Source organism: Triticum aestivum, chromosome 3D (assembly GCF_018294505.1).
Source record: "Triticum aestivum cultivar Chinese Spring chromosome 3D, IWGSC CS RefSeq v2.1, whole genome shotgun sequence".
NCBI lineage: Eukaryota > Viridiplantae > Streptophyta > Magnoliopsida > Poales > Poaceae > Triticum > Triticum aestivum.
In genome coordinates this window covers 434,930,831-435,002,919 of record NC_057802.1, presented here as the reverse complement: position 1 = coordinate 435,002,919, position 72,089 = coordinate 434,930,831, and the positions used below count along the sequence as shown (strand labels likewise).

The window sequence follows — 72,089 nt, the reverse complement described above, 5'->3', positions numbered from 1 at the left end:
ATTTTACCTAAGAGAATATAGTAGGTCCTAAGAGAATGTAGTAGGTCCTATGAGGTACAATATGTTTATGAGAGTTGATGATGAGGAGTAGTTGTGATTATGACTAGTGACCAACTTGCTATGTGATGTCTCATTGATGAAAACGATGATCATGAGGAGGTGTTATATGACAATGATGTATTATGATGATAAGTTGTTAATGATATGATGATGATGATATATTATATCATTGGGTGAAAGAACCGCGGATTAGTTTCAAGTTGATGTCCATCCACTTGAAACTAGTCCACGGTTCTTTCTCCCAGTGATGTAATAACTCATTATGATGTAAAATCATTCTCTAAATTGTTGCGATATGAAAACTTGTATAAAGGTGTATGAATACAACATGAAATAAAAAAACGGAATAATAGTAGTAGCGCGTGCTAGGAGAAGCGCTACTACTAATTACCAGTAGCGCTCATAGTACAAATCGCTGCTACTAAGTCGATATAGCAGTAGCGTGGTCCAACCCACACTACTGCTAACCTTTAGCTGTAGCGCCTTACTAGTAGCGTTGCACCCCGCGCTACTGATAGGCTTTAAACACGCGCTACTGCTAGGGTTTTCCCTAATAGTGCAAGGATGATTGGCAACACAAACCTACTGCCTTGATCGTGCACGGCATCATCAACAATGCCGATCCAAGGTTGAAGAAAGGGACAAGACCAATGTTGCTTCTAACCTGCTGGGAGTTATGGCAAGAGGGCAACAACTTCACCTTCCGGAATAAGCCGCCATCATCGAGAGATATCATCAAGGCGATCACTAATGTGATCGAGCTATGACATTTAGCAGGAGCAAAATGCTAAGACAACCCCTTCGGGGATCCACCATAAGAGATCACCTAATGTAGGTGGGGCCATGTTTTGGTCGGCCTTTTGTCACTTTCTCTCCTTTCTCTTTCCGATCCTAGGGTCCACCCCACCTTTCTATTTTTCACTGATTTCTGCTAACAATCGATCAAAAGGCCAGCAATTGCAGGATCTTTCAAAAAAACAATTTTGCTAAGTCTTAGTCAGCTTGACTGAGACTTCGTTATGTCTCGGCCGATGCTATATTCCATTGATCTTGCATAGAGATTTGTATAATTTTTTTCTTTTTTTTCTTTTTCTTATATACTACTCCCTCTGTCCCATAATATAAGTGTAAAAAACACTCTTATATTATGGGATGAAGGGAGTATCTCACTTGACAGAGACTTGGTTAAAAAAAAAAGCTTCTCACTTATCACGAGGTGAGGGTTACGCGAATTCGTGAACGGCTCGCATCTCCGCAAAGACGGCAGGGCACGCGGCCGTGGGCCGCCGGGCTACCACCACGTCCCGTGCGCCGCCCGCTTCTTACTTCCTTGGCCCCTTCCTTCTTCGCTGGCTGCTCGTCTCTCGCGCGATCGTCAAATCTGATCAGACAGAGACGCCACACGCACACTAAACACTCCAGCACAAAATGCGTCCCTGAGATACAGCTCAGACGAAACCAGCACCCGCTCCCCAACGCCCCGCAGGTCGCAAGGGAAAGCCGCCGCCGGAACCCCGAGGCCCCGGGCCGGAGGGCTGAATGGCCGCCGACAAGCGCCCGCTCCCGCCGCCCGCCTCCGGCGACGGCCCCCACGGGCACGCCGCCGCCAGCCGCGGCGGAGGCGGGGCCTCACATGGGTCGTCGGAAGGCGGACCCGCCGCGCGTCGGGCGAGGGCGCCGCCGGGGGAGCCGCACTACGGCGGTGAGACGAACGGCACCACCGATATCTCTGTCGGGCGCATCGCGTTCGGTGACATGGGCTGTGGGCATCTCTAAAGGGGTCTCGTCCGTGGTTTGATTGGTTACGCAGATCCCGACGCGGAGGGCGGGCGCGGCGGAGGAGGCGGAAGCGGCGACGATAGCGAGTCATCTGTCAGCGCCGGCGACGAGGACGAGTAAGCCTTCCCTGCCCCTGACCCCTGCTCTCTTCTCCTCTGCTGTAACATGTAGGCGTGCCGCGCAAGGTGATCCGAATTCCGAACTCCTCGCCACTTCATGTCTCGTTCAGCCGTCGCTAGCTAGCTCTTTTCTGCTGCTGCTGCTGTGACGCTGGCCTCCGGCGAGGAGATGCATGAGACATGGCTGTCTAGCTGGTGAGCTCAGGGAAAGTGGTGATATGCTATACATCCGCGGTGCTCGACGATTGCATCGCTCCAATTGTTCGTGTTTTGATCTGTGGTCTTTGGGCGAGCTGAGTATCCCCACGAGAGAATTGATCCTAACATAACCAGTGAGGTGCCTGCATGGTTTCGCCATCATGTGTGTTTCCATGAGCACGCCATAGCGCCGGCCGGCTGTGGTGAATGCCAGGAGCAGCATGGCCCCTTGACCACTGTTGCCATGCTGTCATGGCGTAGCCGCCTGATTTCACATCTCCTACTTTCTATGGCGTTCCTGCAGGATCGCTAACAGGGAGCCAGCACTGTTGAATGCAAGACCAGCTCTGGTTGCCTCGAGCCGTTGGTTTGTTGATTACAGGGTTACTATGCACGCGATTGCGGGGGCACTCACCTGCCAAGTCCTGCTGCCCGCTCGTTTTGCCTCGCGATTCACGCAGTGATTTAATCCTGCACAAGGGCACAATAAAATAGAAAATCTCTCAAAAGATTAAGTTTCAACGATGAAACTTACGGTTTTTTGCATCTAAAACTGCCAAGTTTCAGAGATATATTTTCAAGCAATTTTTTCTGTCGGTTGTAGACACAAAATAGTTGATTTTTATCGGTCGCACGTACTAAGTATCAACAATAAAACTTAAGATATTTTTTAAAAGTTGTTAAAGTATATTCAAAATGGATCTTATTTTAAATCGTTGGTCACGAGAAACACGAATATGAAAACATAACTTAATTTGAATTTTTTGTTTAACAAATATAGAACTTTAAAAATCAAAAGCCGAAAAAGCGGGCACCAGGGACATGTGTGCCTCTGCACTTGCGTGCCACAAATCCTCTCCCTTTTAAAGAGCTCTCAGTTGACTTCTCCTATAGGAATAGCTTCTTCCTTTTTTTGAACAAAAGAGCCCCCCCCCCCCCCCCCCCCCCCCATTTGATTTATAGAAACCAAGCAGAAGAAACAACAAAGTTCATGCCCTCAGCCCATGGAAGTCTCGCCAAGTCCAACACCACTACACAAATCTCAGACTAACATGATTACATAGCACACTGCCAAGGCTCTAAGCTCACACAAGAGTGAGACTAGACCTGACAAACGAAATGCAGACTAAAAATAACCAACTACTGCTCTATTCGAATCCAGACGCAAAAGAACTCCCAACACTGCAGAGAGCTTCCACAGAGATTGCCTAACTAGACCTCCAGTCGTGGAATGCCAAACCTCCATCCTTGAGAAGCCCGATATATTTCACTTGCTACTTGTTCTATTAACCTTGCCCCCATCATCAGAAGTTCCTCCCGGGTCCTTTATCTGCAACACAACCCAGTCCAAAATTCAGTTGCACATCAGTTTAATCAAACCTAAAGGATCATTCATTTTTTTCCTCTCAAAAATGATATCATTACGACATCTCCAAACTGCCCAAAGCAAAGCTGAAGTGCATACCAGAACCAATTTGTTTTTATCATTTTTAGGGAAGCTATTTATCCATCCCCCAAAACAATCATTAAGATCGGCAGGAATCGATCTCATATCAAAAGAACATCTAATTAAGTTCCAAACGAGTTTAGGAACAGAGCAAGAGAAGAAAAGATGATCAATGGTCTCATCTTTTCCACAAAATACACAGTTTTTGTCCCCTTTCCATCCCCTCTTTAAAAGATTATCTCTGATAAATATACTTTTTCTGTTCAGTAACCACAGGAAAATTTTGATTTTCGTTGGGACTTTGGACTTCCATAAAAATTTCTGGGGAAAACCACAATTAATTTTGATCAAATGAAGATATAAGGATTTAGCAGAAAATTTTATGTCTGCATTGAGCATCCACATAGATTTATCCTTGCCCCCATGCATAAAAAATTCCTCACATCTGCTTTTAAGACTAGCCTACAGATATATTGAATCACCATACAAGGATTTTTGGAAGGAAAATTTACTCCATCATTTGTTAATAGCATCATCAAGAGAGATGCCATGGTCATTATTAATGAAATAGAGAGAAGGATAAGCATCTTTCAAAGGTTTATTACCTACCCAACAGTCCTCCCAAAACCTAGTGTTTTTGCCATCCCTAAACTTTTTTTGACATGTTGGTAAAATATATCCTTCTCTTTGAGAAGATTGGACCAAAATTGAGAGTCCCCGGCTTTATGTATCCCAGAAATACAATTTTTTTTCATATTTATCAGTAAGAATTTTCTGCCACATACCTTCCTCGCTTTCCAATATCCATAGCCATTTAGCAAGTAGGGCTTTGTTAAAGACTTCTAGATTCAAAATCCCCAAGCCCCCTTGCTGTTTTGGCATACAACAAGTTTTCCAATTCACAAGATGATACTTCTTCTTATCTTCATCGGTTTGCCAAACCAATCTAGCTCTATAAAAGTTAGCTTTTTTCCTAACTCCAACCGGGAGAGGGTAAAAGGACATCATGAAAATCGGAATGTTAGTCAGACAGGAATGAACCAATGTGGCTCTCCCAGCTATGTTGCGCAGTCTCCCCTGCCAATAAGCACACCTTTTTTCAATTTTCTCATTCATAATTTTCCACCATTTATTTATAATTCTAACATCAGAAATAGGAAGTCCCAAATATTTCAAAGGGACTGGACCCAATTTACAAGTAAAGATTTCCTGATACAATGTAGCTTTCTTGATAGCTTCCCCAAACAGGAAAATCTCACTCTCATGGAAATTAATACTAAAGCCAGACATTTGCTCAAAGGTTGTTAAGATAAACTTAAGATTCCTGACACTATCCTCATCTTCTTGCAAGCAAGAAAATGGTATCATTAGCATATTGGAGCATGTTAACCCCATTTTCATGATAGTCAATTAACACCCCTTTAATAAATCCTTCTGTTTTGGCTTTATCTAAAATAATTGCAAGAGCATTAACAACCAGATAAAATAATACAGGAGACAGGGAATCCCCCTGCCTCAACCCCTTGTATGTTTTGAACAAAGGGCCAATTTCATCATTAACTTTCTTCCCCACTTGTCCCCCTCATGGTGTGCATCACCCAGACACACCACTTATCAGGGAAGTTTTTAAGTTTGAGCATTTTGTGTACAATAGGCCATTTGATTTTATGATAGGCTTTTTCAAAATCTACCTTAAACAACATTGCATTTTGTTTTTTCACATGTATAGTCTTTAGAGATTCATGTAGAATCACCACCCCTTCCAAATTATATCTACCTTTCGCAAAGGTACTTTGGATAGGAGATATAATTGGATTGATCACTTTACTAAGCCTATTCATTAGGACCTTGGTAATTATTTTGAAACTAACATTCAGTAAACATATGGGTCTGAATTTTTGAATTTACTTAGCATCTTTTATTTTTGGGACCAAAGTAATAATCCCATAATTAATTCTAGCAAGATCCACTATGCCAGCATGGAAATCATCAAGCAAAGCCTTGAGATCCCATTTTATTATATCCCAAAAATGCTGATAGAAATCCACTGGGAACCCATCCGGGCCAGGGGTTTTGTTTTTTCCATAGAGAAAATTACCGAATGCAACTCTTCCATGGAAAAAGGTCTAGGTAGGTCAGTGGCATCCTGAGAGGAAATGGTTTCAACATTCTGAATGTTAAGAGCAATGGAAGAGGAGTCAGCATTTCCAAACAGTCTTCTATAAAAATCAGTGATATATTTCATAATGTTTTCCTCTCCCTCAACCACTCCCTCCTCTTGTTCCAGAGATAAAATCTTATTTTTTTCTCTTCCTACCATTGACCTTAGCATGGTAGTATCTAGTATTAGAATCACCCTCTTTAATTTCTCCGTCCTTATATCTCTTGAGCCATTTTACTTCTACTTGTTTAAGAAGTTCACTTAATTGTCTTCTCAAATCTTTTTGTTTTTCTCTGTCATGGGCACTCAACCCAGTGTTCTCAGCACATTTGTCTATTTCGTTCAGTTGATCTAATAACTCCTTTTTCTTTTTTTTCTATAGGCAGCATTAGCATTCAACTCCCATCCTCTGATTTTCTGTCTTAACAATCTTTTTTTGCAAAATATCCAAACTAGATCCCACATAGGTTATGTTCCAATATTTCTCAACAAATTCTTTAAACCCCTTCATCAGCATCCAGGTGAGTACCAGTATCAAGAATTAGTGGGGTAAGATCAGAAATTTCCCTTTCTAATTAATGCATAAACCAAGGCAAGGGGTCTTTATGTTCCCAATCATGGCAGATTAATACTCTATCTAATTTCTTAAAGGTGGGGACATGCAAATTATAGCCCAAGTAAATTTTCTGCCATTTAAAGGGAGCTCTCTAAGCCCAGCATGCTCAATGATTGCATTGAAAATGAATCTCCCATGATCTGTGTCTCCGGGTTTATTTTTCTCAGAACTGTTCCTAATGATGTTAAAATCCCCTCTAATCACACATGGCAGGGGGTTGTCCTGGTAAATTCTGGATGGTTCAGCTAGGAAGGAAGCTTTACCATCAGTCTGAGCATCACCATACACTGTCACTAGATTCCAATGAAATTTAGCAATTTTGTTTTAAAAAGCAACCTAACACGGTAAACTCCCTTTTCTACATGAACAATGTCAAAATAGTCATTATTAACACCAACCAAAATGCCACCATATTTGCCTCTGGGAGCAATCCATTCCCAAATCAAGTTTTTCCTAGCAGATAAATTGTGAAATCAGTTCTAATTGTTTCCTGGAGACCAATAAAATCTAACTTCTTATCTATAATGCTTTCCCTAACAAATCTTTTCTTAACATCCTGCCCAATCTTCCTAACATTCCAAAACATACCTAACATGTTTTCTTTCTTTCTTAATTTCTTAGCTCCCCCAATGGAGATAGTGTGCTTCACCCCACTATTTGATGGTGAGCCACATCTCATTTTTTGTTGCTAGATTTTTTTATTTAAATGATCATAATAATCCATTTCCATCTCTGTATGAGAGTGTTCCTGGTCAGAACATAATTCCTCTGATACAACATCTCTAGTGTCAAAGGGCCTAGAGAGCTAGTCTCTTTCTCCTTTTTATCATTGGCCAAGTATTGTAGAAATATATCTCTTCTAGCCTGTTCCATATTGGCAATTACGTTTAGATTTTGATTGATCATCTCAATAGAACAACTAAGATCAACCCAAACCCTACAAGACATTTCAAGCAATGAAATTTTCTCAAAAGAAAGTGTTTCATTCTTACCATAGTTGTCCTTTTCAGCAGCCTTTACTTCAATCATAGCATCCTTCTTGTCTAAGTTTCTGTCACTTCTTCTAGTTGGCCCTTCCTTTTCCTTTTCCTTGTCCACCTCTTCTTTTTGAGTGATTCCCAACTTGGTCTCAAAAGACTCCACTGAATCTTGACTTGCATTGTAATCCACAAGCTCTACATAAGCATCATTGACCCCAGTTGTGTTTGGATGGATCTCATTGAGAGTGTTTTTCTCACTATAGTCCTCTATCTCCAAGCCCCTTTCTTCTATTTGATCTAAATTTTCCATACATCTGTCAATCATTTCCTGTTGCTTGGAATTCATCTTAGTCAGCTTGCCTTTCTCCTTATCCCAGACTATATTCTTTTTCTCTTCCATAGATCTTCATGCCTCCTGTCTGGTCTTCCCCTCTTCCATCTCTTAAAGTTTCAATATGACTCTTTCCAAATCAGCTTACCCCTTTTTTCTTTCTTTCCATCTCACTCACATAATTATTCTGAAGTTCTAGTAGCTCCTCACTCCTTTTCTTTAATTCCTCAAATTGTTTTAGACCCAGACTCCCTAAAGAAATGTTTTCCTTGTTACTTTTAGCATCACTTTCACTAGTTCTGAGTTTTTCCTCATATCATCAGCCACATCATCTTGCTCCTCCATCAATGTGTGTTTCATGTTCTCATCATACCACCCATGCTCAACAACTTCCTAAAGTTCAGGATAGATTCTGTAGATCATCAAATCTCTATCAGTTACTTCAGTACAAACATGTATCTTCTCAAAGTCCCCCACACCCACTTTGGCTCTAATTTTTTCCTGGTAAACAATACTCATATCAATCTCCAACACTGGACCAAGAGTAGCAGCAACTTCACACATCCCAAAAAAATGTCTGAAGCACTCGGGCAGTTTTTCAAATTTGACCAACACAGTATGTAGTTTGCCCATTGCCTAAGTGTCATAAGTCCAATTTTTCACGTTTATGATGCTTTGGTTCCTAGCAAATTAAAATCACCAAACTTTTGCAACTCAATCAGTCTACCATTATTGGGAAATCTCATCAGATAGACACTTTTTCCTTGCTTCATACATCTCTATTGCCAGTTTCAGCTGAACATATAGTTAAAACCCTCCAAAAACTGGGTTTCATTGACGTCACCAGAAACAATTCTAATGATTGCCATTGGGTTTGCCTACTCAATGTTTAAGACCTCCTTAGAGTTTTGAACTAGCAACACTCCAAGCCCTCTGGTAGCATACCCAACAAATTTGGGCACAAGCTTCATTTGCCTCAACCATGTACATTCTTCAGTAACGTGAGAGCTCTTCCCACAGACAATGTTCTTACCCAGATTGCAGTCTCTAGTGACATGTTTGGGGTCTTTTCATTTTATTGTAGCCAGGTCTGAAATTGTTCCCAGTTTTACCAGCATCTGCTCCATCTCTTGGCAAGTTTTTGTGCCCTCCACTATTTTGCATAATCCTATTCTAACTTCGAGAACCTGAGTCATTTCTAGTACATGAACCATTTGTCCCCTGCATCACCATCTTGCTCTTGTTGATCTCCTTAGCCCTCTCAATCGCTTGCATGTAATTCTGGTTTCTCCCAACAGTAATCCCTGCTCCCTGGTTGTTTTGAGTGATCTGGGCCAGCAGTTCCCCAAACCATTGTTGTTGTTGAATCAGATCCAGGCTGGGTGAGGGGGAAATAAGATTTGCCCCCATTCCCGCCCCATTTTGCCTCCCAACCCATCCTCCCTCTCTTGCACAAAAGCCGGTCCTCCCAATCCATCAGCACCTGCCGCCCTCTCACTACTGTTGCTCCCTCCCTGCAAATTTCTCTCTGCATAGCTCTCTCTAGGTCCAAATCTCTCCTCTCTTCTTGCATCAAACTGTTGCGAATTGTTGAAGCGATGAACCTCGTCCTCTTTTTTACGATACTGAAAATTGTCTCTCCCCCCTCTATTAAATCTCCCTGTACCACGGCCTCCACCATTTCCCCTGTACATCTCCACCTTTCTCTCTTCTATGGCTGGCGGTTGGCAGAGACACCCTAGTTCTTCGAAAGGGGAGAGGGGAGGTATTTATCTCGTAAAAGGCCCTAGAAGGCGTAAGTTTCTTTCTGAGAATCCATAACTTATTTTCTTTTCTTAGGAATAGCCACTTATCCCCCATGCAGCTTTATCTATCATGAATTATATATGTAGTTTCAAGTTCTTTTTCTAACCTTCTTTTTTTGTGGTTTTTTTTAGCTCCAAGTTCTTATTTTAAGAAAACAAGACTCTAAGGTACCAATCATGCAATGTAAATTAGCACTACTCCCTTCGTTCCCAAATATAAACCTTATTAGAGATTTCAATTCGAACTACATACGGAGCGAAATGGGTGAATCTACACTCTAAACTACGCCTATATACATCCGCATGTAGCCCATACAAAAACTAATGCATATCATTGTCAATTCACTTGTCGCGCATTTTTTTCACGAGTTTACTTGATGACCCGACGGGTTGCGGTGTGAAACTACTGCTTGAGCCTAGAAAATCTCTGACCTCACTATCACCATATAGTTCACCACATGATAGATAGTTCGGGAGTTTCACTGCCACGATCAGTAGAGTCAAGCGCCTCCCGACGTCAGACGGAACTAGAACAAAATTCTAAGGCCTAGCTAAACCCTACCGATATTATATTTCTGTTGTTGTCACCGGCAAGCGACATTATGTAGAATAATAGAACCATAAATAGTAGCATGCCCTAAACATGCATATTGTGTCGGAGCTAATTCCGATAGATCCCTTGGTACGATATTCCGACGTGACGATTACAGTTTACCCAGGTGCAGGCCCTCCTTGCGGGATAATTAAAACCCTACCTGCTCGTGTATATAACGATTGAGGCGTACAAAGTATAGGTACAATTGAGAGATTCTAATGTGTTCTGTCGAGTAGCTCAGCCCTGATTTATATAGCATACCAGCGCCCTAGGGTTACACAACCTAATCGGTCACGTTCGTGGAGGGAAGTCCTCCATGGATCCAGCTTCCTTGTCTTGAATGGCAAGACTTTCAGAGTCTTCCTTCTTCAAGGCCCGTAAGCTGGCATGATGGCCACATAACTGACCTTGGGGGCCTCGGGCCGGCCTACATGGGTCGGCAACTGACAAGGTGAGGCTAGCCCAGCTGGATAGTTGACACTGGATGTGTGCAACTCATAGGGAAGTCGTTTCGATCTTAGTTCGAGGTCCTGTCCGAGGTTCCCTCTGGGATTCAGTGCGAGAGCCTCCTGAAGGGTTGTCTGAGGGACCGTCTAAGGTGCTATTCGAGGGAGATAATCCTCACGGCTGGGAGGTTGTAAAATCCTAACTGCGGGGATATGCACCGACAATCTTCACAAACTCTCCTTCGCTGCGCTACGAGTTGGTAATGATCAGATCAAGCCTTGTTTGCACCTTCATAGTGGTCCTAGGCATGTTCGTAGTTTGGAATTTTTTTTGTTTTCCGTTGTGTTTTGCTACAGCCACATCCCATTTCACGGCGTTGTGCGCCTTGATTCTCGTGAGCAGTAACGATAGGCTCCTCGATCCCTGTGCATATTAAGCGTCGTTATGGGATATAGAGAGATTGTCTGCCACGTGGTGAGGATTACATGCTGCCGTTTCTCCCCCATTTGTCCATTAAGAGGGGATGGTCGGAGATATAGATATATAGAGCTTTTACGCGCCTCCTCTACTTCTTGTTCTTCCTCCTCACGCTGCTGCTTCATTGCCGATGCACTTTGTTCTCCACTGCCCGCTGCTCTACCGCACCACCGCAGCAACGATCAAAATTCAACAAAGGCACAAAAGCTTATAAGAGGGCCCAACTTGAGGCAATATAACTTTATTCAATACATATCTAATGTCTGATCAAAATAAACAATAATTTGAACTAAAAACAAAAGAGCTTCAATGTAAAAGCAGTGAAGCAGGGCAATATTCCAGGAGTTAGGCTCAAGGACGATGGTCTTCGCATTCCAGATCCAATATGCTCACTTGTGCAACATTTTGTCGATGATGAAGGGTCTGTCCTATAACAACGAAAACTTGTGCAACCACTTCCTGTCATGTATCAAACAATGAATGAAGTCGCCAATGTTGAAGGCTCGGCCTCTGATATCACATGCTTCACGACAACGAAGTTGCTACTAGTAGATAGCCGACCTAGGGTTACACAACCTAGTCGGCCACATCGGTGGACGGGAGTCCTCCATGATGCGTCTTCCTTGCCTTGAACGACAAGGCTTCCAGAGGCTTAAAAATTTCCTACAGGCGGTTTTGTTATATTAACCACCTCCAAAACTTTTGATAAGAAATAAACGCCTCCAAGGAGGTATTGCGAGAAGCTTAAATGATTTGTGCCAAAATTGCCTTCGAGTGACGCCTCTAATGCTCTTTTCTATACAAGTGATAGCCCTTCCAATTATCCTTTTTTCATAAGTTTGGCAGCCTAGAGGAACCTCCAAGTATTATTTTGGCATTTCAACAATGTTTTTATCGCCCCTTTGAAAGAAAAGTTCACTCTTATAAAATTAGGCCCCCAGGTTAAACATATATTCAATATAGAGCAACAATTCAGAATAAACGCTATATCAGGATCATGAGGCACCCAAATGGATTCATATGTCCGCCCCACTGTCAACAAGATGGTGAGCTAGCCTTTCAAAAAGTCATTCTTTTGTGCCTCTAACACCATCTTATGCACATATTTCACAACCAAATTAAATTAGGATGGTGACATGGGGTCACCTTGTCTGACACCCTTATGGTTCTAGAAACATGGGCACTTTTCATTGTTAAGTTTTACACAATGAATGTTGTTTAATATAATCTATTAATAAAGATGCACCATGGGTTGTTGAAAACCACTGTTATTTGGCAGTTCAATAGGAAATTAGATTCTCGTTTGCTTCATCACAAGCTTTCCTAGAGCCTAACTTGAGGATAAACCCTACTTGGTTTTTCTTATGAGTGTCATGCATCACCTCAGGATGAAAAAGAATTATACCCATGATATTTTTAGACTTAATAGAGACATTCTTCTCCATACAAATAGTCACACTCTTGGATATCTAGATGTATGTGCAGTGAAGGAAACATGCATGCTTGAATTGTTGAATATTATCAACACCAGACACTTTAAGAAGAGTGATGATGGCACATTTCGGTTTATGGACATTGCCCATCTCCTCATGGAACTCCTAAAAGCTTCTAAGACATCCTCATTTATCTTGTTGCAACGAGACATGAAAATCAAGCAGAAACAAATGGAGCCGAGCGTTGGCACATTTATTTCCGTATTTTTAGTGCAAGCGAAAATAAATAGAAAAATCTCAAAAATAAATACAAACTAAACAGTGCTAGAAGAAAATTAACTGAATACCGCACATGCACGTGATACATAGCGAAAAGCTCATCAGAACTGAAAACATCTTGAACGATAACAATGTAATGAACAAATCCAAATGCTAATTGAATATAAATATTATGATATACCATGGATATGCAATAGGATACACTATTATGCATAAAGTTCTCATTCAGGGAACACAATTAATAATGTACAATGTTTAGAAGGAACGGGATGACGAGGAGGACATGTGTTGTTCTGTAGATAAGTATCCGTTTCCGTGTCCATATTTTGCCTCTATTTTGTATTTTTGGGAAACGGGTGGAGAGTTCCAGCTCCACTTTCATTCCTAATTTTAGTGGTGTTGATAGAAATTAGATAGATACCTCATAAGGACAAGAGTCCTATTAATTAATCTCCATGGGAAAATGAAATACTTTTAAAATTTGTTTCAAATAGGGGATCTGATAAGAACAACAATATCCGCAGCAATCTTCAAGAGACATAAAAACGAGTTACCATCAACTAGGCCAAAAAGAATCTTATGCAAGGTTGTACCATGAGCATTTAGGTTAAGCTAATTAGCAAAAGACTCAAGCCTGATAGTCATAGTCTTGGATATCTAGATGTATATGCATTTAAAGAAAACAGAATGTCTGAATTGGTGAATCTTATCAACACTAGTCACTTTAAGAAGAGTGATGATTGCATAGTTCTCTATATGCACATTGCCAATCTTCTCATATAACTCCTAAAAGCTTCTAAGGCATCATCATTTATCTTGTTGCAATGAGAGATGAAAATCGAGCAGAAACAAATGGAGCCGACCGCTGGACATTTATTTCCATATTTTTAGTGGAAGTGGAAATAAATAGAAAAATCTAAAAAAATAATACAAACTAGATAACCCGAGGAGAAAATAAACCGAATACTAGGCATACACGTGATACATAGCGAAACGGTCGTCAAAACTGAAAACATCTTGAACTATAAAGAAAAATACAATGGAATGAATAAATTCAAATGCTAATATGAGTATAAATATTATGATATATCATGGACATACAATAAGATACACTATTGTGCATCAAATTACCATTTTGGTAACATAGTTAATAAGGTACAATGTCTGGAAAGAATGAGATGATGATGATGATACATGTTGTTTTGTAGATAACTATCCATTTATGTTTCCATATTTCCCCTCTATCTCATATTTTCCGAAAACGGACGGAGGTTTCAGCTCTGTTTTCATCCATAATTTTAGTGTTGTTGATAGAAATTAGATAAGTATCTCCTAAGGACAATAGTCTTATTAATCTCCATGGGCAATGAATTAATTTTTAAATTTCCTTCGGAGTAAGGTGTCTGATAAGAGAAACAATATCCTCACCAATCTTCAAGAGACATAGAAATGAGTTACCATCAACGAGGCCAAAATGAATCTTATGCAAGCTTATACCATGAGCATTTAGGTTAAGCTTGTTACCAGAAGGCTCAAGCCTGATAGTCATAGCCTTGGATATCCTGATGTATATGCAGTTAAGTAAACATGCATGTCTGAATTGTTGAACCTTATCAACACATGACACTTTAAGAAGAGTGATGATGTCATAGTGTTGTCTATGCACATCATAATTGTCCTCATAGAAATCCTAAAAGCTTCGAAGAAATCATTATTTATCTTGTTGGAACGAGAGATCAAAATCGAGCAAAAACAAACATAGCCGAACGCTGGCACATTTTTTTCTGTATTCTTAGTGGAAGCCGAAATAAATACAAAATCACAAAATAAATACAAATGTAGACGGCGACAGGAGCAAATATACTGAATACCGCGTGGACCCATGATACATAGCGAAAGCTCGTCAGAACTGAAAACCTCTTGAACGATAAAGAAAATACAATTGAATGAACAAATCAGAATGCTAATATGAGCATATATATTATGATATACCATGAATATACAATAAGTTATACTATGCATAAAATTCTCATATAGGAACATAATTACTAAGGTACAATGTTTGGGAAGAACGGGGTGACGATGAGGACACATGTTGTTTTGGTGACAAGTATTTGTTTCCGTCTCCATATTTTCGCCCGTATTTTCCGGAAACGAACGGAGAATTCAGCTCTGCTTTCATCCCTAATTTTAGTGGTGTTGATAGAAATTAGATACATAAGTCAAAAGGAAGAGCCTGATTAATCTCCATGAAAAATGACTTATTTTTCAAGATTGCTTCAAAGTAAAGGATCTGATAAGAAAACCGATATCCTCGCCAATCTTCAAGAGACATGAGAAAAACAATACCCCGTCCCATTGTAGGGTGCTTGCAAAGAAAAAATAAACCAGATTTTCTTGAAACATTGTGCTTATTTGTCGAGTGTGGGTGCTTATAAACTCATGTAAGCACCTAACATTATATTCCCTCTGTAAAGAAACACAAAATCATTTAGATAATTAAAGTAGTGATCTAAACGCTCTTTACGAAGGGAGTTCATGTCACAGGACCCCTAAATGGCGAGGCTTTATCTCGCAAAGAACAAATTGTTGTATATACGTATTTAAAACCCTACACAATTTATCGGCTACGCTGCACCTGAAACCCTAGAAGAATCCGTAATGAGGTCCTGCCGTTGAGAACCACACTACACAAGTTCTCAACCGTGCACCAAAGTACAGAGCTCCTGAATCACGAGGTGATGCCCGAGGACTAGCCGGATCTCCGCAAAGACGGCAGGGCACGCCGCCGTGTGCCGCCGGGCTACCACGTCCGAGCAGTGCGCCGCCCGCTTCTTCCTTGCCCCCTTCCTCGCTGGCCTGGCTGCTCGTCCCTCGCGCGATCGTCAAATCTGGCCAGGCAGAGAGACGCCACACGCACACTAATAAAACACAGCACAAAATGCGTCCCCGGCCTGGTTGACAGACGAGAGCCCCCCGACCCTCCTCGCCTTTCCTTCCTTCCTTCCTCGCCCTGCCGCAGTTCCACCCACCTCTTTGCGCTCCCTGTCCTCCCTCTCCACGAAACCACCACCCGGCCCGCTCCCCCGACGCCCCGCGGGCCGCAAGGGAAAAGCCGCGGCGAGAACCCCGGGGCGGGGGGCCGGAATGCCCGCCGACAAGCGCCCGCTCCCGCCGCCCGCCTCTGCCGACGACGGCTCCCGCGGCCACGCCGCGGCCCGCCACGCCGCCGCCAGCCGCGGCGGGGGCGGGGCCTCGCATGGGCCGTCGGAAGGCGGGCCCGCCGCGCGTCAGGCGAGGGCGCCGCCGGGGGAGCCGCACTACGGCGGTGAGACGAACGGCACCGCCGGTATCTCTGTCGCTCGACGCCCACGCGCATCGCGTTCGGCGCCGCGGGCTGTGGGTGTCTCTAAGGGGTCTCGTCCGTGGTTGATTGGTTCCGCAGATCCCGACGCGGAGGGCGGGCGCGGCGGAGGATACGGGAGCGGCGACGATAGCGACTCCGACTCGTCTCTCAGCGCCGGCGACGACGACGACGGCGACGAGGAGTAAGCCTTCCCTGCCCCTGGCCCCTGCTCCCTTCTCCTCTGCTGGGCCATGTAGGCGTGCCCGTCGAGGCGATCCGAACTCCTCGCCACTTCATCTCTCGTGCAGCCGTTCGCTAGGCGCTAGCTATCTCCCGCTGCTGCTGCTGCTGCTGCGCCGCTGTTCTCCGGGCTCCGGCGAGGAGATAGACATGGGCCGTCTAGCTGGTCAGCTCAGCGAAAGTGATGGTATTTTATACATCCGCGATGCTCGACGATTGCATCGCTCCAATTGCTCGTGTCTCGCTCTGTTGTCTTTGGGCTAGCTGACCATCGCCACGAGATAGTCGATCCTTGCATAAACAGTGAGGCATCGGGCATCATGATGGTGTGCATGCTTTCGCCACGAGGACACCATAGCGGCGGCCGCGAATGCCAGGAACAGCATTGCCCTGCTGTCATCCTGTCATGGCGCCGTAGACGCTGATTGCACATCGATCTCCTGCTTGTCGTTGGCGTTCCTGAATGCAAGACCAGTTCTCGTTGCTTAAGAGTCGCTGATTTGTTGATTACGATGTTATAATACTAGTATTATTTTGAGCTCCTAGTTCATGACTTCTGTTAGGACTTAGGAATAGTTTCTTTCTGAGGATCCATAACTTATTCTCTTCTCTTACGAATAGCCAGCCGGTTAGCTGCTCATTTCCCTCTGCTGCTCTATCCACCATGAATTGTATACTGTGGTTTCGAGTTCTTATTTTAAGAAATCAAGACTGTAAGGTACCAATCAGGGGATGACAATTCGCAACTAGAAAAACTAATGCACATCGTTGTCACTTCACTTGTCGCGCATTTTGACACCAGCTTAATGAGCTGACCAGAAAATCTCTGACCTCACTATCACCAGAGGATAGATAACTCGTGAGTTTCAATGCCGTGCGGAGTAGAGTCAATCGCAATGCCTTGCAGTGTAGAATGACCCGCTAGCTGTCTTTCATGGTCCTCTTATACCTAGATTAGACGTGTTTCTTCCATCCCATGCTGATGGATCCTCTTTTTCATTTAGGAATTAGCTAGGAGGAAACGTTTTGTGTCTCCAGTGTTGGCAGGATTTTCCGATAGAAGTTGCTTGCTTCCATCCGTGTAAATTTGGTTCGGTTCTATAGTACGCTGCATGAAGTACTGAACTAGAAGCCATACTGCATCTTGTTATATCACCGCGTAGATTTATCCACTGACTTGTGCTCGCTCTGGCTGTAGCTAATTGTGATGTTTTTTCCTCTGCATTATCGATCAAAGTTTGCCAGCACCCTGTTGCCTAGGCTTCCGAGTTATGGCAAACATAAGCTAAACTCCATTGCTCTGTCCCCTGTTGGATGCTTTTTCTCCATTTGCTCTATGAACTGAAGGACAGAGATCAATTTTCCCGGCGTGTGATCTAACTTCAGCTTGTTTGATTTCTGCCGATCGGCAAAGAGGCTTGGTTGGTCGAGCGCCGGCAGGCGATGAGGCAGTACGACACCAGGCGCGGGAAGGGTGCGGCGGCTGTGCGCGGTGCGCCGGCCGGCCTCCGCGGCAGAGCCTCCAAGGGCTATGCCGTATGCGCGGGCTGCACAAGATCGACGACGGTCATATGGCTACGATGGGTGGTAGTAGCTCGGGAAGCTGATTGCCGACGAGTCTTCGAGCTATGTCAGGAACAACCTTACGCCAAATCGAGCGGCATGGAATGGAAGTACGGCTGCCCTCCGCTTTGTCCCCACGCAGGTGCTTGCTACAGTCGGAGGAAGCGGAGCCCAGCAGAAGCACGGCAGGCGAGGCGGCGTGCATGTCCTTGGCGTCGCTCGCTGCCGGCCTCGCCCCTCCCTGGTCTCCCGCCCAGTTCCCCAGGCCAAACAGTCAGACCGCGGTGGAGGGAGGCGACCCGAGCAGCAGGCCCCACACGCCACACGCAGTATACACGACCGAGCACAACGCGAGCACGCATCCATCCATCCATCCCCAGTTCCTTATTTATTTTCCGGTCCTCCTCTCTCTTTCTCCGCCCTCCCGTCCCGCACCCACCTGGCCTGGCCACCTCCCTCCTCTCCCTCCAGTCGTCCCGTCCTCCCCGTCGACCGCCACATCCCCCGCCCCTCCCCAGACGCCTCGCGAGGGCCGCCACCGCCGCGCCGCCGGGATCCGCGGGCCGGGATCCTACGCCAGAATGCCCGCGCAGAAGCGCCAGCTCCCCTCGCCATCGTCCTCCTCCAAACCCCGCGACCACGTTGAGGCGAACGGGGCGGACGCTCCCTCGGCCGTCGCCGCCGGTGGGGGAGGAGGAGGGCTCCATCCGGTCCCGGGCGGAGGCGCCGCCAATCGGGCGACCGACCCGCAGCCGCAGCCGCAGCGCGCAGGCGGTGAGCTTAACCGCATCCGGGCCCCTCGTATCTGGCTGGCAGGCAGGCGGGCTACCGCGTTCTGTTCTGCATGCCTCCGTGTGAATATGGCTAAGAAGCGTGCGTGTTCTGTTTCTTATGGGTCTGGCAGATTCGGGCGCGATGAGCGGCGGCGGCGGCGGCGCGTACAGCGACAGCGAGTCGTCGGAGAGCGACGGCGACATGGACGAGTGAGTCTTCCTTCCTCCCCCTGGGTCTCTCCGGCCGGTCCTGTCCCGGCCTTCCGGCCTCGTGGATCCCGTGTGGATGTCTACGCGATTTATCTTTCGGCCTGCTCGCGCGGCCATGCTTGATGCTCCTAGTCCCAGCCCCCTCATCGTATCCTGTTCCCACCCACCCACGCCGGTCAATCTGCGACGTTTCGCCGGAACTGGTGGTCTCAGATGGTCTGTTAGACTGTCACAGCGGCGAATATCGTTGCTTCTTCGTTCGGTGATCAGGCCAGCGTGTATCGCTACCCTATCTATGCAAGCATATGTTTGTCAACTAACAGTCTTCCTTCCTGTTTCTGCGAGCTATTGCATACGACCTCTTCGATGGTATGCATGCTTCGATCATATTGCACGCCACGCCATGCCCGTGAGCCCGTGAAGGAGATTCCTTGGAATAGTATTCGGTCTCAGTCCCACTTGTCTAAGCTACCAGTGCTGCATTGTTATGCCTGGACTGGAGTCACCGGCTAACCACTTGCATCTGCTCTGCTTGTCTCGTGGTTTTTTCTGTACGTTAGAATGGTCTGCGGTTTCGTTGCTCTTATCTGGCGGCTGTATGTTGATAATTTGGCATAGCTTGCGAACTTCTATTTGGAATTGTCTGTTAGCTGTCCTAGACGATTTTCGTTGATGTTACTTTACTATCTAATTCTAGTTAGCTGTTCTAACATTATCTTTTTATAGCAGCTTAGGTGTGTGTTTTAAGTTCTAATTTTGTTTCATGTGCAGACTCCTCTTTTCCTTATGTGACTTTCCCTACTAGTACAGCAGTCCTATTGAAAATATACATGCTATGGAAATTTATATGGAGCAGCGTTGTAGATCAGAATTGGTCTCAAGACCATATCTGTTATTCTTTATGTCTGATATCGTACCTTACTTGATCTATTGCTACTGCTTTATGTTGAACTATTTAACAAAAAATTCAAGATCGTTTAGGTTGATAGATGCTATAAAAGACTTGATGTTTCACACAGCTTGAACCTTACATGTACTACTTTTTTCTACTCAGGTTTGTGCTCGTGAAATTAGCAGAAGTCCGAAAAGAAGTCCAGTGCCCAATCTGTTTAGGTATATATACCTGTTGTCATTTTGATTACAGGATGGATTCCATTTTTCTCTACATGTGTCACTTTGTGTCACATGCAGATATGACAGATGAAAAGTCTGATTCTTTAATTTGCAGGCATTATCCGGAAGACAAGAACGGTTATGGAATGTTTGCACCGATTCTGCAGGGATTGCATTGATAAATCTATGAGGCTAGGGTATGCTGCTAAACATCATTTATCTACAAGCTTGTCACGTTATCAATATTGACAATGTGAAATACACAGCCTAATTTTGTTTTAAAAAACATAAAATAAACCATTCCTCGTTTGACAGTACAAACTTATTTTGCAGAAATAATGAGTGTCCAGCATGCCGTACTCATTGTGCAAGTCGACGTTCTTTGAGGGATGATCCTAATTATGATGCACTTATTGCAACCTTGTATCCAGATATTGATAAGTACGAGGAAGAGGTGATGTCTATGTTACATTGTCAACATTTTTTCTTCTTCTTATTTAGGCCCATTTAGCTCTTCTTGTGGTGTTCTCATATACTTGAGGCTTCAGGAACTTGCTTTCGGTGAAGAGGAGAGGACTCGGAATAAGAAGGTAAGTTTATCTGCTGGGTAATAAGTAATAGCTACAGCACTGCGTTTCACATCTTCTCATGCAGTATTTATCTTCCTTCTCGTTTTTATTTTATCCTTGATATCACTTTTTTGATGGAAGATTCAAGCAACCATCGAGGAGATGATTCGAAAGCAGTCGGAGGCCCTCGGTAAGAAGCGTCCTACGGCAAAAGCTACTGCCAATGCTTTTGCAAGGAAGTACAGGAGAAATGTGCGTACCCGTGGGAGAGGTAGAACGGTTGCTCGTGATATTGCCCCTACTGGCTCTGATGATGAGGACAGAGAAGAAGAAAATGCTAATGTTGAGAGCAAAGAGTTGCCTTCTCCTGATAACCACTCTCCAGATTCAAGGCAGAAAAGAGGTAGAAAAAGGCCTGCACCAACACCTTCTCCTGCTAGAACCATTGGCAGTAGTGACCACGGATCTGAGGAGAATGACGAAGTAGTATCTCTAAAAGAAGGTTTCACCACCTCTCCATTGCGGGGTGAGATGCTCGCATGGGGAAAAAATGGCACAAGAAGCCAAACTCGGTACAACAATGTTGGTGGAACAAACGGCAGGCTGGGGAAGGGTGGGCGTTTCGCGAAGTTTGTGGACCACCTCCGTGCAACTGATGAAAACAAGGAGGTACAATAGAACCGCATGCGCAATTATATAAATTCCACATTATTTTTCCTGGGCATAATTTTTGGCATTTATAATCAAGAAATTACTGAAAAACTGGAAGCTGTTGCAAAAGGGACACTTCAAAGAGGGATAAAAGTAAAACTTTCCTGAGCATGCCCTATGTGGTCATGCATAAATAGTGGTGCTAGCCTTTTCTGCATGTATGAGCATTCCTCTCCTATTTTTCTTGTTCTAGTAGTTCTGCTCATGTAGATCTGCATTAAACTGTTTCACATTATTTTTCATGTTTTATAAAAAATAAAATATTCTTGCAGTTCAACTTGTATCTTGTTCTTCTTCCTCTTGATGGACAAACAACGCCTAACTTGGAAAAGCCCTATCTAAGTTGTCGACCAAGGGTGTCCATTCGACATCTTCTACAGGTGATTGTTTGCAAGCCTCTCTCAGTTTTAAACTTTTGGGCAGCTTTAGTCCATGTAGTTAAAATCAAATAACCAAAAGCGTTTCGTGTTTTCAGTTCATTGCTCTTCAGTTGTCTCGGCAAGTTGAAGAACTTGAGATGTATATAAGGGTGGACCTCCACAATAGAAGTGTTGCAGTGAAGGACTCTGGGTCTGCTGAGACAAAACTGTCTCTCTTTGATGGCTTGGAAAGATTGAGGGAAGACAAGCTTCTGTTGGACCTTCACCCTTCATTTGCCTCTGGTAATGGTGATCTGGTAAGAACCAACCTTGAAATGAGTTTAGCTGTCATTTATTTGCTCATTGTTGTGCCATCTTGTAACCTTGCATTTTTTTCCCTTTAATTGCCGCTTGACAGGAATTGATATATGCTTTGAAACGCCAAGACTAGATATCTATTTTGTGGCGGCCTTTTATCATCATTATCAGTTTGTGGATCGCAGCTGGTTTTATGGTGCATATCAGGTCTTCATCGGGATACCGGTGTGTGTATAAAGGATTCCATGTGCAAAATGGCGAAATTGCTTTTGCTCATGAGTTCTTGTTTAGACTGATCGACTGTCTTTGTAACATATATAGATGTTTATGGTGTTAATACTAGTGAATTGAATTGAAAGTGTTAGTTTTAAACTGGTAAATAAGATGTCTCCTTTTAGTTCATTTATATACCAGTTGGTGGGATCATGGAAAATTGGGAGCTAAAGTGGTCAAGAAATTATTTGTTGTTTTCATGTTCATGCTCTTTTTTTTGCGGGGTTCATGCTCTTATTTCTGATCATATATCCTCTGTTTGACATTTCGCTTCTACACGCAATTACAATTGTGACCGGTCAAATAAAAAGACCATGCAGCACTAAAGAAAACATGCGCGATGTAAATTTGTGAGAGGGGCCATTATTGATGATTTTTCGCAAGTAGTATGTGTTATGGAATAGGTACCTCAACTATTGGCCTCACTGGGCAAGCATTCGGCATTCCTGTTACTTTGTTTTATTGTTGTTGCTGTTAGGCCTCTCCTTGTGCTCCAGGATGTACACCTCCATGCATACCCTCCCCCTCCCCCCCCCCCTCCTCTCCCACATCCATGGCCACCTCCCCGACCTATCCTTTTCTACCATCGTACCCTACTAGGCAGCCACACCGTCATCAAGTTCTGCCCCATGCTCAACCTCGCGCCACAAGCAGCCCGCTGTTGTAGCTCATGATTCTATCATCGACCACGAATGCCGAAGTTTGGCAACAATAACAAGAGGAATCAATTAATAGATGCAAAAGATAAGGTGGTGCAGAGATTGTAGATCCCCTCAACAATGAGAAAATGGCATAACTGTGAAGAAACATGACATAAAAGCGAAGAAAGCGACATTGCGAAGGGATGGTAAGATTAAGTTCATCATGATCTAAGAAGATGACGGGAATAGAGAAATAACACAACCGTTCAAATGGGGTATTGAACAGCTTGAACTTGGACGTATACCCGTGTGGATTAAAAGTGTACAGTGATGCACAGTGTAAGAAGATGACTGAAATCCATCAAAGAAGACATGACCAAAAAGAAGTTGTCCACACGGATGCGCTAGAAGAAGCAGACTCGTACTGAGAAATGAGTTTAGAATAGAATGTTCTGGCATAACTGAATATTACCTTGGCTTGGATATCAAACATTAAGGGGCAGCCCAGTGCATACCCTCCCCCTCCCCCCCTCCTCTCCCACATCCATGGCCACCTCCCCGACCTATCCTTTTCTACCATCGTACCCTACTAGGCAGCCACACCGTCATCAAGTTCTGCCCCATGCTCAACCTCGCGCCACAAGCAGCCCGCTGTTGTAGCTCATGATTCTATCATCGACCACGAATGCCGAAGTTTGGCAACAATAACAAGAGGAATCAATTAATAGATGCAAAAGATAAGGTGGTGCAGAGATTGTAGATCCCCTCAACAATGAGAAAATGGCATAACTGTGAAGAAACATGACATAAAAGCGAAGAAAGCGACATTGCGAAGGGATGGTAAGATTAAGTTCATCATGATCTAAGAAGATGACGGGAATAGAGAAATAACACAACCGTTCAAATGGGGTATTGAACAGCTTGAACTTGGACGTATACCCGTGTGGATTAAAAGTGTACAGTGATGCACAGTGTAAGAAGATGACTGAAATCCATCAAAGAAGACATGACCAAAAAGAAGTTGTCCACACGGATGCGCTAGAAGAAGCAGACTCGTACTGAGAAATGAGTTTAGAATAGAATGTTCTGGCATAACTGAATATTACCTTGGCTTGGATATCAAACATTAAGGGGCAGCCCAGTGCATGTAGCTCCTGCTTGCGCAGGGTCCAAGGAAGGGTCCGATCATTTTGGGTCTATTGTACGCAACCTTTCCCTGCATTTCTGCAAGAGGCTGTTTCCAGGATTTGAACCCGTAACCTCATGGTCACAAGGCAACAGCTTTACTACTGCGCCAAGGCTCCCCTTCTTGAAGAAATGTCAGTGTGATAATCTATGTCATAATCTTGGATATCAAACATTCTCGAAGAAATATCAGTGTGATAATCTATGAACACAAATCGAAAGTGTTGAAAGGATCTGGTCATAATGAATCATACCCACTTCCAATCCCAAAGGGTTTTTAAACCTTATGGTAAAGGTCCATACAAGCCTAGAGGCGGGGGAGGAAAACACTAGACGGTCTTCGGCATCATACTTCAGTGCCTAGAAGTGCTCACATCTGCAGCAACATGAATCACTTCGTCACATTTTTAGTGAACATGTTGAGTGAGTTACCATGCAGATCTTACTAAATAGCATTAGGAAGGCATGAAGAATATTGCTTCGATATCTTTAGACATACATAAATTATTAACCACTCTATTGAACGAATAAAAATAATTAGCTATAGTGGGATGTGCAGTCACATGCATGACTTGTTTACATCGAGACCACGCACTTGAAGAGTACATATATAGGGAGGAACTATATATTCCCTTAAAATACTAAAACATAATTTAGTATCCACAAAGGGGAGATCACACTGTATAGAGAGCATCACCAGAATGTGGATAACTCATGAGAATTGCATACCACATGTGAGAATCGGGTCGCTTTATGTCCAGAAGGCACCAAAAATTATCCAGGTATGTAATAAAGTATATGTTACACATGTCTAGAATATGCGAAGTCGCTTCAAGAAGCATGTTCATCCAGAGTTCTGCTATGATCATGAATTGCAAATGGATGAACGGTAGAAAAGTACTACATACTAAGTGATGTAATAATCTGCACATGTATTCACTAAGTGATCTATTCAGTAAGTCACTCCTACTATCACACTCGAAGATGTGCTCAAGGAATTTGAACGAGAAGACTTAAATAATTGTGGTACTCGGAGAGAGAAACTTCACATGAAGGATCAAATTGTACTATTTTGCCTTGTTTGAGCTCTCCTAAAGTTTATAAATGAAGGTTTTTAATGAGGCAATTGGTGCAATATCCTTTCTCTATTTATTTTTCATGGACGGGTTTTGAGAGTTTTACTAGGGCTTAGACATACTATGAGTAACAGTCCAAGGGGGGCGTTAGAAAACCGACCCCATAAGCGGGCTTTCCCTTTATCAAGTCAATATATAAAAAGGGTAGGTTTACAATTGTACACACCTATTCTATCTGTAGACACTGAATAATAGAAACGAGAGTGACACTCTACATCTTGTGTCTATTTTGTGTCTTCCTTCTACTTTTCGCACTTACGTGTGTTCCACCGTAGTCTCAACACAATTTTACTCTTTTCTACTAGAGTAAAGGGCATTTTTAGTTACTCGACTTAAGCAAAGTGTGGCTTTGGATCTCATAGTAAAGCTCACATGTCACTGAGGGGATATCACCGTCTCTCCCTCTCTCTCTCTCCCCACCCCCCCCCCCCGGTCGGTGTAAGTTTCGGCAATAATAATCATGGGACAGTGTACGCATGGAGAATCCAGATGGGTGCACATGAGATAGGATTTACCCAGGTTCAAGCCCTCATGGGGGAGAATAAAACCCTACTCATGTTTGATTGTATGATTATTGATGGATGTCTCATATGAGATCTAGGGTTTGTGCGTGAGCACTAAGCACGTATGGTGTATGAGGATGAGTATTCATCCTGCCAATCGGGAGGCCCCTACCTTCCCTTATATATGTGGATGAGGGGTAGGGTTACATGGGCCCAAGTCGGTTTACATGGATCTACTAAATATACATATCTTGTAGGCCAAGTAGATGATGCACCCTAGTATATGTGGCGGGCTCCGAGTTGTGGGCCTGGACCTGCTCGTGGCAGTTGGTCCGAGTCTTCCCTCTATGCTATACCTCGGGGCATGGCATCGTCAGTAGCCCTCGAGCTTCTGATCGGCTCGAGGAGTTGGGTGGAGGTCTTCATTGACTTCTTGATTTTTTTTGGCATCATCAGTTGCCACTGAGGGTCCAGAGAGTAGGGTGGAGGGTCTCATTGGCACCGTTAGTAGCCCTGGAGCCTTTGATGAACCGAGTATAATGAAACGACACTACCTTCACCCTCATGTCGCTAAGTCAATGACGTTGCTTCAGCGGCGGGAGTGATATAATCCCCAAGTGCAGGGAATTGCTGTAGCACTTACCAGTGTGGAGGTGAAAATATGATGTGTCGTTATCCCAAAGGAGCTAAAGGTAGGAATCTTATTCTCTGGGGCTCTATCTATCACCGATACAAGGTTTGGTACACCAAGTGTTTACTTTACCTAGACTCTCTAACAAAAGATAATTGCAAGTATAAAAGAGGTAATGTGCAAGGGTATAAGGTGCAAGTAAATAAATGTTAGGTACTGAAATTCAAAGTTGCAACAAAGCAAAAGAGAGCGGGTGTGGAAGTAATGGTGATATGCATTACAGAATTGTCCCTAGGCCATTGGTTATGATAAAACAACCGATAATCATGTTTTGCAGTTTTATCTGTGGAGGAGGCCTGTGCTAATGTAGTGCCCTTACTTGGACACATACATACTTATGGTTGAAAACTCACTAAGCACTCGCAAATACTAAGAGTTAATTAAGGTAAACCCAACCATAACATTAAGTTATATGGTTCCTCTTTATCCCATATGCTTTGACTCCGATACTCATGTACGTTAATGTATGCCCTCCAGGCCATCCCATGTATATTCATCGCAACACATTACTAACTCTCAAGTGTGATCCAACATATGCACACACTCATACAATCGCACAAGAGGACAACACCATATCACACCATACAATTCATATAAATCATAATAGATCACAAGTGACATAGGTCAAAACAAAACTACTCAGACATAACGGATTGCAACAAATCTTTGGATATAAATTAATCACATAAAAAACACAATGATCAGTTATGGGATTACGGAGGTTTGTGAATGAATGAATCACTGTACAGATGAAGGATTTGTCGATTGAGATGATGATGAAGTCGATGAGGACGACAACGGTGATGATGGTTCCTTGGCGGTGTTCCGACACTACCAGAAGGGGGGGGGTCCCCCCTCTTTCATCTTCTTTCTTGGCCTCCCCTAGATGGGAGAAGGGCTTCCCCTTTAGTCCTTGGTATTCATGGCCCTGGGAGGTCGAGAGTTTCCTCCAACATTGCATATAACCCTTTCCGACAGAGTGCGAGAAAAGGGCTTTCTTTCTCCACTTCAAAATCGCCGGAGGTGGTAGTGTAAAAATTCCAAAAAATATATGACTAGGGTTTTGGTGTATATATAGAGAAATGGGCCTTGCGAGGCAGTGGAGAGGAGGTCCATGGGTGTTGGAAATATGCCCTAGAGGCAATAATAAAATGGTTATTATTGTATTTCCTTGTTCATGATAATTGTCTATTGTTCATGCTATAATTGTATTAACTGGAAACCATAATACATGTGTGAATACATAGACCACAACATGTCCCTAGTAAGCCTCTAGTTGACTAGCTCATTGATCAATAGATGGTTATGGTTTCCTGACCATGGACATTGGCTGTCATTGATAACGGGATCACATCATTAGGAGAATGATGTGATGGACAAGACCCAATCCTAAGCATAGCACAAGATCGTGTAGTTTGTTTGCTAAGAGCTTTTCTAATGTCAAGTATCATTTCCTTAGACCATGAGATTGTGCAACTCCCGGATACCGTAGGAATGCTTTGGGTGTACCAAACGTCACAACGTAACTGGGTGGCTATAAAGGTGCACTACAGGTATCTCCGAAAGTGTCTGTTGGGTTGGCACGAATCGAGACTGGGATTTGTCACTCCGTATGACGGAGAGGTATCTCTGGGCCCACTCGGTAATGGGTCATCATAATGAGCTCAATGTGACTAATGAGTTAGCCACGGGATCATGCGTTACGGAACGAGTAAAGAGACTTGCCGGTAACGAGATTGAACGAGGTATTGGGATACCAACGATCGAATCTCAGGCAAGTAACATACCGATAGACAAAGGGAATTGTATACGGGATTGATTGAATCCCCGACATCGTGGTTCATCCGATGAGATCATCATGGAACATGTGGGAGCCAACATGGGTATCCAGATCCCGCTGTTGTTATTGGCCGGAGAACGTCTCGTCATGTCTACATGGTTCCCGAACCCGTAGGGTCTACACACTTAAGGTTCGGTGACGCTAGAGTTGTTATGGGAAATTGTATGTGGTTACCGAAGGTTGTTCGGAGTCCCGGATGAGATCCCGGACGTGACGAGGAACTCCGGAGTGATCCGGAGGTGAAGATCGATATATTGGACGAAGGGTATTGGAGTCCGAAATTGTTCTGGGAGTACCGGGTGACGACCAGCGTGACCGAAAGGTGTTTCGGAGGCCCCGGCAAGCGTTGGGGGGCCTTATGGGCCAAGGGGAGGGGGCACACCAGCCCACTAAGGGCTGTGCGCCCCTCCCAACCCCTCTCACGTAACCTGGAGAGGTGGGGGCGCCTCCCCTAGGGCAGCCTCCCCTCCCGGCTTGGGGGGCAAGTTTCCTAGGGGTGGGGGCGCCCAAACCCATCTAGGGTTTCCCCTGTGGCCGCCGCCCCTCCCCTAGGGAACCCTAGGGCGCCTCCTCCGCCCCCTTCCCCTTATATATAGTGAGGGAGAGAGAGGGCAGCCGCACCCCTTGCCTGGCGCAGCCCTCTCCTCCTCCAACTCCTCCTCCTCCGTAGTGCTTAGCGAAGCTCTGCCGGAGAACCACGAGCTCCATCGCCACCACGCCGTCGTGCTGCTGGAGTTCTCCCTCAACTTCTCCTCTCCCCTTGCTGGATCAAGAAGGAGGAGACGTCCCCGGGATGTACGTGTGTTGAACGCGGAGGCGCCGTCCGTTCGGCGCTAGATCGGATCTTCCGCGATTTGAATTGCCGCGAGTACGACTCCATCAACCGCGTTCTTGTAACGCTTCCGCTTAGCGATCTTCAAGGGTAGGAAGATGCACTCCCTCTCTCTCGTTGCTAGCATCTTCTAGATTGATCTTGGTGACACGTAGGAAAATTTTGAATTATTGCTACGTTCCCCAACAGTGGCATCATGAGCTAGGTCTATGCGTAGATTCTATGCACGAGTAGAACCCAAAGTAGTTGTGGGCGATGATTTGTTCAATTTGCTTACCGTTACTAGTCTTATCTTGATTCGGCGGCACTGTGGGATGAAGCGACCCGGACCGACCTTACATGTACTCTTACGTGAGACAGGTTCCACCGACTGACATGCACTTGATGCATAAGGTGGATAGCGGGTGTCTGTCTCTCCCACTTTAGTCGGATCGGATTCGATGAAGAGGGTCCTTATGAAGGGTAAATAACAATTGGCATATCACCGTTGTGGTTTTGCTGAAGGAAATATGCCCTAGAGGCAATAATGAAGTTATTATTTATTTCCTTATATCATGATAAATATTTATTATTCATGCTAGAATTGTATTAACCGGAAACATAATACATGTGCGAATACATAGACAAACAGAGTGTCACTAGTATGCCTCTACTTGACTAGCTCGTTAATCAAAGATGGTTATGTTTCCTAACCATGGACAAAGAGTTGTTATTTGATTAACGGGATCACATCATTAGGAGAATGATGTGATTGACTTGACCCATTCCGTTAGCTTAGCACTCGATCGTTTAGTATGTTGCTACTGCTTTCTTCATGACTTATACATGTTCCTATGACTATGAGATTATGCAACTCCCGTTTACCGGAGGAACACTTTGTGTGCTACCAAACGTCACAACGTAACTGGGTGATTATAAAGGTGCTCTACAGGTGTCTCTGAAGGTACTTGTTGGTTTGGCGTATTTCGAGATTAGGATTTGTCACTCCGATTGTCGGAGAGGTATCTCTGGGCCCACTCAGTAATGCACATCACTATAAGCCTTGCAAGCATTGTAACTAATGAGTTAGTTGCGGGATGATGTATTACGGAACGAGTAAAGAGACTTGTCGGTAACGAGATTGAACTAGGTATTGAGATACTGACGATCGAATCTCGGGCAAGTAATATACCAATGACAAAGGGAACAACGTATGTTGTTATGCGGTTTGACCGATAAAGATCTTCGTAGAATATGTGGGAGCCAATATGAGCATCCAGGTTCCGCTATTGGTTATTGACCGGAGACATGTCTCGGTCATGTCTACATTGTTCTCGAACCCGTAGGGTCCGCACGCTTAAAGTTCGATGACGGCTATATTATGAGTTTATGTGTTTTGATGTACCGAAGGTAGTTCGGAGTCCCGGATGAGATCGGGGACATGACGAGGAGTCTCAAAATGGTCGAGACGTAAAGATCGATATATTGGACGACTATATTTGGACATCGGAAAGGTTCCGAGTGATTCGGGTATTTTTGGAGTACCGGAGAGTTACGGGAATTCGCCGGGGAGTATATGGGCCTTATTGGGCTTTAGGGGAAAGAGAGAGAAGAGGTTGCGCGCCCCCCAAGGCCTAGTCCGAATTGGACTAGGGGGAGGGGCTGCGCCCCCTCCTTCCTTCTCTTCTCTCTCCCCTTTCCTTGACTCCTACTCCTACTACTTGGAAGGGGGGGAATCCTACTCCTGGTGGGAGTAGGACTCCTCCTAGGGCGCGCCATAGAGAGGGCCGGCCCTCCCCCTCCTCCACTCCTTTATATACGGGGAGGGGGGCACCCCTTGGAGACACAACAATTGATTTGATCTTTTAGCCGTGTGCGGTGCCCCCTCCACCATAGTCCACCTCGATAATACTGTAGCAGTGCTTAGGCGAAGCCCTGCGTCGGTAGAACATCATCATCGTCACCACGCCGTCGTGCTGATGAAACTCTCCCTCAACACTCGGCTGGATCGGAGTTCGAGGGACGTCATCGGGCCGAACGTGTGCTGAACTCGGAGGTGCCGTGCGTTCGCTACTTGATCGGTCGGATCGTGAAGACGTACGACTACATCAACCGCGTTGTGCTAACGCTTCCGCTTTCGGTCTACGAGGGTACGTAGACAACACTCTTCCCTCTCGTTGCTATGCATCACCATGATCTTGCGTGTGCGTAGGAATTTTTTTGAAATTACTACGTTCCCCAACATTTGCGTAGGTAAAAAACGTTCTTGCTAGAAACCCATAGCAGCCACGTAAAACATGCAACAACAATTAGAGGACGTCTAACTTGTTTTTGCAGGGTATGCTATGTGATGTGATATGGCCAAAAGGATGTGATGAATTATATATATGTGATGTATGAGATTGATCATGTTCTTGTAATAGGAATCACGACTTGCATGTCGATGAGTATGACAACCAGCAGGAGCCATAGGAGTTGTCTTAATTTATTGTATGACCTGCGTGTCAATGAAAAACGCCATGTAATTACTTTATTGCTAACCGTTAGCCATAGTAGTAGAAGTAATAGTTGGCGAGACAACTTCATGAAGACACGATGATGGAGATCATGGTGTCATGCCGGTGACGAAGGTGATCATGCCGCGCCTCGAAGATGGAGATCAAAAGGCGCAAGATGATATTGGCCATATCATGTCACTTTATGATTTGCATGTGATGTTTGTCATGTTTACATCTTATTTTCTTAGAACGACGGTAGCATAAATAAGATGATCCCTCACTAAAATTTCAAGAGATGTGTTCCCCCTAACTGTGCACCGTTGCGAAGGTTCGTTGTTTCGAAGCACCACGTGATGATCGGGTGTGATAGATTCTAACGTTCGCATACAACGGGTGTAAGCCAGATTTACACATGCGAAACACTTAGGTTGACTTGACGAGCCTAGCATGTACAGACATGGCCTCGGAACACAAGAGACCGAAAGGTCGAACATGATTCGTATAGTAGATACGATCAACATGAAGATGTTCACCGATGATGACTAGTCCGTCTCACGTGATGATCGGACACGGCCTAGTTGACTCGGATCATGTATCACTTAGATGACTAGAGGGATGTCTATCTAAGTGGGAGTTCATTAAATAATTAGATGAACTTAATTATCATGAACATAGTCAAAAGGTATTTGCAAATTATGTCGTAGCTTACGCTTTAGTTCTACTGTTTAAGATATGTTCCTAGAGAAAATTTAGTTGAAAGTTGATAGTAGAAATTATGCGGACTGGGTCCGTAAACTGAGGATTATCCTCATTGTTGCGCAGAAGGCTTATGTCCTTAATGCACCACTCGGTGTGCTGAACCTCGAGCGTCGTCTGTAGATGTTGCGAAACATCTGACATACACGTTTTGATGACTACGTGATAGTTCAGTGCGTAATGCTAACGGTTTAAAATTGTGGCACCAAAGACGTTTTTGAAACGTCGCAGAACATATGAGATGTTCCAAAGACTGAAATTGGGATTTCAGACTAGTGCCCACGTCAAGAGGTATGAGACCTCTGACAAGTTTCTTAAGCCTGCAAACTAAGGGAGAAAAGCTCAACCGTTGAGCATGTGCTCAGATTGTCTGAGTACTACAATCGCTTGAATCGAGTGGGAGTTAATCTTCCAGATGAGATAGTGATGGTTCTCCATAGTCACTGCCACCAAGCTATTAGAGCTTCGTGATGAACTATAACATATCAGGGATAGACATGATGATCCTTGAGCAACTCGCGATGTTTGACACCGCGAAAGTAGAAATCAAGTAGGAGCATCAATTGTTGATGGTTAGTAAAACCACTAGTTTCAAGAAGGGCAAGGGAAGAAGGGATACTTCATGAAACAGCAAATCAGTTGCTGCTCTAGTGAAGAAACCCAAGGTTGAACCCAAACCCGAGACTAAGTGCTTCTGTAATGAGGGGAACGGTCACTAAAGAACTACCCTACATACTTGGTAGATGAGAAGGCTGGCAAGACAGAAGTATTTTGAATATACATTATATTATTGTGTACTTTACTAGTACTCCTAGTAGCACCAGGGTAATAAATACCGGTTCGATTGCTAAGTGTTAGTAACTCAAAATAAAAGGCTACGGAGACTAGCTAAAGATGAGATGACGATATGTGTTGAAGTGTTTCCAAGGTTGATGTGATCAAACATCGCACGCTCCTTCTACCATCGGGATTGGTGTTAAACCTAAATAATTGTTATTTGGTGTTTGCGTTGAGCATAGACATGATTGGATTATATTTATTGCAATACGGTTATTCATTTAAGGAGAATAATGGTTACTCTGTTTATTTGAATAATACCTTCAATGGTCTTGCACCTAAAATGAATGGTTTATTGAATCTCGATCGTAGTGATACACATGTTCATGCCAAAAGATATAAAATAGTAATGATAGTACCACATACTTGTGGCACTGCCATTTGAGTCATATTGGTATAAAACGCATGAAGAAGCTCCATGTTGATGGATCTTTGGACTCACTCGTTTTTGAAAAGATTGAGACATGCGAACCATGTCTATTGGTAGATATGCATGAAGAAACTCCATACAGATGGATCGTTTGGACTCACTTGATTTTGAATCACTTGAGACATGCAAATCATACCACATGGGCAAGATGACTGAAAGGCCTCGTTTTCAGTAAGATGGAACAAGAAAGCAACTTGTTGGAAGTAATACATTTGATGTGTGTAGTCCAATGAGTGCCGAGGCACGCAGTGGATATCGTTATGTTCTTACTTCACAGATGATTTGAGTAGATGCTGAGTATATTTACTTGATGAAACACAAGTCTGAATTATTGAAAGGTTTAAGTAATTTCAGAGTGAAGTTGAAGATCGTCGTGACAAGAGGATAAAATGTCTATGATATGATCATAGAGATGAATATCTGAGTTACGAGTTTGGCACACAATTAAGACATTGTGGAAATTGTTTCACAACTAATACCGCCTGGAACACCATAGTGTGATGGTGTGTCCGAACATCATAACTGCACCCTATTGGATATGGTGCATACCATGATGTCTCTTATCGAATTACCACTATCGTTTATGGGTTAGGCATTAGAGACAACCGCATTCACTTTAAATAGGGCACCACGCAATTCCATTGAGACGACACCGTATGAACTATGGTTTAGAGAAACCTAAGCTGTTGTTTCTTAAAAGTTTGGGGCTGCGACGCTTATGTGAAAAAGTTTCAGGCTGATAAGCTCGAACCCAAAGCGGATAAATGCATCTTCATAGAATACCCCAAACAGTTGGGTATACCTCCTATTTCAGATCCGGAAGCTAAGTGATTGTTTCTAGAAACAAGTCCTTTCTCGAGGAAAAGTTTCTCTCGAAAGAATTGAGTGGGAGGATGGTGGAGACTTGATGAGGTTATTGAACCATCACTTCAACTAGTGTGTAGCAGGGCACAGGAAGTTGTTCCTGTGGCACCTACACCAATTGAAGTGGAAGCTTATGATAGTGATCATGAAACTTCGGATCAAGTCACTACCAAACCTCGTAGGTCGACAAGGATGCATACTACTTCAGAGTGGTACGTAATCCTGTCTTGGAAATCATGTTGCTAGACAACAATGAACCTACGAGCTATGGAGAAGCGATGGCGGGCCTGGATTCCGACGAATGGCTCGAGGCCATAAAATCTGAGAGAGGATCCATGTATAAAAAAGTATAGACTTTGGAAGAACTACTTGATGGTCGTAAGGCTGTTGGGTGCAGATGGATTTTAAAAGAAAGACGGACAATGATGGTAAGTGTCACCATTAAGAAAGCTCGACTTGTTGTTAAGATGTTTTCCGACAAGTTCAAGGAGTTGACTACGATGAGATTTTCTCACTCGTAGTGATGCTAAGAGTCTGTTGGAATTATATTAGCAGTTACTGCATTATTTATGAAATCTTACAGATAGGATGTCAAAAACATTGTTTCCTCGACGATTTTCTTGAGGAAAGGTTGTATGTGATACAACCAGAAGGTTTTGTCAATCCTGAAATATGCTAACAAGTATGCAAAGCTCCAGCAATCCTTCTAAGGACTGGAGTAAGCATCTCGGAGTTGGAATGTACGCTTTGATGAGATGATCAAAGATTTTGGGTTTTTACAAAGTTTATGAGAAACTTGTATTTCCAAAGAAGTGAGTGGGAGCACTATAGAATTTTTGATGAGTATATGTTGTTAACATATTGTTGATCAGAAATGATGTAGAATTTCTGGTAAGCATACAGGGTTATTTGAAAAGTGTTTTTCAATGGAAAACCTGGATTAAGCTACTTGAACATTGAGCATCAAGATCTATAAGGATAGATCAAAAACACTTAATAGTACTTTCAAATGAATACATACCGTGACAAGATTTTGAAGGAGTTCAAAATAGATCAGCAAAGAAGGAGTTCTTGGCTGTGTTACAAGGTGTGAGTATTGAGTAAGACTCAAAACATGACCACGGCAGAAGAGAGAGAAAGGACGAAGGTTGTCCCCTATGCTTTAGACGTAGGCTCTACAGTATGCTATGCTGTGTACCACACCTGAAGTGGGCCTTGCCATGAGTCAGTCAAGGGGTACAAGAGTGATCCAGGAATGGATCACATGACAGCGGTCGAACTTATCCTTAGTAACTAGTGGACTAAGGAATTTTCTCGATTATGGAGGTGGTAAAAGAGTTCGTCGTAAAGGGTTACGTCGATGCAAACTTTGACACTAATCCAGATGACTCTGAGTAGTAAACCGGATTCGTATAGTAGAGCAGTTATTTGGAATAGCTCCAAGTAGCGCGTGGTAGCTGCATCTACAAGATGACATAGAGATTTGTAAAGCACACACGGATCTGAAAGGATCAGACCCGTTGACTAATAACCTCTCTCACAAGAGAGATATGAACAAACCCCATGGGTGTTGGATTCATTACAATCACATAGTGATGTGAACTAGATTATTGACTCTAGTGCAAGTGGGAGACTGTTGAAAATATGCCCTAGAGGCAATAATAAAATGGTTATTATTGTATTTCCTTGTTCATGATAATTGTCTATTGTTCATGCTATAATTGTATTAACTGGAAACCGTAATACATGTGTGAATACATAGACCACAACATGTCCCTAGTAAGCCTCTAGTTGACTAGCTCGTTGATCAATAGATGGTTATGGTTTCCTGACCATGGACATTGGATGTCATTGATAACGGGATCACATCATTAGGAGAATGATGTGATGGACAAAACCCAATCCTAAGCATAGCACAAGATCGTGTAGTTCGTTTGCTAAGAGCTTTTCTAATGCCAAGTATCATTTCCTTAGACCATGAAATTGTGCAACTCCCGGATACCGTAGGAATGCTTTGGGTGTACCAAACGTCACAACGTAACTGGGTGGCTATAAAGGTGCACTACAGGTATCTCCGAAAGTGTCTGTTGGGTTGGCACGAATCGAGACTGGGATTTGTCACTCCGTATGACGGAGAGGTATCTCTGGGCCCACTCGGTAATGCGTCATCATAATGAGCTCAATGTGACTAATGAGTTAGCCACGGGATCATGCGTTACGGAACGAGTAACCGGTAACGAGATTGAACGAGGTATTGGGATACCGACGATCGAATCTCAGGCAAGTAACATACCGATAGACAAAGGGAATTGTATACGTGATTGATTGAATCCCCGACATCGTGGTTCATCCGATGAGATCATCGTGGAACATGTGGGAGCCAACATGGGTATCCAGATCCCGCTGTTGTTATTGGCCGGAGAACGTCTCGGTCATGTCTACATGGTTCCCGAACCCGTAGGGTCTACACACTTAAGGTTCGGTGACGCTAGAGTTGTTATGGGAAATTGTATGTGGTTACCGAAGGTTGTTCAGAGTCCCGGATGAGATCCCGGATGTGACGAGGAACTCCGGAGTGATCCGGAGGTGAAGATCGATATATTGGACGAAGGGTATTGGAGTCCGGAATTGTTCTAGGAGTACCGGGTGACGACCAGCGTGACCGAAAGGTGTTTCGGAGGCCCCGGCAAGCGTTGGGGGGCCTTATGGGCCAAGGGGAGGGGGCACACCAACCCACTAAGGGGCTGTGCGCCCCTCCCAGCCCCTCTCACGTAACCTGGAGAGGTGGGGGCGCCTCCCCTAGGGCAGCCTCCCCTTCCGGCTTGGGGGGCAAGTTTCCTAGGGGTGGGGGCGCCCAAACCCATCTAGGGTTTCCCCTGTGGCCGCCGCCCCTCCCCTAGGGAACCCTAGGGCGCCTCCTCCGCCCCCTTCCCCTTATATATAGTGAGGGAGAGAGAGGGCAGCCGCACCCCTTGCCTGGCGCAGCCCTCTCCTCCTCCAACTCCTCCTCCTCCTCCGTAGTGCTTAGCGAAGCTCTGCCGGAGAACCACGAGCTCCATCGCCACCACGCCGTCGTGCTGCTGGAGTTCTCCCTCAACTTCTCCTCTCCCCTTGCTGGATCAAGAAGGAGGAGACGTCCCCGGGATGTACGTGTGTTGAACGCGGAGGCGTCGTCCGTTCGGCGCTAGATCGGATCTTCCGCGATTTGAATTGCCGCGAGTACGACTCCATCAACCGCGTTCTTGTAACGCTTCCGCTTAGCGATCTTCAAGGGTATGAAGATGCACTCCCTCTCTCTCGTTGTTAGCATCTCCTAGATTGATCTTGGTGACACGTAGAATTTTTTTGAATTATTGCTACGTTCCCCAACAATGGGCTCCATGCGATGGGCCCATGCAACCTAGGCCGTGGCCGCATGACAGGGGTGTGTGGAGCCCTGGTGGGTCCCCTCCAACTGGGCTGCTAGAGCAAGGTTTCCTCTAGTACATATATCAATGTCATATTTTTGTGCATCTAGAAATATAGTTTTCTATTACATAAAAAATGCAAAAATAATAGCAACCGAGAGTTGACGCCGAATTAATATGTTAGTACAATAAAAATAATAAGAACATGTCATAAAACTATGTCTAAATGATGTGTATATCGCATGTACATAACAAAAATTATAATACCAAAAAATATAGATACGACATAGAAGTATTATAGAGCAGCTCCTCCCGCTTTAGATGTGCATTGAGGCGCAAAAATCGAGGTAGTAATGTTGCTCTCGGAGGCCGATGATGGGGGTAGGTCTTCCCGCTCTAGATGTGCACCAGTGAACATGGATGGAGGTGGCGGCGCCGTTCTAGGAGGCTGGCGATGGGAGCAACTCGTCTCTCCCCCCCTTCGCCTACGACAACAATCTCCAACACCGGCCACACTAGTTCCACCCATCCACTACCGACCAATGACCAAGCCTCCCCACCTCCACCTAAACTCCACGAAGCATGACTTGCTCCATTCATGTGTCGTGTCGCTGAGTCAGTGCAACACCTCTCGCTGCTAGCTACATGCCTTCGTCGTAACAATGATGGTGGCTCTCACAAGCAAAGGGGCGAACATTGACGAGAGAGAGGAGCGGCTGTAACTCACAAGAGGAATAGTGAGGGACTAAATCTACTGGCTATTCAGCACTGAGGGACAAAAGATTAAAAAGAGAGAGAGTCAAAACCAGGTTTACATGAGGAATACTGAGTTGAGAAAGACATAGGTTAAACATAAGTTTTAGGGTTAAGAAAATGATTTTAGGGACAAAGCTCATACTACAACTCCCTCTGTAAAAAAATATAAGAGCGTTTAAATAACTACTTCGAAGTACTTCACAATAAGTTGAGACGAAAAATGCGCTTTCGTCTTTCCACTGTAGCTCAGCCTGTGGGGCCAGATTGGCATATGTCCATCTGCAAGAGCATCCATCCGATCTTCTCCCCCACTCGGGCACACCCGGCGACAGCAACCATCTCGTCGCCGCTCTGATGCTAAGGCCGCCGCCGGCGCCACTGCTCCCTCCAGCTTCCCGCGCTTCCCTCCTTCCTCCCCACAAAGCCACAAACCCCAACGCCGAACCCACTCCCGCGACCTCCACGACCGCCAGAGCCACACCCATGGGTGTGGCCGCGTCCTGGCCGCGCGCGCTGGGTCAGCGCTTCAACCCGGGAGGCGTGGCCGCGGTGGTGGCCGTCGCGGCGTCCGAGCCGCGTCTAGCGCTGCCGCACGTGTCGGTGCAGGACATCCGGTGGCTGGACTGGGCGGAGCTCCGCCGCGCCGGGTTCCGCGGCGTGGTTTTCGACAAGGACAACACCCTCACCGCGCCCTACGCTCCCGAGCTCTGGCCGCTGCTGACCACCTCGTTTGACCAGTGCCGCGCAGCCTTCCCCGGCGCCATCGCTGTCTACAGCAACTCCGCAGGTCTGGCCTGGTTGCGCTGCTCTTAGAAAGCGTTGAATTGAGCGAATGTTTGCCTGGTGATGGAATTGATGTGTTTAGGCCGGTGCAGGGTTGAAGCAGTATGATCCAGATGGGTCGGATGCCAGTACGATTGAGGCGACTATCGACGGGGTTCATGTGATTAGGCATGGTAAGTGCTCGGAGACCTCATAGCTGTAGAATTATTCGCTTCCAAAATGTCTGAATGCTCTATGCGCCTGGTCCTCTCGTTGGTGAGCGTTGGCATGTAAATCGATCTGCTTAGGGAAATGGGAGTTTGCAAACTATTAGAGTCTAATGCCATGTTTATGAAAATAAGATAATTAACCTGTCACCACATATATTTATAATGGTAACTTAGTTCAGAAATTCCATTTTGTTAAGTATGAATTGCATCTCATGATACCAAAGCACTAAAAATCTGTATGCAAACTTGCACTTAGATGCTTATTGAGTCTGTTTCTATACCATCTTTCTTTCTGAAATGTAATTTGACTATGTGAGGCAGAAGCTTTCTGTCGATATTGGTACACATAAAAAACAATAGGGATAATGCGTTTCCTATATTGTTTGCAGATGCAAAGAAGCCTGCTGGAGCAGCTAAGGAAATAGAGAGTTATTTTGACTGCTCAGCTTCAGATCTTGTGCTGGTAGGAATGGCTATTATCAGTTCAGACTGTTCTTACTTAATACTAGTATGTATTGATTTTTAAAATATTTTCCCACCTTTTCCAGGTTGGTGACAGATACTTTACTGATGTTATCTATGGAAATAGGAATGGTTTTCTTACTGTATTTACAGAACCATTGAGTTTTGTCGGTGAATCTTACATTGTCAGAAAGGTAAGACCCATGCTCTATGTTTCTCATATGAAATTTAACAACATTAGCTACCTCAAAAATAAAGGAAATAAACAGTTCAATGACAAACACCATAGACCAAGCATGAGCTTTTATCTGTTATACTTGCTAGTCTGTTGTTTTCTTGTGGACGATTTATTCTTATCTACTGATTAAACCATTGAAAAACCAATCGATTATTGTGATTTATTGCCAGTCAGTTACTATATTGAATAATCCTCCGAGTTTTTTTTCAGAACTATGCTACTCACATTCAGCTATTTTGCCTATCAAAGTTTGTTTGCAATCAAGGAATGTGATAATCTTAAGAGATACTACCTCCGATCCAAAACGAAATTTTCGTTTTGAATTTTACCAGTCAAATTTTGAGGCCTTCATACTGCTTACAGTTGGAGGGTTTGACCATCTGTAAAGAAGAAATAATAACATCGAAACTACCAAACTGTTATTACAAAATTTATCATGAATATAATTTTGTAATGTATAATGATTTATTTGTGAGGACACATGTTTGCACAGAATTGACGGTCAAAAGATCATCTTGAAGTCTGTGTCATGTCCTAAAAGACTTGAAAAAACTCGACCAACCAGGGACTAGCCCCTTGTCATGGGTTGTGGTTCGTAAAGGTGAGAAGAATGGTTTAGGATAGGAGCGGAGGTTGTGATCGTGGCTGGTAGGAGGATGAGGCTGACCGCCTCGTTTACCCGTGGCTGTCTAGAGGGGAGAGAGGAGGCTCCAGGCGCAGATATCAGGGGATGAGAAATTGAGGTTATTCTTGCTTGTCTTTATTGATCGACTAGTAGGGACTAGGGACTATATATAGCCCAGTTACAACTTGGTGTCTAAGAAAGGATAAGAATATAAACTCCAATAGATTTGAAGATAGCGCAGAAAACCTTTCCCATAACCAAATCCTCTTTCCTAACAGCTAGATAGCACGTTTCCTGCTGCATCTGCCTTACGTCTCCTCCCATGCTGGTAAGTGAGACCCTTACACCCCCCGGTGGCATTTTCTTAAAGAAGAGGAAACATGAGAAGCTACCCTACGGAGGTAGAGCCACAAACGCGGGTGGCGGCTAGTGAGGACACCAACCTGCTCGAGCTAGCCACTCATCATAAAAGATTTCAATTTTGCTTAGGAGGAAGTATGTATTTTATGTTCGCGTAAGTCAAGTTATGAGGAAACCCCACACTGGATGTTAGACCAGACCAAGGTGGTCTATTGTTGTAATCCCTAGTTCATCCATTGTTTAAGTTTTGGCTGATACTTTTCTTGTGAAAGAGACTTGCTAACTTGATCTGGATGATCATGCTTCTGTTAAGTGTATTAGTTAGCTTCACATTTTTCGCATGTTAAAACTCAGTAATTATCACATACAAGGAACATGCCATGTGCACCAAATTGATGTACCTATCCTATGTTTTACTGTACATTTAGGACGTCCTTGACTCCCAGAAATGCCCACTGAGTCATTGACGCCATGTATGTGTGCGTGTTGGATTTGTTTATCTTTTATTTTTTGACCGCCTGTCGAACTTAGTACTATGACATATCATCCCACTTGTTTCATCTGCTAGTTCTTGTCACCCAGCTCTCCTTTTCTTACCTCTCAAAGCTATGTTCTTCACATTTCTCTTCCAACATCTATGGAGCCAACAGCAGCATGACGGTCCAACACTAGGCCATGTAGCGCTGCTGGCGTATGCTTTGTGATGGGATTTGTGCGGCTCCAGCAGATGTAGCGACTCGGTCGACTCCAACCAACTAGTGGCCTAGTGACGTGATTTGGAGAGCAGTACTGGCCATCTGTGACAGGCATAGTGGGTCCTCGAGGTCCATCAGGAAGGGGAGTTTATGTAGTGAGGGTGCAGGCGGGGAGCAAGCGGCGGCGTGACGGTGGGGTCGGTGACTCGGTGCTCTAATTCATGGATGTTTCTGGAATGACCTAGATAATTGTGAACACTACTGTAGCCACAAATCAAAGCGAGGCAGCTGATGAAGCCCAATGAACAACTGACAAAGCATTCCGATGCTTGGATTCAAATTTTTGAAATTGGCACACTATATAGACTAGTAAGTTATACGTGCATAGCACGTGAGAGCTCATATAGTCAAACTACAACCAAATATAGACATATTGTTACTGTAAAATATATTGTGCCTGTTTTATCTAGGTATCCTTTTTGGCAAGTTATGCCGGCAAATGAAATTGTGAGGCATATGCATGAAGTATAACATACAAAAATCACGTAAAATATACTGAGCGTGTTTTATCTATGTACTCCCTCCGTTCCAAATTACTCGTCGTGGTTTTAGTTCAAATTTGAACTAAAACCACGACGAATAATTTGGAACGGAGGGAGTATCTTTTTTGGCTATCTCAAAGCTAATGTTCTATCTGTAAAGATAAATATGATTTATGAAGGTACATAGACTTGAATAGGAAGTAAAATGAATGATAGTTTCGATAGAAAAAGAAGCTAGGAGAGTCTGTGTATGGAAGAGTCTAGAATAAAGTAGAAGTGTGCTTTAAATTTTGTGCAAAATGTCCATATGACTTTAGCCCAACCATAGAATCTTCTAGATAGTACACATGGAAGAATCCAGTGAAGTAATGAGAAGATCCAACGGTCAACAACACTCGGATTTGCCACGTCTCCACCGTTAGATCGGCTTCATCCAATGGTTGTTATTCAAAGTTATTCGCACACTATATAGAGGTATATATAGATAGTATAGATATGATGCCCATCTTATATAGGCCCATTGTCTTGAGCAACGCACAGCCCATGTAATCTTTTATGTCTCTCCTGTCCCTTAACAGCTTCAAGTATGTGGCTTGCTTGTGCTAGTTTTTCGTAGATACTCCCTCTGTAAAGAAATATAAGAGCATTTAGATCACTACTTCAGTGATCTAAATGCTCTTATATTTCTTTACGGAGGGAGTATTTTGCAGTCTCAAGTTGGTTCTGACCTTGTGTTGCTTCCTCAGGTTAGAAAGCTGGAAGCGTACATTATCAATTATTGGTACAAGAAAGGACACAGACCAATTAAGCACCCTTTGCTCCCTGATGCGAGAACGATTGTGAAGTTTGATCCGTGTGACGGCCCAGTCTCACCTAGAGCATAGCACAGTGATATGTATATGTTGTTACCAACTGATACGCTTCTGGAGAACTCATTGGATTCTTATATCTGAACCTCAGAAAATTTCCGTTCCTTATTGAGCTGAATATGGAGGGGAATATGATGTAAAAAAAACTTGATATCGTTCATGTTCAGCGGCTTCTTTTGGTTCAAGGTCGTGACGATCAACAGAAGTGCATTTATGTTGCCGATCTGCTGAAGTGCATTTATTTTGCCGATCTGCTGTTGTGCTTGAACAGCACGGCTGCTGCTGCGCACGCTCCAACAGCGTAGGGGTAATTTCTGGAGCTGCCGATCTAATCGTTGTAACTTGTAAGACTGTAACGCTTGAAACTGCATACTGTGTCACAGTCAGTATAGAGTCTGGAAGAGCCCAGGCATGGATTTTCAGGTATCCAAGTATGTAAATTTCATGATTTTTACATGTAAAAGTTTCACATGGCACCTTGAACCCCTAAACACCCATTGTTTTGGGTAAGCTTATTTGACAATTCTACAAAACCAAGCCCGCGTAAGGGCATGTATAATGGTGCTATCTTAGGAGTGACACGTAGGATAAATGATGAGGTGAAGGAGAGAGAAATCATAAGAAAAGGTTTGTCTTCTCTTATTTAAGAGAAGACAAGAGATGATCTCTTAGCACAATATATCTTGTCATATTTTTAGGAATAGCTAGTTATTAAAGATAAGACTAAGAGATGACCCATTGTAGACATATTTTTTTGTCATCTCTAAATTACATGCAAGAATTAAGATAAGACTTATCTTATCAACCATTGTACATGCCCTAAGCCTGTTATTCCGATGCTTGGTGACCACAAGTACCACCTTTCGTCATACACAACCTCATTTCTTCGCTCAACAGCCACATGGATATGTTCACAGAGATGACTTGGGTTTAACAGATGAAGAGCTTCTCCCGTAAGAGTAAACACCTAGTCCCCGCTTCTTTCCAAGTCGTCCGGCGTCGACATATTGGACAAGCAGAGGGCAAGGGCTGTACTTGTTATCTCCTAGCCCGTTGTGGAGCACCCTAAGTACTGAAAGGCAAACATCTAACCCTATGAAGTCAGCAAGCTGCAGAGGGCCCATTGGATGATTTGTGCCGAGCTTCATCCCTGTATCGATGTCCTCTTTGGTTGCTACCCCCGTGTAAAGTGCCCAAAATGCTTCATTAATCATCGGCATTAGGATGCGGTTTACAATGAAGCCGGGGTAATCTTGTGAGCATATAACGGTCTTCCCAATCCTGCAAAGATCAAAATCATTAGACAATTTCATGGTTAAAAGGCAAATAAGTCTCGAGCCAGCTTGGCTGAACCAATTATATCTTAGTCTCAGATCTGTGCTAATGCATCCAGTATGTAGCACAAATTTTAAGTGGTTTAGTAGGTAGCATGGTAGTTCTCCTTGGGGCTAAAAATATTGTTCACACCAAAAACTAAACATGCCAAATGAGGTCTTTCAAAGGTAAGACACATTTTCTTTACAATGAAAAAGCTAGGTTACTAGGTAAAAACTAACTTGGGACCTAAAGTTTACCTGAACTCCAGAGTATAGTAAGTTTGTTGTGTTCTCAACGAATCCATTAACAATAGGAAGTGGTAGGTTTGTGTTTACAGAACGCTTGTTCTGGTTACATAAGTAGGTTCCACTTCAGAGTTGCTATAGTAATACGCAGAAACAAGATCACATTTAAGGCTATGCTTAGTGAGCTTAGGCAGGGCAATAGGATGCTTTCCCTTACCTTTCAGAAAAAGATTTAACTTGAGAGAAAACCTCTTCTGATGTATCAGCTCCTCGTATTATTTCAACCAGCTTCATTATAGGAGGAGGGTTGAAAAAGTGCATGCCTATCACCTGTAACATGGAAATCTCTTCAACTTCTTATAATCGTGAAGAGACGCTCCAAAAACAATAAAGACATGAAAACAGAGGATTGATAAATTAAGAAACTACAGGAGTGCCTTGAGACGTGTTCGGACACATGTTCTGAGGTTGTAGAGTATGCAATCCTATGTGATAGCATGCATGACAGAGGCAAATTTAGCCGCCAACATAACAAACGGGTCGTTATAATTCACAAACTGCCGCCCCACTTGCAATTGATAAGGTCTGCATCACTGTCCTATGTAAATTCTGGACAAGCAATCAACCGGTGTAGCTAAAGGCGACTGCTGAGATGAGCCAGATTGGTGGTCACCTGAGAGGGGCGGCCGGTAGCAGAGGCAAGCCGGGTTATAGAAATGGAGCTGGTGTTGGAGGCAAGAATAGCAGAAGGTTTGGTGATCCTGTCCAGCTCCACGAACAGCTTCTTCTTGATGTCTTCGGACTCGACGATGGCCTCAATCACCAGATCCACGCCCCGCAGCTCTTGCACATCGGAGACGCACTTTATCCGCTTGACGGAATCATCGCACGCAGCCTGTGACGAGGCGAGACTAGAAATGTCAACGAACAGCGTCACTTTGCGAGGTGGGGGAGGCGAGGGGGTCGGGTCCTCACCTGGGAGAGCTGGCCCTTGGAGACGAGGCGCCCGAGGGAGGAGGAGATGGAGGCGACGGCGCGGGAGAGGGCGGCGGGGTCGGAGTCGACGAGGAAGACGCCGCAGCCGGCCGCGGCGGCGAGCTGGGCGATGCCCGAGCCCATCTGGCCCGCGCCGATCACGCCCACCGCCGCGATCTCGCTGGTCGCCGGCGCCGCTTGCGTTCCCATGCTTCGTTTCTTCGGAGTTCAGTTTGTTTGGTGCGGTTATCTCTGCCTTCCGTGCCGTGTTCTCTGCACCTGCTACGCTTCAGCGCTGGGCGTATTCTCTGGCGTGCTGGTGGTGGGGCCGATACTGCTTGATCTTGCTTACCGTGCCGAACTAGCTGACGTTAGAGCAACTTCTTTTTTCTTTTCTTTTTTTGCGGGGGACGTTAGAGCAACTTCCATATAAGGAAAAACCCAATATACATCTTAGGTCAAATTCTTAGAGGATATCTGTAGATGTATAAATAACTACTTCCCCTGTTCTTAAATATAAGTCTTTTTAGAGATTTCAAATGGACTACCACATACAGATGTAGATGTATGTACACATATTTTAGAGTATAGGTTCACTCATTTTGCTTTGTATATAGTCACTTGTTAAAATCTCTAGAAAGACCTATATTTAGAAACAGAGGAAGTAACTTTTACATCCAAGGCATCGGAACGCTGCTCCAAGAAGATGTATAAAATTTTACATCACCTGCACCGAACAATGCTCCAAGAAGATATATATATTCAGAAATGAAGATTAGATAGTTGGCATGTAATCTGTTTTAACTGAATCCTACGAGCAGTGTTCTGTCGCTGTTGGGCTGCAAAACTGGCCAAGTGAGCTTTTTTGCCTTTGCATGATATGGACCGTTGGATCTATTTTGGATGGAGATGAAGAGCCTAAAGTTGCAACGTGACTTCACCAAGTGAAGTTACTGGATCTCAGTCCGTAACATTGAAAGTAGCTAGATCTTCTTCCCGATGGCTTAGTATATTATTGTGCAATTGCAGGTAACTTTGTAATATTTACTTCTTGCATGTAGGTATATTTTTGAAATTGTGCCAAGTGAAGAAACTTAGAAAGATTCCTAGGATAAAGACAGGGACGAACCAAGGTGAAAAGTGAGAGGGGGCAACGGTGAGTGGGAACTATTTTTGCGGGCTGAAAAAAGGATTCGGAAGACAAAAGCTGGTTTACGAAAAAGATGTTGCTGCTCCCCTTGCCCACGCTCCTGCGACGCGCCGCTCCGGCAGCCGCAGCCACCGGTTTCGCGGCCGCTTCGCCGCTCCATGGCCAGCCGCGTCTCTCCCTTGCATCACCGCGGTTCCCCCCGGGTCCCCCACGCCAAGGTTTGCTCGGGAGGGCCTCATGCTCGCCCTATTCCCGCAGCTGGCTGGATCCACTCCAGATCCAGTCTCTCCACCTGGGTGTCCTCCCTCTTCAGGCTTGGCTCTCGTCTGGAATCTCGTCCCCGAAGATCCACCTGCGGTTGCTGCTCCCATTGCATAAGGTCCAACCCGGAAGGTCTGCTTCGCTGCTGCTAAAGATCTGCTGCATCTAACTCCCTTCACGGTCGTCCGTGGCACTCCCTGGTCTTGCCTCAAGGCGTCGTCGGCTGCGCCCTTCAGTGCCGACGTGCGGCGTGGACGCCCGTATCGCCGAGCCCTACACCGCCGCGCGCTTCTCGAATTGTGCCATCCAGCGGGGATGCCAGCTCGGGGGAGGGCTGGAAGCTAGTTCAAGCTCCGTACTGGTGGAGAGCTCTGTCTCCCAGCCGGCGCCTTCCACAACGACGGTCCTCGCCTTCGTTTTCCACTCCACCGGGCAGAAGTTTCGTCTGGCACCACCGTAGGACCTGCCATCGCTGCCTGGAGCGGGGACACTGCAAAGTTGACTGTTGTGATCCCTACAAATGTCTGATATGTCGACAGAGTGGACACCGGGCTCGCTAGTGCACGAGCAGGTCGCTGTCTCCGCCGCAAGACCGTCTCCCGCCACCACCACAACCACATGACCGTCTCTCGCGACTGTTGCCGCCCTCCCCGGATGTCCCAGCCGGAAGGACTCATCGTCGCCCATGTTCAGGAGCTCCCTCTGGGCGTGCTGGTGATCGAGTCCGAGACTCTCGCAGCAATTGGCGCTGAGAAGACCGTGGCATTTGTGGCCACCTGGAAGATGACAAGCACCATGGTCTGGAGCTCCCAATCCTTGACGCCCAGAAAATTAACACTGGATGTGTGCAACGCCTCCGTGATGGTTCCGTCATCCCGGCTTTGGGCAGGAGGTCTCGAGACTGTCCAGCTGACAGGACGGTGAGGTGTGCGCGTCCGAGAGCTAGGTGTGTCAGCCTGCGCAATGAAGAGAACCCTGGAAGATCTCCGCCTTCTTCGCCCCGCACTACACATCATGACATCATTGTACTGCGACCTTCCCCGACTGCCTCGGTGACCTGCGGAAATTCGTCGCCGCCTTCCCCTCGCACTACTCACCAAGACATCATCGAGTTGCGTCCTTCATCGTCTGCCCCTGCTTGGCTTCATCACGCGACACCGTGCCTGGGCTTGCAGGTGTCACGGGAGGGCGCGCCATCAGGATGGCCTGCTCGGTCGCTGTCTCGTCTACTGCAGCGTGGATCCTCCCTGACTCCAAGCCCCCTCACGCCGCTCCACCAGTCGGCTCCCTCACCTGGCTCCCTCACGCTGCCACACCAACATGCCACTTCGGCAGGCTCTGCTGACGAGCTCATGACGAGTTCCGCTCCAAACACGACTCCCTCCTGTCCGGCCACCCCGATCCACATCCCAATGTCCATGCCGCCTGGCAGCCCGACAGCGTCGCCACCATGCTCCCCGTTGTTCATCGCCCGTCAGCCGCCACTCCTAGCTGATTGATGTCGCTTGAAGCTACGTCGGTATTTCCCCAAAGAGCAAGGGATGATGCAGCATAACGGCGGTAGGTATTTCTCTCAGATATGAAACCAAGGTTATCGAACCAGTAGGAGAACCAAGCAACACGACATAAACAGCCCCTGCACACAGATAATAAATCCTCGCAACCCGACGTGTTAAAGGGTTGTCAATCCCTTCCGGGGTACGACGCCTCAAGATAGGCAAACAGACGTGAGATAAATTTGTAGTGAATTGATAGTGTTAGAGTAGTCATTATGGTATACGACTTCTAGTCCAAGTCAGTTTTGTACCCCTACCCCAAGTCGGTTTGTACCCTCTTATATACTCTTGCATGCCGCACCAAATCATCAATAAGCAACAGTTTTATTCAGCTTTCATGGTATTAGATACCGGTCCCAGGGTTTAGGGTATGGCTCCGCCAACGCCACCGCCGCCGCCGCCGCTCGGCTACTTCGAGCGCCGGGCCGCACTCATCGCCAAGGTTGCCAAAGCCGCGGCCGCTTCTCTCTCGGCCCTCACCATAGCTCCACAAAACTACCCTGCACCCATCCTCGCCGCACCAATATCTCTTGCTGACACAATCTCCGACGTCAGCCCCTACATCCCCATAGTTCTTGATCTCGCCGCCCACAACTACTACCATTGGAGACATCTCTTCGATCTCCACCTCGGCCGCTGCAACCTGCGCTCGCATGTCGCCGCCAACTGTCTTCCCCGCCCCGACGATCCGCAATGGTTGAAAGACGATCTCGCGATCGTCCAGTGGTTCTACACCCGCATCACCACCGAGATCTTCAACATGCTCGATCACGACGGCGCCACCGCTGCCAACATCTGGCACTCCCTCCGTCAGCTCTTCCAAAGCAACACCGACGCTCGGAAAAACGCTCTCCACACCGAGCTTCGCAATATGGTGCAAGGAGACGCCCCGGTGAACCTGTTCTGCCAGCGCGTTAAGACCATTGGTGATGAGCTCCGCGAACTCGGCGATACAGTTAGCGACTCACAGCTAATCAATATCGTCGTCGTCGGCCTCAGCGAAGACTTTGACAAGCAAGCCTCGTTCATACCGATGATACGGCCCCCTCCTACCTTCGCTGAAGTTCGTTCCTTGCTACAACTCGCGGCGGAAACACAAGCTCGCAAGGACTCTCGCCCCAAGGTCTTTCATGCTGCGGCTCGTCCTCCTCTGTCGTCTACACCAGCGCCGCCTTCCAGGCCGGCTCCTGCCGCCGGGCCGTCCGCATCGTCATCTGTTCAACCGCCCCCAGGCTGGCGTCCTAGTCCGAACTACCGCGGCAAAAACCCTATCTACAGGCCGCCGTCGACTCGTTCGGTTCCGCCTACGACATCACCAGCACCGAGTCCTGCACCACCCACCAGTGCTCCATCTGCGGTTGCATGGCGGCCTCCTCATGATCCTTGGACGGGGCTTGTTCAAGCATGGCCCATGCCCTGGTCCGCTCCGTCCACCCTCGGTGCTCCGCCGGCATACTCAGGTGCCTGGCAACCCGGCCTTCGGCCGCCTACTGGTGCTCCCGGGGTTCTCAACCCCCGACAGCCGGCCAATGCCTATCACGCCGCCCCGACGTATGCTCCTTATGGTCATTACAGCACCGACGGCGGCGCCTACTACACACCTCAGCCGGCCCTGCTCCCGACGCCACCCCCACCACAGCCGGCCAATGCCTACTACACTCCCCAGCCGGCCCTACTGCCTTCACCATCGTATCCGCCGGCACTGCTTCCGACGCCACCCTCACCTGCGACGCCGAGCTGGGATCAAGCTGCCTTTCTCCAGGCCATGAATAACTTTGCTGCACAAGGAAACTCAGGTACGGATTGGATCTTTGATTCAGGGGCCTCTAGTCATATGTCTGCATCTAGTAATTGGTTATCTTCTTGCACTAAATCTCCTTTCCCTTCCATTATCCTTGGAGATGGATCATCTATTCCTATATATTGTGTTGGTCAGGCTCAACTTCCCTCTTCCACCAAACCTCTTTTACTTCGCGATGTTCTAGTTGCACCCGCCCTCATTAAAAATCTTATCTCTGTTCGCCAATTTACTTGCGACAATCTAGTTTCGGCTGAATTTGACCCTTTTGGTTTATCTGTGAAGGATTACCTGACCAAGGCCGAGATCGCTCGCTTCAATAGCTCCGGTGATCTTTATTCTCTTAATGGAGTTCCTGCCGCCACCCCTCCAACATCCATGCTGGCCTCCGTCGATCTCTGGCATCGTCGCTTGGGCCATCCCAACCCCGCCGTCTTAGCTTCTATGCTTAGTGAATTTACCATACCATGTAATAGGGACTCTCATAATTCTGTGTTTTGCGAGTCTTGTCAATTAGGCAAACATGTGCGTCTTCCCTTTAGTTCCTCTAGTTCTTGTAGCACTTATCCCTTTGAATTAATACATTGTGATTTATGGACCTCTCCCATTGCAAGTGTTTCGGGTTTTAAATACTACCTTGTTATCCTAGATGATTTCACCCACTTTGTCTGGACTTTTCCTCTACGCAACAAATCCGAGGTCCATTCTCTTTTCCTTAATTTTCAACGCTATGTGTCTGTTCACTTCTTCCTCCCAATTCGCTTTATCCAATGTGACAATGGTCGCGAGTTTGATAACATTAAAAATCGTACTTTCTTCTTACAACATGGCATCCTGCTTAGGTTCTCATGTCCCTACACCTCCCCTCAAAATGGTAAAGCAGAACGCTCTCTTCGCACCCTCAATGATATAGTTCGCACTCTCCTCATTCAATCATCTATGCCTCCCAAGTTTTGGGCTGAAGCCCTACACATGGCCACCTTCCTTCTAAATATTCGACCTTCTAAAACTAAACCCAACACTACTCCCTATTATTCCCTCTTTCTTTCCCACCCCGACTACTCCGCGGTTCGTGTTTTCGGCTGTCTCTGTTTTCCCAATGCCTACGCCACTTCTGCAAATAAATTGTCACCACGCTCTATCCCATGTGCTTTTCTCGGCTTCTCTGACGAGCACAAAGGCTATCGCTGTCTCGACCTTCACACCGGACACGTTCATGTCTCTCGTCATGTCACGTTTGCTGAGCACATTTTTCCTTTCTCACAACGCACTACTACACCATCCAACACCCCTAGCTCCGCAAACACCCCCTCTCCCCGTCCTTTCCAACTATATACTCCCCTACCTGCCGAACACAACTTATCACCACCACCATTAACACCCACCATAGCCAATCCCAACCATACACTCACCCCACCCGAGACGTCCCCAACACCCCTGACCCCTGCTCCCTCCCCAACACCCCCGGCCCCTACTCCCACTCCACCACCCAGCCCTACTCCTTCGTCCGACTCTTCCGCTGCGCCGGACTCACCAGTACCCACCTTACCCCCTCGTGCTATTCCTACAGCAGCCCCGATTAATGATCATCGCATGCGTACTAGGGCCAAATCAGGATTTCATCAACCCCAAGACCGCCTAAACCTTCATACCTCCGTATCTCTCACTTCTCTTCCAAAGAATTACAAAACTGCTCTACTTGATCCCAATTGGGCCGCTGCCATGCAAGAAGAATATAATGCTTTACTTCAAAACAACACCTGGCAACTTGTTCCTCGTCCTCCCAATACAAATATTGTTTCTGGCAAATGGATTTTTCGCCAAAAGTTCCACTCCGATGGGAGCCTCTCACGATATAAAGCCAGGTGGGTTTGTCGTGGCTTTTCTCAGCAACAAGGAATTGATTACGAAGAAACCTTCTCTCCTGTTGTTAAACCTAGCACCATTCGCACCGTTCTTAGTGTTGCTGTCTCCTCTTCATGGCCCATTCACCAACTTGATGTTAAAAATGCTTTCCTCCATGGTTCCCTTCAAGAAACTGTCTACTGCCAGCAACCTCTGGGTTTTGAAAATCCATCCTTTCCAACTCATGTATGTCTTCTTCAGAAATCTCTCTACGGTCTTAAACAGGCCCCACGAGCTTGGTTTCAACGCTTCTCCTCCTTCATTCAAACAATAGGCTTCACTCCATCTCTCTCCGACACCTCTCTTTTTGTGTATCATCAAACTTCTGACACTGCCTATTTACTTCTCTATGTAGATGATATCATTCTTACCGCCTCCTCTCAAAAGTTCTTAGATCATATTGTCTCTCTTCTTAGATCTGAATTTTCTATGACTGACCTAGGACTCCTTCATCATTTCTTAGGCATTGCTGTTGTTCGAGATTCCTCCAGCCTTTTTCTTTCCCAACGCCAGTATATTCTTGATCTTCTTAATCGTGCTGGTATGCTTGACTGTCAATCATCTCGCACTCCTGTCGATACTAGTTTTAAACTTTCGGCTACCGGTGAACCCTTTTCCGATCCTACTCTCTATCGTAGCCTAACAGGTGCTCTCCAATATCTCACCATTACTCGTCCTGAAATCTCTTTTGCTGTTCAACAAGCATGTCTCTATATGCATGATCCCCGGGTTCCTCACTATAATCATGTTAAACGCATTCTTCGGTATTTAAAAGGAACTCTCAATCATGGTCTCCACCTCAATAATTCTTCTCCAAACTCGCTTACCGCATACTCTGATGCAGACTGGGCTGGTTGTCCTGACACTCGAAGGTCCACTTCCGGTTTTTGTGTTTTTCTTGGTAACAATTTGATTTCTTGGTCTTCGAAAAGACAGGTTACAGTCTCACGTTCGTCGGCCGAGGCTGAGTATCGCGCTGTGGCACATGCCGTTGCAGATACAATCTGGATTCGGCAGTTACTCTCCGAGCTACACAGGCCTATTGAGCAGGCCACTATTGTCTACTGTGACAACATATCAACAGTCTACATGACCAGCAATCCAGTTCAACACCGACGCACAAAGCATATTGAGATTGATATTCATTTTGTTCGTGAAAAGGTTGCTCTTGGTCAGGTTCGGGTGCTTCATGTTCCCTCTACGGCTCAGTTTGCTGACATTTTCACCAAGGCACTGCCTACTAAGCCGTTTCAAGATATCTGTTTCAGTCTCAACGTCGTCGAGCCTGCCGTTGATACTGCGGGGGGATGTTAGAGTAGTCATTATGGTATACGACTTCTAGTCCAAGTCAGTTTTGTACCCCTACGCCAAGTCGGTTTGTACCCTCTTATATACTCTTGTATGCCGCACCAAATCATCAATAAGCAACAGTTTTATTCAGCTTTCAGATAGATCGAACGCCAAATAAAATAAATAAGAATAAATTGCAGCAAGGTATTTTTGTATATTTTTGGTTTAATAGATCTGAAAATAAATGCAAAAGAAAAAATAGATCGCAAAGGCAAACATATGAGAAAAAGACTCGGGGGCCGTAGGTTTCACTAGTGCCTTCTCTCGAGAAAAATAGCAAACGGTGGGTGAACAAATTACTGTTGGGCAATTGATAGAACTTCAAATACTCATGAAAATATCCAGGCAATGATCATTACATAGGCATCATGTCCAAGATTAGTAGACCGACTCCTGCCTGCATCTACTACTATTACTCCACACATCGACCGCTATCCAGCATGCATCTAGTGTATTAAGTTCATGAAGAAATGGAGTAATGCAATAAGAACGATGACATGATGTAGACAAGATCTATCTATGTAGAGATATAACCCATCATTTTATCCTTAGTAACAACGATACATACGTGCCGGTTCCCTTTCTGTCACTGAGATCAAGCACCGTAAGATCGAACCCACTACAAAGCACCTCTTCCCATTGCAAGATAAATAGATCAAGTTGCCCAAAGAAAACCCAAATATCGGAGAAGAAATACGAGGCTATAAGAGATCATGCATAAAAGGGATCAAAGTAACTCAAATACTTTCATGGATATAAAAAGATAGATCTGATCATAAACTCAAAGTTCATCGATCCCAACAAACACACCGCAAAGGAGTTACATCATATGGATCTCCAAGAGACCATTGTATTGAGAATTCAAAGAAGAGAGAGATGAAGCCATCTAGCTACTAACTACGGACCCGAAGGTCTACAAAGAACTACTCACGCATCATCAGAGAGGCACCAATGGAGGTGGTGAACCCCATCCGAGATGGTGTCTAGATTGGATCTGGTGGTTCTGGACTCTGCGGCGGCTGGATGAATATTTCGTCGACGTGCCTAGGGTTTCTAGAATATCGGGGTATTTATAGAGCAAAGAGGCGGTTCGGGGGGCACCCGAGGTGGGCACAACCCACCAGGGCGCGCCTGGGCCTCCTGGCGCGCCCTGGTGGGTTGTGCCCTCCTCGAGGCACACCCAGGTGCAGCCAGGGCCCATTACGTTCCTTCTGGTCAAAAAAATCTCTGTAAAGTTTCGTTGCGTTTGGACTCCGTCTGATATTGATTTCCTGCGATGTAAAAAACATGCAGAAAACAACAACTGGCACTTGGCACTATGTCAATAGGTTAGTACCAAAAAATGGTATAAAATGACTATAAAATGATTATAAAACATCCAAGGTTGATAATACAACAGCATGGAACAAGCAAAAAATATAGATATCACTACAAAAAATACACTTCCGTGATGATACGTGTTTGTCACAGTAGGTCACGTTTTCTGTCATGCATGTGCATCCATGACAATTTTATGACAGAATCAAGATAGTCATACATGTGCTGTCGTAGAAGTGTTCCATGACATTACCAAAATTATCATCACGGAAGTGTCCACTTCCATGACGATAAATCGCGCGTCATAGAAGTGCTTTCGTCAAGGGTGACCGACACGTGGCATCCACCATAACGGGACGCCGTTAAGCTATCGGGTCCGGTTTTGGATCCGATAACCCGCTAATAGCCCGGACCAATGAGGATTTTCCACGTGTAAAATTCTCATTGGCCGGAGGAAACACGTGTTGGCTCACCGTTTGGACAGATGTCATCCATTCATTGGACAAGAGGCACCTATGATATGTCGAAACATGGCATGGCCCAATAGAGGCCCATTCCGGTGAAAAGGCCGGCCCGTTTGACTTGGTCAAACGGTAACGGGCCGGCCCACGGAAAGCCTGTTAACGGTCTGTTCATATATAGCCCATTTATGACCCGCTAACTCACGGCCCGTTACGGCCTACCGGAATTAAGCCCAGTAGCTTCATCTGGGCCGTCCAATATGATTCCAGCCTATTGTAACTTCCGGCCCATGTATGGCCCATGATGTCTTTCGGCCCATATGAGGCCATTTGTAACTCTTGGCCCATTAAAGGCCCGTGGTGAATCTGGCCCACAATGAACAGTGTACCGCTTTATACCCATTAACGGCCCATTATTCCATTGGGCTGTTTCCAACCCGTGTTATGTTTCGGCCTTCTCAGGGCCCATTTATTCTTGGGCTTAGTTCCAGCATTCGGTTACTTACGGCCCGTTACTGGCCTTTTCTGCTTGTGGGCCAAATTCAGCCCGTGGTTACAATCGGCCCGTTTGCGGCCCGTTAATCCGTTGGGTCGTTTTCGTAGCGTCATCAAATACGGCAGATTAACGATGGCCCGTTATGGTCGGCCCATGAATGGGTGATTCCAAATATAGCCCGTTTACGGTCCATAATGCGGCATGTTATTGGCCCATGTTTGGGCGATCGATCATACGGCCCGTAGAAGGCCCATTGATGCTACGACCCGTAGAAGGCCCATCGTTTCTACGGCCCTTAGAAGGCCCATTGTTTTTACGGCCCGTAGGAGGCCCATGGTAACTACAGTAAATATGTAGCCCATGGTTATTGTGGACTAGTTTTAAAAAATAGTTTATTGCGGCCACTAGCAAACCGCGGAAAAAGAACTGGATTGACCACAAGCAAACAAATAAACAAGACAACAAGGAAATAAATAAGGAAGCAACTTACGCTAGGCTATCACGGCTATTACACATATTACATCCACTGGGCATCAAAGTTCGCCACCAGTGCAAATATAGGGAACAAAGCCGCATATCATATACACTGGTTGTCAAACTTGGCGACCAGTGTAAATAAACGCTGTAGCAAAACAAGTCCAGAACTGAAACCACTTCTGAAGAGCTCAGAAAACAATATCCTGGGTACCCATAATGCTGGCAAGATGCTTAGCAAGCTTATTAACTTTCTCTTGTTTGGCGCTTAAATCCTCCAGCACTTGCTAGTGCACAAGAAAGTACGCATCTGAATTCGGGAGGGACTTTCTCAGTCTTTCGGCTTCTTGCCGCAGCACAGCTGACTGATGCCTTTCAGCTTGTAGCTGAGACTGAAGAAGCCGAAGTGATTCAGGCAGTGAGTTCGAAGAGCTTGTGCCAGCGGTACTGGCCAGTAACTCGAACACTACATCAACGCAGGACCTCTGTTGGAAAAGGCAGTGCCTAGGAGGCGCTTAGGCACGCCTAGGCGCTAGGCAATGGCCAAACGCCTCGCCTAGGGCATAAGCAGAAGTCTAGGCAGAGGAAGTAAGAAATTCTCTACCCAAGCGAGAAATCATGCCATATTGCACTCATATGCCAAAAGGGCCATATTCCATTCATAGTACTGGTAGTTAACATACTTATATGCCCTAAATTATTAAAATACACATATAATAACCACATATACACCCCGATAGTGAAAATTACATAACCGCCTAGGCTGCGCCTAGGGCGCTTAAGCACCGCCTAGGCACTAGGCGAAGGCTAACCGCCTCGCTTACGCCTACCGCTTTTTCCAACCTTGGCAGGACTGTGGGGTTTTCTCACTGTCTACATGATCGTATTTATCACCTTTCTTGGAGACCAACAGGGTTGTCTCACTATCTTGAACCTTATCTGCATTACTTTCTCTACCATTGCATAGTGGGGTGCTCTTCTCCAATACTCTATTCGCATACTACAAGAGAAAACAAGCAGACACATCACAGGTTTAGCATGTAGTATACGAAACTCATTTTGGTAAACCGGTTCAGTAGTAAGGTGGACAGGATAACAGCATGAAACAAACATATATCTATGTACTATGGTCACTGTATTGTCCATATCATTCTAGTTTATGTTGCCTAATCAAGATAGAGACACAGTTCAACTCATATATTTTTAAGACACAACAGCATAGATAGAATATAAGTGTGAGAAACTACACAACATTGGCAACACTTGTAATGTGCATCACATGAGAACATAACTGTTTATACAACTAAAATTGAAATCAGCACAGAGCAAGAAGTTAGAACAGCAATCCAGTTAAAGAAATAGGTTTAAAACATACCTGTTGCGCCATTGGAGTTTCAATTGGATCCTTCAAATTCGAAAGTAGTTGGTATGAGTAAATACAGTGATGCAACAGCAAAGGAGTATGGACCATAGCTATGGAATCTGACCTAAGAACAGTTGCTCTTTGATAACCCACAAGTATAGGGGATCAATTGTAGCCTCTTTCGATAAGTAAGAGTGTCGAACCCAACAAGGAGCTAAACGTAGAACAAATATTCCCTCAAGTTCTATCGACCACCGATACAACTCTACGCACGCTTGACGTTCGCTTTACCTAGAACAAGTATGAAACTAGAAGTACTTTGTAGGTGTTGTCGGGTAGAATTGCAAGAATATAAAGAGCAAGTAAATAAAAGGTAGGGGCTGTTTAGATAAAGACACAACTAAATTAGTTTTAGTAAAGAGCTTGTTGTCACGAGAAAGTTATTTGTCCCTAGGCAATCGATAACTAGATCGGTAATCATTATTGCAATTTTATTTGAGGGAGAGGCATAGGCTAACATACTTTCTCTACTTGGATCATATGCACTTATGATTGGAACTCTAGCAAGCATCTGCAACTACTAAAGATCATTAAGGTAAAACCCAACCATAGCATTAAAGCATCAAGTCCTCTTTATCCCATACGCAACAACCCCCTTACTCGGGTTTATGCTTCTGTCACTAAGCAACCCACTATAAGCGAATCATGAACGTATTGCAACACCCTACAGCGGGGATCCCTCACGCTTGCGCGATACGGAGGGCACCATAGGACAGCACCAATAATAAAACATGCAACTCAAACCAATCTTGATCATCAAATAACCCATAGGACAAAACGGATCTACTCAAACATCATAGGATAGCCATACATCATTGGGAAATAATATATAGCGTTGAGCACCATGTTTAAGTAGAGATTACAGTGGGTAAAAGAGGGGTTACACCGCTGCATAGAGGGGGGAAGAGTTGGTGATGATGGCGGTGAAGTTGTTGGTGAAGATTGCGGTGATGATGATGGCCCCGGCGGTGTTCCAGCGCCACCGGAAGAGAGGGGGAGAGGGGCCCCTTCTTCTTCTTCTTCTTCTTCCTTGACCTCCTCCCTAGATGGGAGAAGGGTTTCCCCTCTGGTCCTTGGCCTCCATGGCATGGGAGGGGCGAGAGCCCCTCCGAGATTGGACCTGTCTCTCTGTCTCTCTCTGTTTCTGCGTTCTCAGATCTGGCCTTTCACCATTTCGTATATATATGGAGATCCGTAACTCCGACTGGACTGAAACCTTCGCCGTGATTTTTCCCTAAAAATTAGCTTTCTTGCGGCCGAAGAAGGGCGTCAACTGCCTTACGGGTGGCCCACGAGGGGGGCAGGCGCGCCCCCTGCCTCGTGGCCACCTCGGGCACCGTCTCGCGTTGACTCTTCCTCCCATATTCTCCAAATATTCCAAATATATTCTCCGTCCGTTTTTATTCCGTTGGATTCCGTTTGATATGGGTTTCTGCAAAACATAAAACATGCAACAAACAGGAACTGGCACTGGGCACTGGATCAATATGTTAGTCCCATAAATAATATAAAAAGTTGCCAAAAAGTATATGAAAGTTGCATAACATTGGCATGGAACAATAAAAAATTATAGATACGACGGAGACGTATCACTCTTCTGCTTTAAACGTGGAGTTTGGGTTCGCTGTGGTGGTCTTCGTGCTTTGGGCACTGCAGTTGCTTTACAAACTGCTCGTGTGGGGGTACTCTGTGGTGGACATGGTGCTTTGTCAACTAGAAGTGGGTTACTATCCGCTGGGGTTAGGGTTAGATGGGTTGTAGCTGGTTCTCTGCCCAATGGTGTAAGTGTGCAATCTGGAAGAGTCTCGATTATTTGTGGTGGGGCTAGTTTGTGGGCCAGTACAACCATGGTTCTATCTGCATCGACGGGTAGCACTGTCTTTTGTGAAGAATGGGTTTTTGCTCCCTTAGATACTGCCATCACCCCCTCCAATTCAAATGACTGATAAACAAGAAAAGAAATTGAACGTATAGACATTGTATGATAGACATATGTGGTAATTCACATATATGTTGTCTAACCAAACAGGACAGCATGACACAATTTCACATATATGATGCCTAACTAAACAGGATAGCATGACACAGTTTCAGATATATGATGGATAACTTAACAGGATATAATGGCATAATTCAACATATGATGAGTATCTAAACAGGATGACATGGCAAAAATATATGATGTCTTTCTCAAATAGGTTGGGATGAAATAATTCATATACATGTTGTCTAAGTATACAGGATGGCATGATACAATTGACATAATTGATTCATATACTAAGCAGCTGGCACTCGCATGAATGATCTCTAAACTAAGTAGATGGAATTCAATATTGTGCATATGATGTCTAAACTAAGCAATGCAAGACACCATATGCATGATATGAGAAATATAAACATTGCAACTTAGAGCATACACCTCAGGTGGGATATAGGATTGGTCATCTGTCTCTGAATCCTCCTCTGAGGAGCTCCTTGTAACCATCGAGATATATGCTTCAACAGGTACCATTGCCTGCTCTGAAGCCCTTGTTTTCACTCCTGATTTTTCCATAACCGGCTCAAATGGTTGATACACATGAAGAGTAGTTCAATATACACAGATTGTCGACAAATGGAATATGTAATGAAAAAAAAGATGGCATGAGATAATTCACATATATGATGCCTGGCTACATGGCGGTGCATAATTCACATATATGATAACTGGCTGAAAAACATGGCATTGCATAATTCACATATCTGATGTAGAAAGCAAACAAGAAGCATTCACACAAAGCATGTCTAATCTAAGCAGATGGCATGGCAATGCAAGACACCATATGCATGATATGAGCAATATAACCCTGCCAAGTTAGAGCATGCACCTCAGGGGGAATACAACTGGTCATCTGTCTCTGAATCCTCCTCTGAGGAGCTATCTATAACCAACAAGAAATCTGCATCGACAGCTAGCACTGACTGCTCAGAAGACCTTGTTTTCACTCCAAATTTTCCCATGACCGACTCAAATGGCTGATGCACAGGAAGAGTAGATGAATGTATAAACATTGTTGACAAATGGAATACATTATGAAAAAAATATGGCACGATACAATTCACATATACGATGACTGGCTAAACTGGATGGCATTGCATGATTCACGTATATGATGCCCGGCTAAAGAAGATGGCATTGCATAATTCCCATATACTCCCTCCGTTCCTAAATATTTATATTTTTAGAGATTTCAAATGGACTACCACATACAGATGTATATAGACATATTCTAGAGTGTAGATTCACTCATTTAGCTCCTTATGTAGTCACTTGTTGAAATGTCTAAAAAGACAAATATTTAGAAACAGTGGGAGTATGATATAGAAACCAAATAGGTGGCATTCACAGAAAGCAAATCTAAACTAAGCTGATGACATATAAGATGTATAATGTAAGCAATGCGAGGCGCCATATGCATGATATGACCAACATCAGTATGCCAGGTTAGAGCAAACACCTCAGGTGGTAAATAGGAGTGGCTGGCTCCCTCTGAATCCCCATCTGAACAGTTATCTTCCTCTGGAATACAATCTGGAATGGCGGGAGGGGGGCACTTCGCCCACCATGGAGCGGCATCTGCATGACATTATATTCCCATGCAACGGTCTTCTCTTTTTCTCTACATGTTCAGTACGATTGTGTACAATAACTGACATGCATAATAATAAAATAGTTAGATTTTGTAAGGCCTAAGGGGTGCATGCAGAAATCAAGACTGATGGTAGAAAACAAGTGGATAGATCCAAAACTAATGATAGCAGGTAGATTATAGCTTCAGTTTTAAAAAGCTAGAGAATGGACCATCTACTATTTGTTGCCCACCCAACTCCTGTAGCTGCCGGAGGTCGTGCAGCAGCAGTAATAGCGCGAGTGAGAGCAAGAGCAGAGCAGCAGCACGAACGAGAGCAAGAGCGGAGCAGCAGCGCGACCGACAGCAATAGCAGAGAAGAGCAGCAGCACGAACGAAAGCAAGAGCAGTGCAGCAGCGCGACCGACAACAACAAAAGAGCCGCAGCGCGAGCGAGAGCCGGAGCAGCTGCAGCTAGTGCCGGTGTGGAAGTCGCCGCCAAGGAAGCAACGACATGGGGGGAGAGACGCCATGGATGAAGTGGCCGGCGACGGCGCCGTCGATGGAGACCTGCCATGGCTGCTCGGTATCGAGCACCGGCAGCCCCGTGAGATTGAATAAAAGATAAAATGCAACGGTGGGTGCAGAACCTCCTTGGTGGCGCCGAGTGGGCCTCGGCTTCGTCGGAGGAATTGGTGAGGGTGTTGCGGTCCCGATGGGGCAGGTCAAGACGGTGCTGTGGGGATGGAGGTGGCGCAATAGATGAGGCAAACATCGGGGCAGCTCCTTGGAGGTGGAGGACGGGGCGGCTGATCCGGCGGGACGACAAGATCGACGACGGATCGTCATCCGGTGCGGTGGATGAGGGACGGCGAGCTATTGTGGTGGACGACGTCGTTGGGGAAGAGTCTCCGGCTGGGCAGCGGTCGGGAGGACGACGGAGGAGCGTGGGGTTTCGCAGGTTTTGGCGGCCTTGGTGTACGAATGGGGGGGGCGAAGGGGAAGGTAGGGGAGCCATGGCTTAGGGACGCGCTTGTCCGAAATGTAGGGTAAGTTACCAACGTACCCCCACCGGTTTTGACACCGCGACGTCGAGCCGGCATTTTTGGCTGAGGGGTAGAAGGGGGATTTCGCGTGTCTGGGCTGCGGGACCGATTTCGGATGAGGAGGGAGTTTTTGCGCGCGTCAAAATTTTGGGATAACAAGGCGCGGAGCGGGTTGAAGAGGCGGGAGTTTCAAAGCAGATGAGACAAAAGATAGTCGAGCTTGAAAATTTCAGGATAACAAGGCGCGGATTCCTTGTTCAGCAGAACAAACTTAACGTGTACAAAAAAAAACAATTCATACAAGACACAAGAGAGTCATGTCCCCTTTTACTATATTGCTATAGATGTCATTGAAAAAACTACAAGAAAAATGTAAAAAAATCGGGAGAACAAGATTACCCTGTACAGTACCAAATCGATTCGCACTTCCCTCAACAACAATAACAAACAAATCAATTCCCACCAAAAGAAAGAGTCGTGTCCCTTTTTATATGATTACAAATGCCAGGATCTCGAATTTCAATTTTTGTATCCACGTTATGTTGAATTCGAATATATCGTTAGGTGACCTTGCAGTGTATAATGGATGTAGTCCTACATTTTGATCTTCCATCATATATGAACATTTTACTCCACCCTATGAACATATATATTGTTGTCTATATGGACTAAATTTGAATCAATTTTCCTTATTTGAATACGATTATTGTCAAGTTATACAATCATTTAAATATTATCTTGATAACAAAAAAAATGCATATAGTAGTAATCATATTTCACTATGAACTACATGTACCATACAATCTCCAATTCAAATATTTGTATCCATTTTATGTTGAATTCAAATAAGAGTATATTGGTCTAGGTAGTGAGATGTTCGGGATAATCTAAACCCTGTTTTCATATGTATATTTTTTGACTGAATTGGGACAAGTTTTGGTATAAGCTTCTTGCAAAACCGGAGATTCTCCCAACAAGCCTCGTGGTTCCGAGAGGGAACGTGTCACCTTTGTGTGCGAAAAGATATACGCTGCCTCCCCCGTGATTTTCTTTACAGAGGCAACATAGAACTATATGAGTGCCTTGTTAAATTTTGAAATTATTCCAGGTTCGTTTTGCCTTTTGTATACATTAATTGAGTTTTTGGACATTTATTGTGCATAATCCAAATTTGAACTGCAAGCACATGCTCCGGTGCACCAAAGTTGGTTGAAAAATCACATGTGTGTCCTTGGGTGAATTTCTAGGTCCCATGCAAGAAATGGGAATCAAATTCAAACATCTTGGCGTCGTGACTCGGCCGAGAACATCGAGAAACTTGGTTTTAAAATTCATGTAAATCCAAAACTCGCCTGGAAATCATGAAACTTGGCACGGTGTCATGTCATGGCACTAACATGTTGTGGTAAAAAAATTGTACGATTTGGAACAAGTTTTGGTATAAGCTTCTTGCAAACCGGAGCTTCTCTCAAGAAGGCTCATGGTTCTGAGAGGGAACGTGTCACCTTTGAGTGTGAAACAATATACGCTGCCTCCCCCTGAGTTTCTTTACAGAGGCAACATAGAACTACCTGAGTGCCCTGTTAAATTTTGGAATTATTCTGGGTTCGTTTGGCCTTTTTATACATTAATTGAGTTTCTGGTCATTTAATGTGCATAATTCAAATTTGAACTACAAGCACATGCTCCCGTGCACCAAAGTTGGTTGAAAAATCACATGTGTGTCCTCGGCTAAATTTCTAGGTCCCATGCAAGAAATGGGAATGAAATTCAAACATTTGGGCATCGTGGCTCGGCCGAGAACATTGAGAAACATGGTTTTTAAATTCTTGTAAATCCAAAACACGCCTGGGAATCAAGAAACTTGGCATGGTTTCATGTCATGGTACTACCATGCTGTGGTAAAAAAATGGCCGAATAGGAACAAGTTTTGGTATAAGCCTCTTGCAAACCGGAGCTTCTCTCAAGAAGGCTCATGGTTCTGAGAGGGAACGTGTCACCTTTGAGTGCAGAACGATATACGCTGCCCCCCTTGAGTTTCTTTACAGAGGTAACATAGAACTACATGAGTGCCTTGTTAAATTTTGGAATTATTCCGAGTTCGTTTGGCCTTTTTATACATTAATTGAGTTGCTGGTCATTTAATGTGCATAATTCAAATTTGAACTACAAGCACATGCTCCCGTGCACCAAAGTTGGTTGAAAAATCACATGTGTGTCCTCGGGTGAATTTCTAGGTCCATGCAAGAATTGGGAATGAAATTCAAACATCTTGGCATCGTGGCTCGACCGAGAACATTGAGAAACTTGGTTTTAAAATTCTTGTAAATCCAAAACACATGTGAAAATCATGAAACTCGGCATGGTGTCATGTCATGTACTACCATGCTGTGGTAAAAAAATTGGCCGAATAGGAACAAGTTTTGGTATAAGCTTCTTGCAAACCGAAGCTTCTCTCAAGAAGGCTCGTGGTTCTGAGAGGGAACTGTCGGTGTCAAAACTGGCGGATCTCGGGTAGGGGGTCCCGAACTGTGCGTCTAAGGCGAATGGTAACAGGAGGCGGGGGACACGATGTTTACCCAGGTTCGGGCCCTCTCGATGGAGGTAATACCGTACTTCCTGCTTGATTGATCTTGATGATATGAGTATTACAAGAGTTGATGTACCACGAGATCGTAGAGGCTAAACCCTAGAAGCTAGCCTATGATTATGATTGTTGTTGTCCTACGGACTAAACCCTCCGGTTTATATAGACACCGGAGGGGGCTAGGGTTACACAGAGTCGGTTACAAGGGAGGAGATCTACATATCCGAATTGCCAAGATTGCCTTCCACGCAAAGGAGAGTCCCACCCGGACACGGGACGAAGTCTTCAATCTTGTATCTTCATAGTCCAACAGTCTGGCCAAAGTATATAGTCCAGCTGTCCGAGGACCCCCTAATCCAGGACTCCCTCAGTAGCCCCTGAACCAGGCTTCAATGACGATGAGTTCGGCGCGCAGATCGTCTTCGGCATTGCAAGGCGGGTTGTTCCTCCGAATACTCCATAAAAGATTTTGAACACAAGGATCGTGTGCGGCTCTGCAAAACAAATTCCACATACCACCATAGAGAGTATAGCATTCCCACAAATCTAATCTGCTGACAACTTCATAACATGACATCACGCCATGGCCCGGTCATTATTCGAACCGTTTTTCGCACATATTGCGAGGCGGTTTTCTTGGCACGCCTTGTCGAAGCAGAGATCGTGTCCCCTTATCATGGGATACTCATCAATACAGGTGTGGGTAACCCAACCGCGCCATTAATCACGGCGCTTGGGGAATAAACGAGTTTACCAGGCAAGTGGGGAGGCGCAGAATCCCTGCTGCCTTTATAAGGGGATAAGGACTCCCTTTCGTACCCACGATTTCTCCTTCCCGATTCATTCCCCTTCGCTCGAGCTCCAGCGCCCAAGCGTACGTCTTCTCCGCCCACAAAGGCCTTCCGAAAATGTCCGGATCCGGAGCAGGAGGCAAGTGGATGGCCTCTACCGTCCGGGAGAAGGATATCAAAAAGCTTCGGGAGGCCGGGTACCTGGCCAAGAAAATCAGCCACCGCCTCCCGACGGCGGGACAGATTGTCCCTACTCCGGAACCCCACGAGAGGGTTGTGTTCCTTCCTCATTTTGTCCGCGGGCTAGGGTTTCCCCTCCACCCATTCGTTCGCGACATCATGTATTATTATGGGATCGATTTCCATGATCTATCCCCCAATTCCTTCCTCAACATCTCGACATTCATCGTCTTGTGCGAGGCTTTTCTCCGCATCTCGCCACACTTCGTCTTATGGCTGAAGATCTTTAACGTGAAACCCAAGGTGGTGAGTGGCGAGCACGCCGAGTGCGGGGGTGCTATGGTGAGCAAGATGCCCAACGTCACATGGCCAATAGGTACTTTTAATGATTCCGTCAAAGAGTGGCAACAACAGTGGTTTTACATCACTGAGCCGCGCGGCACGGAATGGGCCGCCGCTCCCGAGTTCCGATCCGGAGCCCCTCTGCGGCTTACGTCCTGGCCCAAGAAGGGCCTGGACTGGTCTTCGTCTGACGAACTGTCGGCGCTCCAGACGCGCGTTAAGGATATGGAAGACAAAAACATCGAACTTGTCAATGTAGTCCAGGTGATGTTAGTTCGCCGGATCCTGCCTTGTCAACACCGGACATGCAATCTATGGGAATTCGATCCGGCCAAGCACCAGACCCTGCGAGAGCTCTTTGGCTCCTCGCACAAAGACATCTGGAGGGTGCTTTTCAAGTCCGGCAAATCATGGCCGGACTTGGCCGAGGACTGCGGGTACCAACTGTTGGGGAACGTAGTAATTTCAAAAATTTCCTACGCACACGCAAGCTCATGGTGATGCATAGCAACGAGAGGGGAGAGTGTTGTCCACGTACCCTCGTAGACCGACAGCGGAAGCGTTATCACAACGCGGTTGATGTAGTCGTACGTCTTCACGATCCGACCGATCAAGTACCGAACGTACGACACCTCCAAGTTCTACACACGTTCAGCTCGATGACGTCCCTCGAACTCCGATCCAGCCGAGTGTTGAGGGAGAGTTTCGTCAGCACGACGGCGTGGTGACGATGATGATGTTCCACCGACGCAGGGCTTCGCCTAAGCTCCGCGACGGTATTATCGAGGTGTAATATGGTGGAGGGGGGCAACGCACACGGCTAAAATATCGTATATCAAGTGTGTCCATGGGGTGCCCCCCTGCCCCCGTATCTAAAGGAGCAAGGGGGAGGCCGCCGGCCTAGGGAGGAGAGGCGCGCCAGAAGGGGGAGTCCTACTCCCACCGGGAGTAGGATTCCTCCTTTCCTTGTTGGAATAGGAGAAGGGAAGGGAGAAGGAGAAAGAAGGAAGGGGGCGCCCCTTTCCCTAGTCCAATTCGGACCAGATCATGGGGAGGGGCGCGGCCACCTTTTGAGGCCTTTCTCTCCTTTCCCGTATGGCCCATTAAGGCCCAATACGAATTCCCGTAACTCTCCGGTACTCCGAAAAATACCCGAATCACTCGGAACCTTTCCGAAGTCCGAACATAGTCATCCAATATATCAATTTTTACGTCTCGGCCATTTCGAGACTCCTCGTCATGTCCCTGATCTCATCCGGGACTCCGAACTCCTTCGGTACATCAAAACTCAATAAAACTGTCATCGTAACGTTAAGCGTGCGGACCCTTTGGGTTCAAGAACTATGTAGACATGACCGAGACACCTCTCCGGTCAATAACCAATAGTGGGACCTGGATGCCCATATTGGCTCCCACATATTCTACGAGGATCTCTATCGGTCAGACCGCATAACAACATACGTTGTTCCCTTTGTCATCGGTATGTTACTTGCCCGAGATTCGATCGTCGGTATCTCGATACCTAGTTCAATCTCGTTACCGGCAAGTCTCTTTACTCGTTCCGTAATACATCATCCCGCAACTAACTCATTAGTCACAATGCTTGCAAGGCTTATAGTGATGTGCATTACCGAGTGGGCCCAGAGATACCTCTCCGACAATCGGAGTGACAAATCCTAATCTCGAAATACGCCAACCCAACAAGTACCTTTGGAGACACCTGTAGAGCACCTTTATAATCACCCATTTACGTTGTGACGTTTGGTAGCACACAAAGTGTTCCTCCGGTAAACGGGAGTTGCATAATCTCATAGTCATAGGAACATGTATAAGTCATGAAGAAAGCAATAGCAACATACTAAACGATCGGGTGCTAAGCTAACGGAATGGGTCAAGTCAATCACGTCATTCTCCTAATGAGGTGATCCCGTTAATCAAATGACAACTCATGTCTATGGCTAGGAAACATAACCATCTTTGATTAACGAGCTAGTCAAGTAGAGGCATACTAGTGACACTCTATTTGTCTATGTATTCACACATGTATTATGTTTCCGGTTAATACAATTCTAGCATGAATAATAAACATTTATCATGATATAAGGAAATATATAATACTTTATTATTGCCTCTAGGGCATATTTCCTTCAGTCTCCCACTTGCACTAGAGTCAATAATCTAGTTCACATCGCCATGTGATTTAACATCAATAATTCACATCACCATGTGATTAACACCCATAGTTCACATCTCTATGTGACCAACACTCAAAGGGTTTACTAGAGTCAATAATCTAGTTCACATCGCTATGTGATTAACACCCAAAGAGTACTAAGGTGTGATCATGTTTTGATTGTGAGATAATTTTAGTCAACGGGTCTGTCACATTCAGATCCGTAAGTATTTTGCAAATTTCTATGTCTACAATGCTCTGCTCGGAGCTACTCTAGCTAATTGCTCCCACTTTCAATATGTATCTAGACCGAGACTTAGGGTCATCTAGATTTAGTGTCAAAACTTGCATCGACGTAACCCTTTACGACGAACCTTTTGTCACTTCCATAATCGAGAAACATATCCTTATTCCACTAAGGATAATTTTGACCGCTGTCCAGTGATCTACTCCTAGATCACTATTGTACTCCCTTGCCAAAATCAGTGTAGGGTATACAATAGATCTGGTACACAGCATGGCATACTTTATAGAACCTATGGCCAAGGCATAGGGAATGACTTTCATTCTCTTTCTATCTTCTGCCGTGGTCGGGCTTTGAGTCTTTACTCAATTTCACACCTTGTAACACAGGCAAGAACTCTTTCTTTGACTGTTCTATTTTGAACTACTTCAAAATCTTGTTAAGGTATGTACTCATTGAAAAACTTATCAAGCGTCTTCATCTATCTCTATAGATCTTGATGCTCAATATGTAAGCAGCTTCACCGAGGTCTATCTTTGAAAAATTCCTTTCAAACATTCCTTTATGCTTTGCAGAATAATTCTAAATTATTTCTGATTAACAATATGTCATTCACATATACTTATCAGAAATGCTGTAGTGCTCCCACTCACTTTCTTGTAAATACAGGCTTCACCGCAAGTCTGTATAAAACTATATCCTTTGATCAACTTATCAAAGTGTATATTCCAACTCCGAGATGCTTGCACCAGTCCATAGATGGACCGCTGGAGCTTGCATATTTTGTTAGCACTTTTAGGATTGACAAAACCTCCTGGTTGCATCATATACAACTCTTCTTTATTAAATCCATTAAGGAATGCAGTTTTGTTTATCCATTTGCCATATTTCATAAAATGCGGCAATTGCTAACATGATTCAGACAGACTTAAGCATAGATACGAGTGAGAAACTCTCATCGTAGTCAACACCTTGAACTTGTCGAAAACCTTTTGCGACAATTCTAGCTTTGTAGATAGTAACACTACTATCAGCGTCCGTCTTCCTCTTGAAGATCCATTTAATCTCAATGACTCGCCGATCATTGGGCAAGTCAATCAAAGTCCATACTTTGTCCTTATACATGGATCTCATCTCAGATTTCATGGCCTCAAGCCATTTTGCGGAATCTGGGCTCATCATCGCTTCCTCATAGTTCGTAGGTTTGTCATGGTCAAATAACATGACCTCCAGAACAGGATTACCATACCACTCTGGTGTGGATCTCACTCTGGTTTACCTACGAGGTTTGGTAGTAACTTGATCTGAAGTTTACATGATCATCATCATTAACTTCCTCACTAATTGGTGTAGGAGTCACAGGAACAGATTTCTGTGATGAACTACTTTCCAATAAGGGAGCAGGTACAGTTACCTCATCAAGTTCTACTTTCCTCCCACTCACTTCTTTCGAGAGAAACTCCTTCTCTAGAAAGGATCCATACTAAGCAACGAATGTCTTGCCTTTGGATCTGTGATAGAAGGTGTACCCAACTGTCTCCTTTGGGTATCTTATGAAGACACATTTCTCCGATTTGGGTTTGAGCTTATCAGGATGAAACTTTTTCACATAAGCATCGCAACCCCAAACTTTAAGAAACGACAACTTTGGTTTCTTGCCAAACCACAGTTCATAAGGCGTCGTCTCAACGGATTTTGATGGTGCCATATTTAACGTGAATGTAGCTGTCTCTAATGCATAACCCCAAAACGATAGTGGTAAATTGGTAAGAGACATCATATATCGCACCATATCTAATAAAGTACGGTTACGATGTTCGGACACACCATTACACTGTGGTGTTCCAGGTGGCGTGAGTAGTGAAACTATTTCACATTGTTTTAACTGAAGGCCAAACTCGTAACTCAAATATTTTACCTCTGCGATCATATCGTAGAAACTTTTATTTTCTTGTTACGATGATTCTCCTCTTCACTCTGAAATTCTTTGAACTTTTCAAATGTTTCAGACTTGTGTTTCATCAAGTAGATATACCCATATCTGCTCAAATCATCTGTGAAGGTCAGAAAATAATGATACCTGCTACGAGCCTCAATATTCATCGGACCACATACATCTGTATGTATGATTTCCAACAAATCTGTTGCTCTCTCCATAGTTCCGGAGAACGGCGTTTCAGTCATCTTGCCCATGAGGCACGGTTCGCAAGCATCAAGTGATTCATGATCAAGTGATTCCAAAATCCCATCAGTATGGAGTTTCTTCATGCGCTTTACACCAATATGACCTAAACGGCAGTGCCACAAATAAGTTGCACTATCATTATTAACTTTGCATCTTTTGGCTTCGATATTATGAATATGTGTATCACTATGATCGAGATCCTACAAACCATTTTCGTTGGTGTGTATGACCATAGAAGGTTTTTATTCATGTAAACAGAACAACAATTGTTCTCTAACTTAAATGAATAACCGTATTGCAATAAACATGATCAAATCATATTCATGCTCAACGCAAACACCAAATAACACTTATTTAGTTTCAACACTAATCCCGAAAGCACAGGGAGTGTGCGATGATGATCATATCAATCTTGGAACTACTTCCAACACACATCGTCACCTCGCCTTTTTACTAGTCTCTGTTTATTCTGCAACTCCCGTTTCGAGTTACTACTCTTAGCAACTGAACCAGTATCAAATACCGAGGGGTTGCTATAAACACTAGTAAAGTACACATCAATAACATGTATATCCAATATACCTTTGTTCACTTTGCCATCCTTCTTATCCACCAAATAGTTGGGGTAGTTCCGCTTCCAGTGACCAGTCCCTTTGCAGTAGAAGCACTTAGTCTCAGGCTTAGGACCAGACTTAGGCTTCTTCACTTGAGCAGCAACTTGCTTGCCGTTCTTCTTGAAGTTCCCCTTCTTCCCTTTGCCCTTTTCTTGAAACTAGTGATCTCGTCAACCATCAACACTTGATGTTTTTCTTGATTTCTACCTTCGTCAATTTCAGCATCACGAAGAGCTCGGGAATTACTTTCG

At 45.1% G+C, this 72,089-nt stretch overlaps 3 protein-coding genes across 4 annotated transcripts; 2 read left to right on the top strand and 1 right to left on the bottom strand.

The window, feature by feature from the left end:
- Positions 1–15,717: 15,717 nt before the first annotated feature.
- Positions 15,718–22,408, top strand: LOC123079431 (putative E3 ubiquitin-protein ligase RING1a). Of its 2 annotated transcripts, XM_044502201.1 has the most exons (10): positions 17,859–18,650; positions 18,781–18,859; positions 19,914–19,972; positions 20,088–20,169; positions 20,306–20,426; positions 20,521–20,562; positions 20,683–21,210; positions 21,525–21,632; positions 21,728–21,928; positions 22,030–22,408. In XM_044502201.1, exons 1-10 carry the CDS (start codon positions 17,942–17,944, stop codon positions 22,060–22,062), a joined length of 1,962 nt encoding a protein of 653 aa, XP_044358136.1. In that variant the 5' UTR covers positions 17,859–17,941; the 3' UTR covers positions 22,063–22,408. The 2 variants fall into 2 exon arrangements, with proteins under 2 accessions (XP_044358137.1, XP_044358136.1); XM_044502202.1 differs by lacking the exons at positions 17,859–18,650; positions 18,781–18,859 and adding an exon at positions 15,718–16,275.
- A 16,413-nt stretch (positions 22,409–38,821) lies between these two features.
- Positions 38,822–43,811, top strand: LOC123079430 (phosphatidylglycerophosphate phosphatase 1, chloroplastic/mitochondrial). The gene is made up of 5 exons (XM_044502200.1): positions 38,822–39,344; positions 39,433–39,513; positions 39,939–40,012; positions 40,098–40,205; positions 43,218–43,811. Exons 1-5 carry the CDS (start codon positions 38,912–38,914, stop codon positions 43,353–43,355), a joined length of 834 nt encoding a protein of 277 aa, XP_044358135.1. The 5' UTR covers positions 38,822–38,911; the 3' UTR covers positions 43,356–43,811.
- A 197-nt stretch (positions 43,812–44,008) lies between these two features.
- Positions 44,009–46,177, bottom strand: LOC123079429 (3-hydroxybutyryl-CoA dehydrogenase). The gene is made up of 4 exons (XM_044502199.1): positions 45,878–46,177; positions 45,576–45,797; positions 45,120–45,232; positions 44,009–44,621 (listed from the first exon to the last, which is right to left on the bottom strand). The coding sequence occupies exons 1-4, from the start codon at positions 46,085–46,087 to the stop codon at positions 44,252–44,254; spliced, it is 915 nt and encodes a 304-aa protein (XP_044358134.1). The 5' UTR covers positions 46,088–46,177; the 3' UTR covers positions 44,009–44,251.
- Between the last annotated feature and the right edge of the window lie 25,912 nt (positions 46,178–72,089).

Excerpts from the sequence above, each read along its gene's own strand:
- LOC123079431 (XM_044502201.1), top strand. The coding sequence starts at position 17,942 with ATGTCAGGAACAACCTTACGCCAAATCGAGCGGCATGGAATGGAAGTA. Across the intron at positions 21,633-21,727 it reads CCATTCGACATCTTCTACAG|TTCATTGCTCTTCAGTTGTC; the intron begins GTGATTGTTTGC and ends TCGTGTTTTCAG. Across the intron at positions 21,929-22,029 it reads CCTCTGGTAATGGTGATCTG|GAATTGATATATGCTTTGAA; the intron begins GTAAGAACCAAC and ends GCCGCTTGACAG.
- LOC123079430 (XM_044502200.1), top strand. The coding sequence starts at position 38,912 with ATGCTAAGGCCGCCGCCGGCGCCACTGCTCCCTCCAGCTTCCCGCGCT. Across the intron at positions 39,345-39,432 it reads TGTCTACAGCAACTCCGCAG|GGTTGAAGCAGTATGATCCA; the intron begins GTCTGGCCTGGT and ends AGGCCGGTGCAG. Across the intron at positions 40,206-43,217 it reads AATCTTACATTGTCAGAAAG|GTTAGAAAGCTGGAAGCGTA; the intron begins GTAAGACCCATG and ends TTGCTTCCTCAG.
- LOC123079429 (XM_044502199.1), bottom strand. The coding sequence starts at position 46,087 with ATGGGAACGCAAGCGGCGCCGGCGACCAGCGAGATCGCGGCGGTGGGC. Across the intron at positions 45,798-45,877 it reads CCAAGGGCCAGCTCTCCCAG|GCTGCGTGCGATGATTCCGT; the intron begins GTGAGGACCCGA and ends GCCTCGTCACAG. Across the intron at positions 45,233-45,575 it reads CTACCGGCCGCCCCTCTCAG|GTGATAGGCATGCACTTTTT; the intron begins GTGACCACCAAT and ends TCCATGTTACAG.